The 72,089-nt window shown below is 43.3% G+C and overlaps 1 protein-coding gene across 1 annotated transcript; it reads left to right on the top strand.

Annotated features, from left to right (window-relative positions):
• The first annotated feature begins 2,612 nt into the window (after positions 1-2,612).
• On the top strand, positions 2,613-29,088 carry ETF1 (eukaryotic translation termination factor 1). Its single transcript, XM_075856329.1, has 11 exons — positions 2,613-2,775; positions 2,877-2,993; positions 9,244-9,419; positions 15,135-15,274; positions 15,752-15,890; positions 16,961-17,151; positions 18,874-19,003; positions 20,487-20,642; positions 20,745-20,809; positions 25,149-25,296; positions 27,409-29,088. Exons 2-11 carry the CDS (start codon positions 2,908-2,910, stop codon positions 27,489-27,491), a joined length of 1,314 nt encoding a protein of 437 aa, XP_075712444.1. The 5' UTR covers positions 2,613-2,775; positions 2,877-2,907; the 3' UTR covers positions 27,492-29,088.
• The last annotated feature ends 43,001 nt before the right edge of the window (positions 29,089-72,089 follow it).

Consider the following 72,089-nt stretch of genomic DNA (forward strand, 5'->3'; position numbering starts at 1 on the left):
TGACAGATACATAGTGATATATACTGCAGATTATTGTTGAGAGAGCTCTTAATAGCTGACTTTAACAAACATTTAACTTCCCTTCGTATGACCCATTACACCTCGCAAACAAAGCTAGTAAATTTATGGCGAAAAGTGTTAAACTGAAAACAGCAAAAATCAAAGATACCATTTGCCTCATATATCTCCTCAACTTGACCAACTAAACGCTCCTATCCTGCCTGCCTGTACTTTGCCTGGCAGTGCTAGTAGCGAATAGCGCTCTGCCTGGGACTCCGGCTCTGGTGAAGCCCCAGCCTGTAGCGTAGTAAATGGCAGAACGGGGAGATACCAGGACACAGATACCATTGAATGTGGCATTGCTATCGCTGTAGCAGCCATAGCGGCTGCTAGCGGGGCCACTGGGCATGGGTGGGGGCGTATGGTGGATGGCACAGGCCACATCATGCTGCGGGCCCTGTGGCCCTCCTAGCGTCGTACATAACTATGATGCTAGGAGCCCGGCTCCCTGCAGTGTGCTCGGTCCAGTACTTGCGGCCAAAAAACGTCCATCAATTACGGACGTAATGACCTCGTGTGAACATACCCTATATGGATAACTTTACCGTCATGATTCTTTTTTTTATGTCTATGCATTAATGTGTAGATGTCTAGAAGGATGTTGTATATACACAGTACATTCTGAAATTCTTTAGACCCTTTAACTTTTTTCACATTTTGTTATGTTGAGGCCTTGTGCCAAAATAAAAATCAAGTTTTTCCCCATCATTCTGCACTAAATACCAAATAATGACAAAGTGAAAACAACATTTTAGTAAAATGTGTTGTACAGAGTGCCTGGATAATCTAATGTACTGTACATAGGGCATGGAGTGTATAATGTACTGTACAGTATATTGTACTGTACAGAGGGCAAGGACTGTATAATGTACTGAACAGAGGGTACGGACTATCTTATGCACTGTACAGAGTGCATGGACAGTATAATGGACTGTACAGAGGGCATGGACGCTATAATGGACTTGTACAGAGGGCATGGACGCTATAATGGACTGTACAGAGGGCATGGACAGTATAATGGACCTTACAGAGGCAATGGACTGTATAATGTACTGTACAGAGGGTATGGACTATCTAATGCACTGTACAGAGTGCATGGACAGTATAATGGACCTTACAGAGGGAATGGACTGTATAATGGACTGTATAATAAACTGTACAGAGGGCATGGACGGTACAATGGACTGTACAGAGTGCATGGACTATATAATGGACTGTACAGAGGGCATGGACTATATAATGGACGGTATAATGGACTGTACAGAGGGCATGGACGGTATAATGGACTGTACAGAGGGTATGGATGGTATAATGGACTGTACAGAGGGCATGGACACTATAATGGACTGTACAGAGGGCATGGACGGTATAATGGACTGTACAGAGGGCATGGACGGTATAATGGACTGTACAGAGGGCATGGACGGTATAATGGACTGTACAGAGGGCATGGACGGTATAATGGACTGTACAGAGGGCATGGACGGTATAATGGACTGTACAGAGGGCATGGACGGTATAATGGACTGTACAGAGGGCATGGACGGTATAATGGACTGTACAGAGGGCATGGACGCTATAATGGACTGTACAGAGGGCATGGACGGTATAATGGACTGTACAGAGGGCATGGACGGTATAATGGACTGTCCACAAACTAATGACCTCTCCCCTCTATTGTCCCTTTCATCTTCAGTCCCTGGTCTATGACAGTTCCCCCATATATGATAACACAATTCTGCTCCGGGTATTTCTGCCAAATTTCAGCAACAGGAAAAGTTTATAGCCTCATTTTTACAGGACTTTTTTCTCTTTTTAAGAACTTTATATTGAGGCTTCACCTACTCTGGATTTCTTGAAACAAGAAGGTTTGGAAAAATTTAAAACTAAAAAGAAATTCTTCAGTACACTTCAAACTGCGCAGTTATTACTAGTCGATGGTATGTAACAGAGGCGGATTATTCGGCCCAGTCCTGTTTGGTCCCGTCAGGTGGCAAAAACCTTTTCAGCTCCAACTCCTCTCTCCAGCTGCAGTGTTATCTAACAAGGGTGTGAGAGCTGATCTCAGGATCATAATGAAGGGGCGTAGGGTACAAACACCAGGCCCTGGCACCACAATGGGAGGGGGGGGGGCAGTTTGACCTTTGCTATGGGGCCCACTCTCTTCGGTGTACATCATGGTCCGTAGACTATTCCCCTTTCATAGAGACCCACAGATTGAAGACCAGGGCATTATGAGGTTAGCGCCGCTTCATCAAACGTCTCACATATTCCGCAAAGTGACTATATTGACGCTTTACTTTAAAATTAAAACAGAAAATAAACACAGAAACGAAGTAAAAACTAGCTGTAAGGAGGAGCAAACGCCCCAGCAATGGACGGCTAGGCTGTGTCACACGGCGGCACCGCCACACGTGAAAAACTACATTACCCATTTCACCGAGGCGCGATTACCACAAGGTGTCACTGGCGCGTCCGCGTCCACAGCCAATCAGATTATGCCTTATTTCCACTACCTCGACCAATGGAAACACAAAGCGCTGGCGGCGGCAGGAAGTGACGTCGCGTGCCCCATGTGAGCAAGCTTGGATTGCAACACATGCATCAGCCGCGGCGAAGAAAGAAGCCGGTTTCTACGTCACTTCTGGGAGCTGGGGCTGACTCCATTGAGATCGGACGTCGTGGTCTAGACTGAAAGCCGGGATAAGGGGACAGGTAAGCCGCACATGTCGTTGTCACATGAGTTGGGAGGCAGGTCCTGGTACTATGTAATAGTTGGCCTGCTGTGACCAACCGTTGGTTTTTCTGTTGAGCAGCTCTCGGCATCAGACAGGAGGAGGACAGAAGATGGCGGACGATCCGAGTGCGGCAGATAGGAATGTAGAAATCTGGAAGATCAAGAAGCTGATCAAAAGCTTAGAGGCGGCCAGAGGGTGAGTGAGACGAGCGCAGCCATGAATGGATCTTTCTCTCACAGGGAGGCCGCGGTCCTGCGAGCACGATGTCCCTGCGGCTGGTGTGCGCCTCCTTCGTGTCAGCCGCACCACATGTTACCTGTGTTATCAGCGGACGTATAATGGAGTAGCGTCCGGAGTGCGCGGGACACTGAGCAGCGGTTGTCTCTTATCGCCGGCGTTTTTTTCCCGTTCCCCTTGTAGGTGTGGTTGTAGGGACTGTGGTTTCCCGTCTTCAATCTCTTAATCCCTGTTTAAAAATTATGAAACTTTTCCACAATATCAAAAATAATAATTATTATAAATATAATCCAGTTATTAATCGTATACCTGTTTTGAGGCGTTGTCACAACATTTCCCCAATGTGATTAAGTTTGGACCGTTTCTGCCGCCGGTGACCACTTTACTTCTTGTCGTGTCTGATCTCATTGGCTGGAGTCTCTACTGTCACTTTAAAATATAAATAAATATTTCTCTTAAAGGTCCCATTGATTTCAGTGGGATTTTTCTGATATCTCCTTCCATAATTTAGGCACTGATCCGTATGGTGAGCAGAATATCCGCGCCTGTACCATTTCATTATAACTATGGAAGTCAATGTTTATCATCTGTTAGAGACAGGAGGCAAACTTTATTGTGAATAAATGCCAGTCCTGCTGACATGTGTGATGGGCTCTTAATATATTTTGGGAGCACTTTTTTGTTTTAAGTGACGCTCTGCCATTGAGTATCTCTCCAAACAGACATTGAGCGTTGAGGGACGCTCCTACTCGCTGGCTGGGCGGTACAGTTGCTGTGGTGACTGTACAACGCCCGAAGAGTATCGCGTACAGGTCCAGTTCTAATTCATAGGATCGCTGCATCAAACTCTCCAGGGGTGCTACAGTTGCCACCCCAACTGCAGCCCAGCGTGCAGGAGTGTCTCCACCCAATGACAATTCTGGTGGGAGCGCATAACTGGATAGAAACTAAGTAAAAACGATGGTGTTAGAAGGTTGTCTCCGGACAACAACCCCTGTCCATATGCCCTTTTAGGTCCCACGCACACGACCGTAACACGGTCTGCGGTTTTACGGACCCATTCAGTTCTATTGGCCGCAGAAACCTTTCCGTATCTCTACAGATGGGTGTCCGTTCCGTAGAACTGTGCCGGGAACTATTGAGCATGTCCGTTTTTTTACGTGCCGTGTTCCCATACAGTCTCGGCCATGTGGTAAGATTTGAATAAATATCCATATGTTCATTTTCAAATCCGCAGCATTCTCATTTTGTTCTGGATTTCAACCTTTTTTTTTATTTTTTATTATTGTAGAAGGGGTAAAATATGCAAGTAACAAGTGTAAGTTTTGTTTCAGAAACTCTGTGGAAATGCTGCCGAAAATCTGCAGCATTTACATGCCATGTGAATCCAGCCTAAGATACCCCGTCTAGATGTCAGAAAGACGCTCATTCATTTGAATTTGCTGCAATGTAATGCGACATTTGTACTTCAAGGCAAATGTTTGCCTAGATGAGGCTTCCCCCGGCAATAACCGCTGACTGCCGGAGTGAGCGAGCTGGCTTTGTGTTTAAGATGAATTGTCTTTCTGAGACCAGCCTTAGGCTATGTTCACACTCTTAAAGAGACTCTGTCACCACATTATAAGTGCCCTGTCTCCTATATAAGGAGATGGGCGCTGTAATGTAGGTCACAGTAATGCTTTTTATTTAAAAAAACGATCTTTTTTCACAAAGTTAGGAGCGATTTAAGTTTATGCTAATGAGCTTTCTTAATGCCCAAGTGGGCGTACTTTTACTTTCGACCAAGTGGGCGTTGTACAGAGGAGTGCATGACGCTGACCAATCGGCATCATGCACTCCTCTCCATTCATTTACACAGCACTAGCGATATAGATATATCGCTATGTGCAGCCTCATACACAAGCCCTAACATTACTACAGTGTCCTGATAATGAATACACATGACCATCCAGCCTGGACGTCATGTGTACTCAGAATCCTGACACTTCTGAATCTTTTTTTTGTGAGATTCCGGCAAGTGACACCAAATCTCGTTTAGCTCCGTGATCTCGCGAGATTTCGTATCCATTGCTGTAAATCTCACAAAAAAGAGTCAGAAGTGTCAGGATTCTGAGTACACATGTCGTCCAGGCTGGATGGTCATGTGTATTCATTATCAGGACACTGTAGTAATGTTAGGGCTTGTGTATGAGGCTGCACATAGCGATATAACTATCGCTAGTGCAGTGTAAATGAATGGAGAGGAGTGCATGATGCTGATTGGTCAGCGTCATGCACTCCTCTGTACAACGCCCACTTGGTCTAAAGTAAAAGTACGCCCACTTGGGCATTAAGAAAGCTCATTAGCATAAACTTAAATCGCTCCTAACTTTGTGAAAAAAGATCGTTTTTTTAAATAAAAAGCATTACTGTCACCTACATTACAGCGCCCATCTCCTTATATAGGAGATAGGGCACTTATAATGTGGGGACAGAGTCTCTTTAACAGAAAACGGCTGTAAAATACGGAGCTGTTTGCAAGCGAAAACAGCCTCTGATTTACAGCCTTTTTTTTTATGCATCAGGTGTTTTTTGATGCGTTTTTTACAGCCGTTTTTGGAGCTGTTTCACTATTGACACAATGAAAAACATCTCAAGAAGTGACATGCACTACTTTTTTACAGTGCATTTTTTTTACAACGGCTGTGTGAAAAACATCCTGTGGGAACGGAACGCCGTTTTCCCCATTGAAATCAATGGGCAGATGTTTGGAGGCGTTCTGTATTTTCAGCCGTTTTTTTGGGGCATTTATGGCCTTAAAAACAGCTGAAAATAGGCTGTGTGAACATACCCTTATAAGTGGCTTACTGTCCCAAGTCGCTCAGTCATGTTGAAATAATTTTTATTTTTTTTCTCCCCCCTTATATGTATACAGCGCTGTTGACTCGAGCAAGTCAGTCTTCATGTGGACACTTACTGCTTTGGCTTGTCCTTGTGTGGTGTAATAGCGGATGTATAGTCCCTTTCTAGCAATGTAAAGGCCAATTCTTGGCCCAGGTTTTTACTTTTTGTTTTTTCTTTTCTAGCTTAGACACCTATACCATAAATGTCACTAATAGTATGTCCCATCTTTTGTGGCTTTACACCTATTAGTATCATGGTCTCCTGATGGTAGTCAATGTGGCAGGCTGCTGACTAAATGGAGAGCTGGTTATGAATGCTCAGCTTTCTCCATTGAAGTCCATGGAAGTGGCAGGATATGTGCTGTTTAATGGATCTAGTCAGAAAACCTCAGGATGTTATATAGTGAATTTAACTTCTCCACACTCTTGTTACTGAGGATACAGGCAGTTTTGTGCTAGGGTTTGTTGGTATAACTAAGGAACTCAATGACTAGGCATTTTCTTATCTCTTGGGAACCTGGAAAGCTCCTTGAAGGAGGCTTCTAAATGTATCTTGGTGTACATGCTTGGTCTAGGACTAATTAGCTTCTTACCGGGGTGCTATGGGCCTAGCCAAACACACTAGATAGAGAACATTAGCGACATTCTGTTAGGTCAAAGATATTGTGTTTTTGTTTTTTTCCTGTGTCCCCAATTTTTCTTTAAGGGCCTGTTCACATCAGCGTTGCCCTTCCGTAGAGGGTTTCCCTCGGAAATTTCAGTCAGGTTAACCCCTCAACAGAAAGGCAAACTGAAACCTTAGCTTCTGTTTCCCTCGCCATGGATCTCCATGGTGATGGAAATGTTGCTGATGGTTTCCGTTTGTCCCCATTGTGACAGGGTTCCGTTCTTGACGGAATCAATAGCGGTCAACTGCGCTCCTGATTCCGTCAAAACAACGGAACGCTGTTGCATCGGTGACAAATGGAAACCTTTAGCAACGTTTCCGTCACTATTGAGATCAATAGTGAGGGAAGCTAAGGTTTGTTTGCCTTTCCGTTAAATGGTTAACCCGACGGAACCCCTCAACGGAAGGGCAACGCTGATGTGTACACAGCCTTAGTTTGTAACCAGTGTCTTTAACGACTAACTACACTTTCTTCAAATGTTTAATATGTCAGAGACTTATCAAAAGTTTGGATCGGTGGGGGGGGTCCATGTGCTGAGATCCCCACTGTTTCTGAAACGAAGGTGAGAAGGGCACAGCTGAGTGCCTTGCACCTTCGGCTGTGATCGTTGTTCCATGTCAACCTGAAGACTGCTCACATAGGTGTTCTATAAGAACAAGAGAAAAAAGATGGCAGCAAAAAAGCCATGTGCGCTTACCCAAATTATATCCTGGGATCCTCAATGGAGTGCAGTTGGAAGCGGGGGGGCTTGTAGCCAGGCAAGAAATTCAATATTTCTGAAAAAGGAAATTCCTCAGCACATCCACAATGTGTAGTATAAAAAGAGCTTTATTTGGTCATCTTTAAAAATCCATAGAGAACACAGGTAAGGCGCGTTACAGGCTGACCAGGAGCGCTGATCACAGCCATAGGAGCAAAGCGCTCACGTGTCTGTTGTCTTGTCACCCCCACCTCCCTTTTGAGAACACGCGTAGGGAGGTCGGAGAGAATAGCAGTTGGCCGAACGAGCATTCGACCGACAGCTATGTATAGTCACCCCAATGGTACTCGGTCACCTCTGCAACCACCCTTAAACTTCAGAAATCCTTAAATGGGTTAAAAGATTCCCTCGCTATAAGCCCACGAACGGGCCACTCACTGCATGCTGATGAAGAGCGTAGGAGTCCTCTCTACATCAGCATGCGGTGCTCCACCCGTATGCGTGCGTATAGTGCGGAATGCAAGAGAGTAGCGAGAAATGACATATTTGGAATCGATGTCTTGATCTATAAAAGGATTATTGTGTTTTTTTTCAGCTGACATTGTCTTTAAATGCTATCACCCAATATTAAAGAAAAAAAAAAAATAGCCACCACAACTTAAGCTAAAGGGAGATAGTATGAACAGGCTAATGGGACTGACCAGTATTGAAAAGGTGTTTCATGACCTTGGATGTGTGTACGCTTGTAAATAATGAAGAGGGTGTGGTCGCCACTTGGTTTAGTAGTTTGACGTGTGTGTGTGTGTGTGTGTGTGTGTGTGTGTGTGTGTGTGTGTGTGTGTATATATATATATATATATATATATACATATACCAGCATTTATTTACTGTGGGGTATGCTTCACTGACAGGGTTGTAGAAAGATGAGCATGTGTTTTATCTCATACATGCAAAAAAAACCACCTTTCTCATAATGGAGCCTGCAGATATTCTCAGTTATTGTGCCCATTCACCACGTTTGGCAGTCGATTGGTGGACCATCTAATGTGCATGAGGTTGTCCGGACTCTCCCCTTATGCCGCTGCCAGAGGTGTCTGCACGCTTGTCCGAGTTGGGAGGAATAGGTTTCAGCTGAACGTGTGTCCCTTTGTTCTCGGCACTTATCAGCTTCCCTTGACTTTCTTTGGAAGAGATGAAGATGGTCCATAGACTTGCATTCGTCTATGGCCTATCTTCACCTTTCCCGAGGCTAAACCGGCACATTGCCCGTTAGAGCGAACCTCCCCTCATTCTAGCAATTGAGAGGGGTGTCGGCAGTGGACCCTAACTGGTAAGAATTTCTGTCATGTCAGGCATTTTCTCGAGGTTCACTTGAAGTATTTTTTTCACTTTTTGTTGGGTGTAATGTTGTAAAGTAGATCTGGCCCCATCTACTATCAGGGCGAGAGAGCGCAGTGGCTCTTATATGGCATCGTCTGTGATCTTGGTCTACAATGACCAAGGAAAGATTAACACTTGGCTTTGTGGGGTCATAAGGCCAGTTTATGATAGACTGCTATGGTTATTGCTTGGCAACATGCTGGTCACATTGTATATGGGCTCCGGCTACTGATGTACTGGAACTGGACAGCCACTTCAGCTATTATTACAGCCATAGCCATACATTAAATTGTTCAACTTGTTAAGAACAGGCACACACTGAGGATACAATTTTTTTCTTATTTTTTTCTAAAAAGTTGTAACTACTGCAGAAATGTAAACAAGGTTGTTACTTCGCTTGCCACTGTAAGCCTCTCCTTTCCCATAGAGATCAGTTGCCCTCGTAACTTTACTTTGATTTGCACGCGGCTAAAATTGAATGTAGCCCCAAAAATTAACTGGCATAATGTAACCTTGTAAACATGTATGTGCTTGAAACTCTTTATTACGTTAACACGGTTATATAATTCTCTTTACAGAAATGGCACCAGCATGATCTCTTTGATCATTCCCCCCAAAGACCAAATTTCAAGAGTGGCCAAAATGTTAGCAGATGAGTTTGGCACAGCGTCTAACATTAAGTCACGTGTGAACCGTCTGTCTGTCCTCGGAGCAATTACATCTGTACAACAGAGGCTTAAGCTCTATAATAAAGGTAAGCTTATTATTCAATGTTGTAATTTCCCAAACGGGAAAATTAAATCATTAGGATCTGTCCCGGAGGAAGACCTCTGTACATGAAGTGCTCTCATACAACTAAGCTAGTGGGAGCTATAGCTTGACAAACTGCACAAACTTTAGTTTAGGGGGCTGTAAGAGCGCATTGTATTGTATTTTGACATTTCCCTCTCGCCGATTGGTTTAAATGTATCAAGATACATCAAAGAAAGAGGGGGGGTTAAGTTCCCAAGTATGCATCCAAGCTGATCAGTAGAGAGGGAGACTTTAAAAACACCCCTGACCCCAAGTTAATATTGTGGGCTGCACAGCAGATTCAATTGTTCCAGTTAAATTTCTCTTCTTCAGGTATCTAATAGTTTATTCTTCTAATCCCATCATAAAAGTGCAGTATAGCAGGTACCTCTTTACTTGCCATTTAGGTTTTCCTAGTGACAGGATAAATAATGTTGATTGTGATTGGTTGAAAAGCTGCGCATGACTAGTATTTATTTATTTTATTTCTGTTATATAGCGCCAGCAAATTCCACAGCGCTGCACAGATGTTGTCATCACTCACTGTGCCCAGTGGGGCTCCCAATCTAAATTCCCTATCTGTATGTTTTTGAAGTGTGGGAGGAAACAAGAGAAAACCCCACGCAAACACGGGGAGAACATACAAACTCCATGCAGATGTTGTCCTTGGTTGGATTCGAACCCAGTGCTGCAAGGCAACAGTGCTAACCAGTGAGCCACCGACTAGTAGGGAATGACTTTTACTGGCATCATTTGCACAATCAATAGGAAAATATTTCAGGTCACCGATAGTCTTAGAGATCATTATATAAAATTAATTTCTATAGGGATATAAATATTCAGAGCAAAAAATACCCAAAATTTGCTTCACATAGGAGCATGATGCACATCTCACGCTTGGTTGAACAGCATCTGTCACTAATTGCAGTTTTTCTGCTTTAGGAGCAATTATAGAATCATAAATAAATTTTTGTTTTGACTGATTTTCATCCAGCAACATGCATTGCAGCAGTACAGACTTATCTTAACAAATCGGCTGTTTAGGAATATTCATTATGGGTTCTGCCCTTGTCCAGCCCTCTTAACCCCTTTACGACGATGGACGGATATATCCGTCCTATGCAGCGCGCTCCGGTTCCAGCAGCTAACCCATTAGATGCTGCTGTCAATAGTGACAGCGGCATCTAATGTATTTGACAGAGGGAGTTCCCTCTGTTACCCGATCGGCGCCCCCGCCAAAAAATCGCGGGGCGCCATTAGGTTTCCATGGCAGCTGGGGGCCTGACATTAGCAACTGCCTGTTTTGCCCTGACAGGCAATAATGCTTTGGTATACTAAGTATACCAAAGCATTATATAAGCGATCAGCAGATCGCATGGTGAAGTCCCCTGGGGAAACACAAAAAAATGGAAAGCCGTTAAATAAAGTTTATGGAAAAAAAAAAAAAAAAGATGACCGTAAAAAGTAAAACTTGTTTTTTTTTTTTTTTTCAAAATGTGGTTTTATTTAGTAAGTGTCAAAACAAATAACACATACACATACATGGTATCCCCGCGATAGTAACGACTCGAACAATAAAATGAACGCATTAATTAAACCGCCGGATGAGCAGCGTCCAAAAAAAAGCTAAATTCTTACTGTTCCTCAATACCCCCATAAAAAATTAAATAAGTTAATCAGTAAGTCCCATGTACCGCAAAATAGTACTAATGAAAACTACAATTTGGCCCGCAATCAAGCCCACATACGGCCACATTGACGGAAAAATAAAAAAAGTTACGGCTCTTGGAGTGCGACCATGCAAAAACGTAGGAAAACATATAAAACCTTTATATAATTGGTATCCCCGTAATCGTCCTGGCCCATAGAATAAAGGTAACATGTTATTTACGTTGCATAGTAAACGGCGTAATTTTATAACTTTAAAATCCATGCTGGAATAGCTGCTTATTTTCAGTTCTCTTAAAATAAATTTAATCAATATATTATATGCATCCAAAAATGGTGCACTTGTAAAATACTACCCGTCCCACACAAAAAAAAGCCCTTATACGGCTATTTTGACAGATTTGAAAAAAAAAGTTACGACTCTTGGAGTGAGAAAAAAAAAAATAATCCTTGGTCATTAACATGCAAAATGGCCTGGTCATTAAGGGGTTAATACAGGATTTAGCAGCTGATTGTATGATCTTGTGAGCTACATACACCACCTCAGATTTTACTAGTCTGATCGGTCAGAGCCCTCACTGCAGCGCCAGCTCTTAGGCTGGATTCACACACAGCGCTTTGGTGGCATAGCATTTAGTGCGTCCATATGTTACAGCAAAGTCTATAGTGCATTTTAGGATACACTATGTGAAAGATATAATTGACCTGAATTTCCGGAGCAGAAATATATCAAACGAATACTGATTACTCCTCAAGAATTGATGGCTGATGGACTCCCTTTAAATACTGTAAGGCTACTGTACGAGCGTGTCCAATTTGCGTGTGGGGAAAAAAACTCAGCGTATGTCCAGCAAACTCGGGCACGTCTGAATAGCCCCATTGAAAAATTAATGGGTCCGTGTGCTGTCAGTTATTTCACCGGACAGCACACGAATGAGGATTACGCTTGTCTGAATGAGCTCTAAGGAGGGGAATTATGAATATTTACATGAGAACTTTTTTTTATTTACCTTCTGAAACCAATGGATGCTGCTTCCAAGCCTTCTATTGAATTAAATAGGTGAACATGGAGAAGGTCTCTAGGTGTTAAACCTACGTGGCTAGAGAAATTGGGCATTGGTCTCGAAGAAAAATCTTTATTAAACTATATGGGACCATAGTGATATTGACCATTGGGGCTACTGGGACAATGCTAATAAGATGTATGCAGCACACCAGGGAGACTTATACAAACATCCTTTGTGAATTGTTATGTAAATGAAGACCCAGACACCTATGCTGCACACTCCTGTAATGGACTGTAAAACTCCATCAGCAGACAGTCTTGTACACAGTCTCCATCTGTATCCAGCCGGAAGTCCCTGCTGCAAAGCTTCTACTAGGAGCAGCACAGGGAGTATGCAGGATGGGTGTCTGTGCAGCTCAGAAAGCAGGAGGATGATAAAGCTGCTTGTAAGTACTGCAGCATATGATTCCCTTTAACACGTGCTCGTTTCAATTATCTTAAGGCCCTGTTCACACAGAAAATTCTTCCTGGAAAAATCAGCTCTGGTTTTTTTTTTGTAGTTTTGCGCCACATGTGTATTTTACGGCAATTTTAGATGCGTTTTTTTTTTAGCCATCTCCAACAGAAAGATGGAATAACCGCGAGCGTTTTTGCCAAAAATCGTGGCAAATAACGCGTCTCCCATTGTTTTGAGGTGGAAAACGCCTCAAGAATAGGACGTGTCGCTGCTTTTTCCCGCAAGTTTTTTTTTGCTCGCGGTAAAAAATGCCTCCACCTCCCATTGAAATCAATGGGAGTCAATTTTGGCAGTTTTTTGCCACGGTTTCCGCGGCAAAAACCGCTGCAGAAAACAGTGTGAACAGGGCCTAAAGGGTTGTTCCCATTACAGTAAATATCTTCAGGATCAAAAAATAAATGTTTGTAATGAAGTTCTATTTTGGTTATTTCCCTTTTTGAAAGTTATAAACTACCCCATGTGTCCTCTGTTTGGAAGTTCGCTTGCCACTGGCAAAGTTAACCAGCAGCAACCCAGTTTGGGGTCACGCATTTGCAGTAGTGGTTTAGTCTCTTTAACCGTGAACCCTGGAGACTTACCAGTGCCTCTGCGCGTCTGAAAGCGGTGCTATTGGGTTCCCCAGGCAGAAGGACTATTCACATGCTATAGAGTTTATGCTCTTAGGGGAGCAGCAGCACGTCGGTGCTGCGCTACAGCCTGCTCACGTTTCGGGAGGAAATGACTGGATTTCTTGAGCACGTTAAAGAGGCTCTGTCACCAGATTATAAGTGCCCTATCTCCTACATAATGTGATTGGTGCTGTAATGTAGATAACATTGGTTTTTATTTTGAAAAACAATCAATTTTGAGTAAGTTATGAGCAATTTTAGATTTATGCTAATTAGTTTTTTAATAGACAACTGGGTGTGTTTTTTTACCAACGGGGCGTTGTAAAGAGAAGTGTAGGACGTTGACCAATCAGCGTCATACACGTCTCTCTCCATTTTTAGCAGTACTCGCAACACCGCGTGAACTTGCGAGATCATGCTGTGCAGTCACGTACTCCCAAATTAACTTTACTAAAGTGTCTTGAGAGTGAATAGACATTGCTTCCAGCTGGGACGCGATGTCTATTCGCACTCCCGATACTTCGGTAAAGTTTCTTGGGGACTTACACAGCACAGCGAGATCACGCTGTGCTGTCATTCACAGAAATTTTACCGAAGTATCAGGAGTGTGAATAGACATTGCGTCCTGCCTGGAGGCAATGTCTATTCACTCTCAAGACACTTCGGTAAAGTTAATGTGGGTGTATGTGACTGCACAGTGTGATCTCGCGAGATCACGCTGTGCAGCGAATACAAATGGACATGAATGGAGATAAGTGTATGACGCTGATTGGTCCGCGTCATACACTTCTCATTACAACGCCCAGTTAGTAAAAAAGTAAAAACACGTCTATTAAGAAACTAATTAGCATAAATCTAAAATTGTGCATAACTTGCTCAAAATTTTGGGTTTTTCAAAATAAAAACCTCTTATCTACTTTACAGGGCCAATCATATTATGTAGGAGAGGGAATTTATAATCCAGTGTCAGAGCCTCTTTAAAAGCTCTTTAATGTGAGTTTATCTAAATCAGCCCATTAGGGTAATTTTAAAGTACAGTTTATAGTCTGTGCATTATTTAGCCTTGTAGATTAAAGGGAGATCTTCCTTAAATGGACACTAACTCGTGCTGATCTAATGGTATACCTGGCATAAAACAACAAATTTATGTACTGTTAGGATTTAATTGTTTTAGCCTTACAAATTCTGCATTAAGTTACTTCCACTAGGTGTCTCCCTTCCTGGAATCTGCTGTCCACCTCCTGTTAAGCAAATCTGTCCCTGGTTACAGATGGGCTGTAGAAGGTGGTTGTGGGGGGGAGGGGGTGTCTTTACTGCGTGCTATAACTTTCTATATGGAGGGGGGGGGGGGAAGAGACTGCCACACACCCTGCATGTTTATCGGTGGAGGGGGGGGGGGGTAGGAGCAGAGGGAAACGCACAGATGCTGCTGCTAAAATGTAAATATCCCCCCAGTGCTGGATTCTCGGCTACACGCTGGCCTCTAATCTGCGTGCACTGTATAGAAGACATAGCAGTTAGGCTCCGCCCATTAGCTTTGAGACAACTGAGAATTATAGATAGTCTGCAGAGGGGAAAACTGCTAAAACAAAAATACAGAATAAAAGTCATATAATGGACAAAATGTTATTCCTCATGTACACACACGTCAGATTATACTAAAGTCACCTTAAAAGTTAGGTACACTATATATAAATATATATAGATCGTATTTATCATGTTTATTATAAAAACTCAAGGAAAACAGCGCTGAAATACACTCTCAATGAATCCTTAGACGATCAATTTTTACTTTATGTAAATTAGGATTAGGTTGTCCAGTTTCCTCTTTCCAATTGCTGCAATCTGACAACCTATATATGTATTTATTTTTTCCAGTACCGCCAAATGGTTTAGTGGTTTACTGCGGAACAATTGTAACAGAAGAAGGAAAGGAGAAGAAAGTCAACATAGACTTTGAACCTTTCAAACCAATCAACACATCTTTGTATTTATGTGACAACAAGTTTCATACAGAGGTATGGTTTTATTTGTGTGTGTATATTATGTATGTTTAGTGTATGGGTTTTCTATGTAACAGAGGCGCATATTGAAAGGGGGAACTTCTTTTGCACTGGTCCAACCAGTAATTTAGACATTCTGTTCTTCTGTAATGTTCACAGCTTTCTGCCATTCTCTTTCCCACTCGCTCTTTTGAGTGGTCTTTCTTTTTCTGCATAGAGCTGCTTTGGATTCGAGAAATGCAGCTATTTATTAGCTGTATACGTTTTTGTACATCAGGAAAAACTGAAATCAAGCTTTTAGTTTGGGCAGTCTTCATGAGCAGAATGGCGTTCCATTGTGTAGTGCAGTCTTAATTGTGAATTCTCATTTCATGAAACTCCTAAGTCTAGCCACACCTAAGACAAACGCTGGTACCTCACAAAAGACTTGACACTTCTAAACCTTTCAGAAGGATATTTGTGGTTACTAGTAATGGAAATGTGTCTTTGCAGGCTCTTACAGCTCTCCTTTCTGATGACAGCAAGTTTGGATTCATAGTAATAGATGGCAGTGGAGCTCTTTTTGGAACTCTACAAGGAAATACAAGAGAAGTGCTGCACAAATTCACAGTGGATCTACCAAAGAAGCACGGTGAGAGTCATGTAACTGTCAAATGTTAATAGAATGGGGGCAGTATTCACTGAACTCAGGATTTGTGGGGAACGTTTGTTCACTTAAAAGATTTGTACCAACTCTGTATAAGGCCTCTAATGCACACGACCGTGGTAACTTAGCGATCATCAAAGCCATGGATCAGTTGTCTGTATTTGCGATCCATTTGTCCGCAAAAATCCTCCCGTAGTGCATCGGTGTCATCCGTATTCACAGTTCTGCAAAAAAAGGATAGCTGGAATTAATTTCACCAGTTGTCCCAACTCCCCGAGTAGGTCACATGATCTGCAAATACCCCCTTTTCCCATTTAAAGTAATGCTAAAAAAAGTTAATATAACTGGTATTGCCTTGTCCGTAAAAGTCTGAACTATCACAAAATAAAGTTGTTTAACCAGTTCGGTGAACGCTGTAAAAAATAAATAAATTAGAAAACATGCAAATTGCAGTTTTTTGGTCACCTTAGCTCTCCAAAGAAATGAAAAAAAAAGTGATCAAAAAGTCGCATATACCCCAAAATGGTATCGGTGAAAACTACAACTCGCCTCGCAAAAATTAAGCCCTCACATCGCTAAACTGACGGAGAAATCTAAAGTTATGACTCTCAGAACATGGCGACACCATTTTTTTTTTTTTTTTACCAACTGGTAAAACATAAAACAAAAGATATATTTAGCATCGCTGTAATTGTATCAACTTGTAGAACAAGGTGCACATGTAGTTTTTACTGCCTGATGGACGTAGTAAAAACAACCCCCCAAAAATGGTGTAGTCGCGGTTTTGTTTTTTTTGTTTTTTTTTCCCATTTCACCCACAAATCTTTTTTCAGCTTCCCAGCACATTATGCAGTACAATAAATGGTACCATGACAAACCACAACTTGTCCCACAAAAAATAAGCCCTCATACGGCTGTGTCGACAAAAAATAAAAGTTGTAGCATTTGGAAGGCGGAGAGGAAAAAACGAAAATGAAAAAACTGCAGTTGGCTGTGTCTCCAAGGTGTTAATGCTCTACATCTGTTCTTATGTTATGTTTTTTTTTTTCTATTAGGCAGAGGAGGCCAGTCTGCTTTGCGTTTTGCACGTCTAAGGATGGAGAAACGCCACAATTATGTCAGGAAAGTAGCAGAAACTGCTGTGCAGCTGTTTATTTCTGGTGACAAAGTAAATGTAGCTGGTCTCGTGTTGGCTGGGTCAGCGGACTTCAAAACGGAGCTTAGTCAGTCTGATATGTTTGATCAGGTGAGAGGTGTATTAAATTTCAAGTCTGCCTTTGCTGAGATTTTCCACGTGACGTTCAAAATACTGACATCTGGTGCTCAATATTTGACAACAAACTACTGTTTTCCGTTTTGAATGTTAAGGTATGTTCACACGTCCAAATTACGGACGTAATTCGGGCGTTTTATGCCTGGAATTACGTCAGAAATTACGGATTGAAAGCGTTGACAAACATCTGCCCATTGAAAGCAATGGGCTGACGTTTGTCTGTTCACACGATGCGTATATTTACGCGTCGCTGTCAAAAGACGGCGCGTAAATAGACGCCCGCGCCAAAGAAGTGTCATGTCACTTCTTCAGACGTAAATGGAGCCGGTTTCCATGGACTCCATGGAAAACCAGCTCCAGTTACGTCCGTAATGGACGCGGCGTTCAAGCGCCTGCACATGCCGTTACGGCTGAAATGACGGGGCTGTTTTCTCCTGAAAACAGCCCCGTAATTTCGGCCGTTACGGACGCTGCCGGGTGAACATAGGGTAGCAATTTTCTTCGAAGATGGATTTATACTTTTCAATGCTTAAAGGGCAACTAAACGTTTGACGAACTTCTGATGTCGTCATAGTGACATGTCAGATGTGATTGGTGGGGGTTCTGAGCACTGAGACCCCCACCAATCGCTAAAAGGAAGCGGCAGAAGCGCTCGGCTGCATAGTGTCTGTTCAGCTTTTTCCTGGAAAGCCGATGTGTCAGAGTACGGGCTCAATCGGCTTTCCGCAAAACGCCGAACAGAAACGAAGCAGCTGAGGGCTCACCCGAGCGCTTCTGCCGCTTCGTTTTAGTGATTGGTGGGGGTCTTAGTGCTCTGACAAACTTCTGACACGTCACAGTGACATGTCAGAAGTTTTGATTGGTGGGGGGTCAAACGTTTAGTTACCCTTTAAAAAGTATGGAGTGCATCATAATGAGGGTTCCTGTCCCAATTTTTCCCAAGCTCCGCTAGGCCATGTGCCATAATTGTCTACTGCAACCTTTTCATAACAAAGTACTCATTCTCCAGAAATGCTACATGAGGGGTGTTTAATGACACTCTGCTTTAGTGGCCGTGGCAATTGTGAAAAATAAACTGAATCTACAAACATTTATTCTATTCCCGCACTAGGTAAACTTGGGAGCGCAGAATATGTATCTGCAAATACTTTGTTTTCTGTCTCTTATGATCTTTTTTTTTTTTTTTTCTCTCCAATACAATAACTTGTTAAATAGGACCTGGCGCGTTGACATGATTTTTTATTTTTTTTAAAAAAAACACAAACTACAAAACTTGCATTCCACGTGAAATAACAATGTGTTATGTTGCTTTTCTATTATTGTTACTGGAAGTGTATGAACAAACTGACTGGATGTTGTCATTTTGCTTTTTTTTGTAGTCTGTCCCTAAATAGTGTGAGACTGTCCCATCAGTGCTGATGTTGTCAGACACCCCATTGACTAGGGGAAATGTTAACATCCAGTTAATTTGTTCGTACGTACGTGTTTGTTTTTTTTATATATTTTTTTTTATCTATCTATCAAGCGTGAATACAAGTATTTACTGAAACAGAAATGTCAAGAGAGATAAGTGTTAAACAACCCACAGCATAAGAAGGCTGTGGACACCTTTGTGCAGCTCCTGTTCATAGCTGGCTGTGGTGCTTCTTTTTTTTTTTTTATCATTTTGACCGTGAACTCTTTGCTTCTTTTTAGCGATTGCAATCCAAAGTTCTGAAGCTAGTAGATATCTCTTATGGGGGAGAAAATGGTTTTAACCAAGCGATTGAACTATCGACGGAAGTCCTTTCAAGTGTGAAATTTATCCAAGAAAAAAAGCTAATAGGTATGGATTGTTTAGTCTATCTAGAAAATAAACTCTTCAGATTTGAAAATGTAAATCAATACTTGGTGTAAACAGCAAATTTCTGACTTGTTCTCCATTTTGTGTCTGGCAAGCAGTCTAGACTTGGACGTTTGGTTGTCACCTATGTTTTCCTACCCATATATGTATGTGCTAAAATCAAGTTCGTGTTCCATCAGGACAACCACCATTCATATGCCATATATTAGGGCATATAGACGTCATAGAAGGAAATCCTTCTGTGATGTGTCAATGTATTACGTTAATTCCTTTAACCCCTTAATGACCGCCGATACGTCTTTTTACGGCGGTCATTAGTGGGCTTTATTCTAGAGCGCCGCCAAACTACGTCGCTGCATTAGAATAAAGTAAACAGAGCAGGGAGCCGTGAAATCTCCCTGCTGTCAGCTGCCAGAAGCAGCTGAGGGCTGGGGGCGTCCCTGCTCTGCCGGGTGAGATCGATATTAGTATCGATCTCACCTGTTTAACCCTTCAGATGCGGTGCACAATAGCGAGCACCGCATCTGAATGGTTTTGGAGAGAGGGAGGGAGCTCCCTCTCATCTTACTGACACCCGGCGATAAAATCGCAGAGTGTCTGTGTCTTCTATGGCAGCCGGGGGTCTAATAAAGACCCCCAGGTCTGCCTGGAGCGAATGCCTGCTAGATCATGCCGCAGGCATGACCTAGCAGATGCCTGTCCGTTTTAAACGGACAGGCAGTAATACACTGCAATACAAAAGTATTGCAGTGTATTATAATAGCGATCGGAGGATAGGGAAGTCCCCTAGTGGGACTAGTAAAAAAGTAAAAAAAGTTTAATAAAGTTAATTTAAAAAAAAATAATGAAAAACCCAGCTTTTCCCCTTACAAAATGCTTTACTATTAAAAAAAACTACAATAAAGCAAAAAAGTTACACATATTTGGTATTGCCGCGTCCGTAACGACCCCGACTATAAAGCTGTTACATTATTTAACCCGCACTGTGAACGCCGTAAAAAATAAAATAAAAAACAATGGAAAAATTGCTTTTTTCTGTTAATCCTGACTTAAAAAAAATGTGATAGAAAGTGATCAAAAAGTCGCATCTACTCCAAAATGGTACCAATAAAAACTGCAAGTCGTCCCGCAAAAAACAAGACCTTATACAGCTATGCCGACGCAAAAATAAAAAAGTTACAGCTCTTCGAATGTGACAATGGAAAAATCTAAAAAATGGCTTGGACATTAGGGCCCAGAATGCCAGCAGGGGGAAGGGGTTAAGATAACACTTTGTAAAACTACATGTGGGTAATGAGTGACCACGTGTGGCATCCTCTGAGGAGGATTCACTAACCGTTGCGTTGATGTGGAGCTTTTTTTTTGAAGAGTGTTTTATTTCTCAACTGATTTAGTGAGTTAATAATATACTATGCACTTTGTATTGTATTTGAATTTTGTGCTTTTAATGTAATTTCATTTACAGGGAGATACTTTGATGAAATCAGTCAGGACACGGGGAAATATTGTTTTGGTGTTGAAGACACACTAAAGGCATTGGAAATGGGAGCAGTGGAAATTCTAATAGTGTATGAGAACCTGGATATCATGAGATATGTCTTAAGATGTAATGGCTCGGAAGGTAAATTCATATGATTATTTTTTTCCCTGTTAAAGTTTATTTTTTTTAAATAGTCCATGAAGCACTAATCGATAGACTGACTTTGCCTCTCCCCAATTCCAGAGGAGAAAGTTCTTTATTTAACACCGGAACAAGAAAAAGACAAATCACACTTCATTGACAAAGAGGTAAGCATTATGTAAGATGGTGATCTGGTTTCCCTATTGTTTTAAACGATAATCCCGACACTCTTGAACATCAGAGAATGTGTAATCTGTTTTAATTAAAGCTCTACACTTCACTTCTATGTCCGACTAAAAGGTTTGTGTATTAATAGGCTGTGTGCCTTGATGCACGATAAGTAAAGCCATATAATTGCAAAGTTCTAAAGCAATTTCTATAAATCGAAAGTTTTTTTTCCGAGGTCTGTTTCTTGAAAGACTAAGACCTACTGCTTCACATGCTGCTGCCCCTTCAAGTAATCCGGTTATCGAACTAGCAACCAATGCTGACACGGCACTGTGACATTGTGTCCACGTGACCATCTCATAATAAGCTGCCATAGTTGTGATATCTCAGTTGGACTTGACTTCTCTACCTGGAGGGCCAGCAGTGGCTTAACCCCTTCCCGCTCAGCTCAGTACTATTACGTCGTGCTGAGCGCATCGTTCGCGCTCAGCTTAGTAATATTACTGACCTGCGTTAACACGGCGCCATCTTTCCACGGCGCGTGTTTGAGCTGTGATACCTGCTGTTTCCGACAGCAGGCTATCACAGCTCAGTGTGCAGGGACCGATCGCGGCGGTCCCCGCCGATTAGAAGCCGCGTTCAACACCGATCGCAGCTTCTTTGGGGTAAAGCTACAATCGATATCGGCCGGCTGTGGCTACTATGGCAACCAGAGTACTAACAATGGGCCCCTCAAAGCAACTTCAGAACTGAACTGGAACCTAAAAATAAATAAATAATGAGGCAATACTTCACTTCTTACATTATACTGATAATGAGCCGTGCCCACACCGAGATGAGCCCAGTTTTGACCGTTTGTATAAACGGAGACCCATATTAGACCGTTTCGGTGTCTGGTTTACCCAAACATACACCCTCGAGAAGTGTATTTCTATTGATGAGTCCTTGGTACATTTTAAAGGGAGGCTTCAATTCCGCGAGTACTTGCCGGGTAAGAGGGCAAGGTATGACATGAAGATGTATAAGCTGTGCGAGAGTGCATCAGGGAATACCTACAAATTTAGGATATATGAAGGGAAGGACACCAGTATTCGGCCCCCACAATGCCCCCCCCCCCCCCCTTTACTGGGAATTAATGTAAAAATTGTGTGGGATTTGGTGCAGCCACTGCTGGACCAGGGTTACCACCTCTACCTGGATAATTTTTATACCACCGTCCCAGGTGCCTCGCTTCCAGAAGGCATGCGGCACTTCTAGAAGAAATCTGAGAGGTCTCCCTAAGACTCTGCTTGGGCAAACAAAAGGGGTGAGAGCAGGGCACATTCTAGCAGCAACATATTGTGTGTCACGTAGAAGACGAGAGATGTCGCACCAGTACCTGTACGAGGTACCAGTACAGAGACCCCCAAACCAGACTGCATCCTGGACTACAATAGGTACATGGGAGGGGTGGACTTGTCCGATGAAGTCCTACAGCGAAATGCGGTGTGGGATAAGAAGCTGGCCGAGCACATCATACAGATGGCATTGTACAATGTGTACGTGCTACGTCGATGTGCAGGCCAGACGGGAACTATCCTGGAATTTCAAGAGGTAGTTATCAAGAACCTAATCTTTAGGGACCAAGGGGGGGGGGGGGTGCACACCCAGTACTTCTGGAAGCGAGGCCACAGGCATTGTACCAGGGCAACACTTTCCAGGAGAAGTTCCCCAAACTGGCAAGAAGGGAAAAAGTCAAAAGAGGTGCAAAGTCTGCTATAAGAGGGTGATAAGGGAGGACACAATATATCAATGTGACACGTGTCCCGAATAACCAGAGCTCTGTATGACTGTTTTAATATTTATCATCCATCCCTTTTAATTTTACCCCAGTTTTACTTACCCTGATGCACTCTGCACAGCTTATCCCCTCTCCTCTTTCCCCTCTGGGGAAAAGATTCTGTAGTGTCCTAATAATGACTATACATCACTACCACCCTGGACATGTTTATTCAGAATCCTGACACTTGTGAATCTTTTCTGTGAGATTCCAGCAAGGCAAGCGTAATCTCGTTTGAAATGACAGGTTACATCGTAATCTCGCGAGATTACGCTTGCCTTGCTGGAATCTCACTGAAAAGATTCAGAAGTGTCAAGATTCTGAATAAACATCACGTCCAGGCTGTTCGTGATGTATATTCATTATCAGGACACCACAGTAATGTTAGTGTTTGTGTATGTAGCTGCACATAAATATATAACTGTATCGCTAGTGCAGTGTAAATGAATGGAGAGAAGTTCTAAATAAAAAGCATTACTGTCACCTACATTATAGCGCCGATCTTCTTATATAGGAGATAGGGCACTTATAAAGTGGTGCCAGAACCTCTTTAAGGCCCAAACTAGACTGCGTCCTTAAGGGGTTAAATAGAAACTTTCACCTGCCCATACATGTGCAGCATGTAATGGGCAGGGCTGCACAAACCCTGGGGCACTTTACATTTTTTTTTCTACCCTCCTCCATTATTTAGATATCGGTGCCGTTCTATTTGGCGCCCGATATTTAAATAACCCCCTGAACTGTCAATGGGATGTGTAATGGCAAGGGGGGAGTATTACTGTCGCTGTGACACTGTCCAATCAGCTACGGACAGTGTTATAGCAAGAGCTGCAGAGAGGAGAGCGTGTGTGTGCGAGAGATCAGTCTTGTCCTTGTCTGCCGAACTGGAGGGGGCGTGTCTCTGCAATATACAGTGTGCGCTCTCTTCTCTCAAGCTCTTACACTGTCCATAGCAGTGACACGCCCCCCTTGCCAGTACGGTAGACACGTACAAGACTGATCTCTCGCAGGAGATCAGTCTTGTCCTTGTCTGCCGACAGCTGAAGAGTGCGCGATCTCGAGAGACCCTCCACTTGTCACGGGTCGAAACGTTGCCATTTGTTTACTGGAAGTTTGACCAATAAAAACATATTGATTGAAACTGGGGAGACGTGTGCTGCTGTTCACCACGCTTTTTCTGAAGATTACATTACGTCAGACTGGGTTTGTCTGATTTTACAGCGTGACACCGCTCCAGATAACGGGATTTGTGCTACTTCAAATATTGTATTTTTTGGATATCCACAGGATATGTCAGATAGATGCAGGTCCCAACTCTGGGACCCGCACCCATCTCTAGAACGGGGCCCCCTAAACCCCGTTCTAGCTTTCTGTGCTCTCCCGGCCACTTGATTACATGTGGAGTTACTGAAACAGCGTTACTCGCTGAGGTAAGCGGTTTCCGTAACTCCCATAGAACTGAACAGTAGTTACGGAAACAGCGCAGCTCGCATGCTACGCTGCTTCAGTAACTGCCATTCACTACTATCGATGGGACTTAGGGAAACAGCGTAGTTACTGTTTCAGTAACTCCCTATTTAACCTAGTGGCCGCTTGTTCAAGTCCCCTAGGGGAACTAATAAAATGTGTAAAAAAATTAATACATGTTAGATTTTAGGAGTGTAAAAAAAAACAAAAAACGTTTTCCCATTTTTCCCCAAGCACAACGTAAAAAATTAAATTATTTCCTTAGTTTTGGCTCTCAGAATGTGGTGAAACCTGGGTGCGTCTTATGGTCCGAAAAATACGGTACATATTTCGCTGTAGACAGACACATTGCATAGCTCTATACACAGGAATATAAAAAATGGCGATGCAAAGAAACCAAAAAACATATACAGGTACAAAACATAAATTTGGTATCACCATGATCGTACTGACAGAATAAAGGTAACGTGTCATTTTTACGTACAGTGAACGGCGTAAAATCGAAATCCGTAAGAATGTCAGAACGCCTTTTTGGGGTTTTCCCCACTCCATTCTGCATTTCGTTCCAGCTTCCCAGTACATCACACATAATATTAATTAGTGCCAATTAGAAAGTACAGTTTGTCCTGTAAAAATGAAGCCCTCATGGCTATGTCAACGAAAAAATAAGTTATGATTTTTGAGAGGGTGGGGAGGAAAAAAAGTGTAAGAACACCAAATTAGTCTGGTCCTGAAAGGGTTAAAGCACACACACCCCCTGCTGTGCTGTCTAAGCAGACCATGCAGGAAGGAACGGTGTGCTTTCAATATGGCCCCCCCCCCCCCCCCCCCAAAAAAAAAAGATTTTTAAAAGCAAGACATAAATAACAAACCTCTAAAGCACATAATTTCTTATCTAATTACATTTAATAAATTAAACTAAAATGAAATACTTTTCTTTAAATACAGCCCAAACTAAGCACTGTTTCTTGCTTCAAAACCACTGGGTAGTGTTTTGTGTAAAAATCACTGGGGGTATTTATTTTTTCCTTTTTCATTTCTGTTCCTCGTAGACTGGACAGGAACATGAACTGATAGATAGTATGCCTCTACTAGAATGGTTTGCTAATAACTACAAAAGATTTGGAGCAACACTGGAGATTGTTACAGACAAGTCACAAGAAGGATCTCAGTTTGTGAAAGGATTTGGTGGAATTGGAGGTAAATCTTCATTAATATTATACTTATTGTCTTAGCCTTTTGATAATTTAGTAAGGCTTGATTCACATTCCGTTTTAGCCGTGTATTTAGCGTGTACATCAGGAAAGCTCCCGGCGTATACACTGAACGTGTACGTACAGCTCCATTAGCCCAATAGAAGTATAAAGTCTTTTTGGCCTCTTGTCGGGCTGGTGTACATCATTGTAGCTTTTTAACATAGACTACACTATTCCATCCGAAAAAATCCCAGGGGGGGGGGGGGGGGGGTGTATACTGTGCAGTATTATGTTTTTTTTAATATGGGATTTTATGTGTAACTGATGCCACTGTATATCATACATCAAATGTATGGACAATGACGTTAGGGGCTCCTCCAGGCCAGGAGTCCATGGCCGGAGCGCTTCCGATGCTCTGGCCGGAGGCTTCATAGTTGGAAGCCTCTGACATCACTATCCATATATGCACAGTGACGTCAGGCACTTCCCCGGTAACATCGCTTTAAGTAGCACGGAGCCGGGGAAGTTTGGGTAACCTATCCCACTGTAGGTCTATACAGTGGGTTATGTTTCTACCTTCAGTTGGCGATTGGCAAGTATGGACTTAGTTGCACAGCACACCTGCTAATAACATAGATATTGGAGTAAAGGTGCATTTACACTCTTTGATAATGAGTATAATGCAGCGATTTCTTGTCCATCTTCTGCTACTGGCCTTGAAGGTTTTTTTTATTTGTTCCTTGTTATTGCAATGAAATTTTAGTTGTAGTTCCAGTATATGGAGTTTGGGAACAAAAGTCTAGATGGGTGGTTACATTTCCAGAGCATCGAACGATTGCATTCACACAGCGATTTGCAGATCTTATGATCAAAGTTTTTAGCTTAATTTAAATTTCCAATCACAATTTCGACTTTCAAAAGTGGTCCGCTATAAGTATTTTTACGCTGAGTCAATCTAAATGATTAGAATAGGACATGAAGTGTATAGGACACGAAGTGTTGGGAGGCCGCTATAAATACAACAATTGTTACCCCATTGCCACAAATATAGCCAGTTCCTGTCATGCACTATTGGGCTAATGTATGCATTTACAATATGAACTTCAACAGCAACTCGCCTAACTACTGAATTCAAATAGTCTCCGCGCCCCATATGCAGTCATAACCAGAAAGCTCCAAAGTATGGTGCCACGCCTCATGTGCCCCGAGTTCAGTTTTATGCTCATACAGTGTAGCTTATTGCCCCGTTTCTACAATATCCGCTCCTCCTGGTAGAATGCTTGCCTCTCCTTGGCTGCGGTCTGCTCTCCCCCACTCTCCTCTTTCTCAATATGAGCACGAAGTGATGCTGCCAAATTCAGAGTAGATAGAATAGTCCACCACTGGATTATATATGGAATGCAATATAGTGTATGGTGATGCAGTCTTTTATTTGTTTTCACTTCTGCTTACTGGGGTTATAAATGTAGGCCTCATGCGCATGGCCGTGATTTTCGGGTCAGCCAGGCACAGAATGTCACCCGCAAGCTGCCCGCAAATCGCGGGCCGTGCACATGGCCGCTGCCATTATTTGCTTTGATCCTGGACTGCAGAACACTGCCGTAATAAGACTTGCCCGTTCTTTATGCGGCCCTGGGCCATGCACGGACCATGGAAACCACGGTCGTGTGCGTGGTCCCATAGGAATGAATGGGGCTGCAATTCTTCCGTGGATTTTCGGGGCAATTGCGCCCGCAAAAGCACGTTCGTGTGCATGAGGCCTAAAACTGTCTGTCTTTCCTTTATCTGATCCATAGAAATTGGGTAAGTAATCCAACAGCTACTTGCTTGATCTGTATATAAGGGTTTATTAATACAAAGCAGATTTGTTGCGGAAATTCATGCACATGCTAAAGAAACAACCTTTTTCACGTTTATGGAGCAGAGATTTCTGCAACAAACTGTCACATGTGAATACGTTCTAAATGCTGTCATATAGTAGTAGACTGTTCTCTCAGCATCTCTCCTTCCCTTCTATGATGTAGTGACAGCTGTACTAAGCAGTGTTTTGTAAATCTAGTGAAAGGAAATGAGCTCTTATTATCTGGTTTATTAAAACTTTATTTATACTTCACAGGTATCTTGAGGTACAGAGTTGATTTTCAAGGAATGGAATACCAAGGAGGAGATGATGATTTCTTTGACCTGGATGACTACTAGGTAGTCGAGATGGGTCTGGCAGAATGTGTCTAACCCTCCAGCATCCAACCCAAGAAGATGATTTATGGTGGAAAATAAAATAGTCCTTGCCTTAGAATTTGAACATTTCCAATACTTCGCCTATAAGCATTGGATGAGAAAAATGAACTTTTTTTTTTTTTTTTCTTCTTTTTGTCATGATGGTAAATGCAGCTGCAAGTTTCCCTCATGCCACTTGGACATGTTTAACAGAATCCATTTTTACTTACCAAGAAATCAATTCATCTTGTATTTTAAGAAAACATTTTTCTTTCATTTTTATCTTTGTAGACCGGCAATTAATTTGCTTCAAATATCCGTGCAAGTTCATACACCATAATGCGTACTTTTTATTTTGTCAGGGGCAAATAATACATTGTAAAGCTATCCGTTTATAATATGTTTGATTTTTCAAAATAAAGAATGGATGAGTACACACTAAAGCTATACAATGTATACAACAGATCGCAGACACTTAACAGTCCTATTGTAATTTATGTGCTATGTAAATTCTGTTTTAAAGCAAATGAGGTCCATTGATGTGGCTGCCAGCTAGAGACATCAGTGGACAAGAGGCTCCAAAATGTAAGTACAAAGTTAGCATTAAGATGAAAGGATATAACATAGCCTTATTACAGGGTCAGTTATGAAGATGATATATCCTAGCATGATCCTGTTAAAACCGCACACAGCATGCGTATAGTACTGCATACACTAATCGCTTCCAGCAGATCTGACCAAGTATGAAATGTGTGGGTGGTCGCCTTCCTTCACAGCCACGCAGAATCCAAGTAAAAGTGATCAATTGATATATGCAAACACCTGACCAACATTTTGAACTGGTTTTTCAGTTTAATTTTATTTTTTTTATTCTTAATTTTTTCTAAGTCATTTTTGTGACTTATTTTTCCCCTTGTACAAATATTTCCTCTGACAGGTCAGTAAGAGTTCATCATAATTAATTTTAATTTGACATTTATATGTATTATTTTTTTCTTGGTCTCATGATTTTCTCTGCACAGGAGTTAGTCATTAGTAGCTCTTTCCATATGGTTGGCCCATTTCTCGAAGGACTCGATTTTCTCCAAGTCTCTTGCTAAATTGACTTTTTTTTTTTTTTTTTGCCCCCTGCCGCATATACTAATCTAGGTTCAATTTTGCTGTCCCTTTAAAGACAGCCCTACTTTACTTATTTTGTAGTCCCAATTGCTTCCAAAATAAGTATTTTGCCTTGTCTTGATATTTCTGAATTGACAGTTTTGCATAATGCTGTTGTACATGGGCCTGTTATAAAGTTTCTAAGAAATGGATGTAAATTTGCATTGATTTAGAAAGCTGTTCTACTTCAAAAACTTAACATGGTAGCTTTCTTCCTTTTTGCTATATTTGGAAATGATGCCAAATTTTTGTATTTCTTTAATGTGTTCTTTTCAGTGGCACATCATATACATATATGTACAAATAAAATGGGGTACAATTCTTAACCTTATATATCCTCAAATGAGTGTTCCCAAGCAGTAATAACTTGGTGTTGTGATGTACAGAAATGGAGAAAAGTATTAAACCGTATTTAAGAATAGTGGCGTTTCTGGGTTTTTAATTGTTTCCTCAAATTAGAATGTTCTGGAAATACTGTGCATCTAATTTTACTGTTATTTTTTTGTTTACCTTTCCCAGCACATAGGATTGTTGGAAATTGTATAATTTGTTAGTTTTCCTATGTGAAAGTATTAATCAATTATTATTTATTTTTTTAGTGTTCCATTAGAGCACTCTGTAATAGGTTTACCATTTTCCTTGTGAAATCAAAATGTCTAGGGTCAGTGACTTGGAGTAGTTGTGTTGATTGGGGCTATACACTATACGGCCTAATGATTGTGGACATCCCTTTACATTAGTGCGTATTCAGACGTATCCACTTCTAATAAAAGTACATAGTAGGATGCAATATCCTAAAAAAAAAGCAGAGTTGGGATGGATTGTACTGTGCATCTTGGCTCTACATGCCAGCACTATGATCATGGAAGCTTAGCAAGCATGCATGGATGTCATTTGACTATTTTTGGTTACTGCTTGTACTTTCGAGGCATGAAAGTCTTTAGGTTCATGAATCAACATTAATCTCACCCCTCAAATATGCAAAAGCAAGCAATGTTTTAATATTCTTGATAAAAATGCTCTGAATTGGGCATCTACCCGGATAATCTGTCCAGGCAAGTGTGTGTGCTTCCAAAACTTCTGTCTGTATTTGGACACCTTGGTGTGTTTTTAGTTTATGCTAGCAAATTTAGTATTTTTGTTTAATGCGCAATTGGGTGTGGTCTGTAGGATAAAGCTAGTCTGGCAAAATGGTCTTGGCCCTAAACAGTTACGTAAACAAGTTATGTAAAACCCAAGAAATGTGGCGGGCAGCTCACTAGAACGGATGGGCAAACTTTTTTTCTGGCAAGGGCCGTTTTGGATATTTATAACTTCATTCGTGGGCCATACCAAATGATCAACTTTGAAAACTAGCCTGCTATATTTGGTCAAACATTTAATTCACTCCTAATATGATGGCTGGAACTGCTTCTCTTTGAGGTGTGTGATAGCTGGTATTGATGGTGCTGCTACTTGCAATTCCAGGTTTGCGTCGTCAGTCTTGAGCGCAGTCGACTCTTTGCGATGGTAAGTTTTGAAAAGAACTGCTCGCAGCAGTAAGTTCTGAACACACATGCATATTTCAATGCCTGTCTTCTCAAAGTGGGAAATTCATTGTTGCTTTTTGTATTGTTTATAGAACTCGAGAAGTGGGAGGTTGTTGTATGTACCCATCTTTTAGCTCCTAATCAGTTTACAGTTGAATGAATTCGTTTGAATTCCCTGACCGGTGTTCCCTTCATCTCCATGAACTGCTTGACTTCATCCTGCAGTTCGTAAAACCTCATGAGCATGTTCGCGTGACCCACCCACTGCACTTCAGTGATCACTCTCTTAGTAACTCCTTTTAACTTGCTGGCTGTTCAACCCTCTGCTTTTGACCATTTATGCATGACACTACTGTTAACCTCACATTGTTGAGCTGCAACAACTGTGCACGGACTTTCTTAGTGTATGATGCAGTGGCATGTAATTAAATCACTTGGATTCAAGACTGAGACAATTCAAATCTTTCTTCACAAATGTAATTAACCCTTTTTCTGAGCCAACCATGGCTGGAGCTAAATCTGTAGTAAGGACACTTAGGCCTCATTCACACGGCAGGGTTTCCCGGCCGGGTGCCGGCCGTTCAGAAATCGGCCGGCACCCGGCTGCATTAGGCCTCATTCACACGGCAGGGTTTCCCGGCCGGGTGCCGGCCGTTCATAAATCGGCCGGCACCCGGCTGCATTAGTAATAATAGACTCCTAATGGGGCTATTCACACGGCCGATTTTTTGACGGCCGGGAAAACCGTCCGTCAAAAAATAGGACATGCTCTATTTTCGCCCGGGTACCCGGCCGCCCGGCTCCCATAGAAGTCTATGGGGCCGGGTAATACCCGGCCATCACCGGGATGTGTCCCGAGTGACGGCCGGATTTTCCGGCTCTTGCGCTCTATCTCCTCCTCCTCACAGCGCAGAGTGCATGTGAGGAGGAGGAGTTGATGCCATTCTGACGAATGGCATCGCTGTACACGGTGTGGCAGGGCCGGGGTGTACAGCAGGTGGAAGGGAGCGCTGCGCTGGCTCCCTTCTCCTGCTTGTTAAAAGCGCCCTGGCCCGGCGACACCTTTGATGGCGCCGCTAGCAGCTGCTGCGGCTGCTACTACTGTAGCGACGCCACTATAGCAGAGCGGGGAGGTATCTCCCCGCTCTGCTATGTGCTAGCCGCACTTAGCTCCTTGAAGGAGCGGAATCCCCGTGTGTTCGGGGATTCCGCTCCTGGACAGAGCGCTTGATGTCTCTGTCCATATCTGGGCAGTGACATCAGGGGAAACTCCAGAAGCGGAATCCCCGAACACATGGGGATTCCCCTTCAGGAGTTGCCGATGATGTCACTGTCCGGATCTGCCCGGCCCGGCACGGATGCATAACTTTATGCAAACCGGCCGGGCAGAATGGCCGATTTTACCGGCCGGCACTCGGGCTCGGACGCGACCCGGTCGTGTGAATCCCGCCTTAAAGGACGAGTGTCGCGAAAAAAATTTTTTTTTATATATATGTTATTGGTTTTAGTTTGATATTTAAATACATTTTTATTTATTTCTGATGTTGTGTTGTACTTTTTGTGTTTTTTTTTTTTTCTTTGACTTCTCTATGGGGGATGCCATTTTTTTTTCCATCTGTGTGTGTGTGTGTCGATTAACGACACAGTGATGGAATACGGCACACACATCCCCATAGAGAATGCGAACGGGAGCCGTTCCATCCACTATAGCGTACGCAGTCTGTGTGGGAACGGCGCATGCGCCGCTCCCACACAGTCCAAATGGAAGGTCTTCGGCCGAGCGACGTCCGGCGCCATTTTCTTGTGGACCGGAAGCCGCGGCCGGACAGTAAGATTGCTACTTCTGTCCCGGCTTCCGGACTTGTGTTCTAATGCAAGCACTTGGAGCGGACGGACCGGAGGGAGCGGCGGCGGCAGGAGCAGGTAAGTTATGTCTGTGTGTGTTCGTGTTTTACTATGTGATTACTACTGTATGTAAACCTACTACACTGTGTGTTAGCTCAAAAAATGGCGGCACACAGTGTAGGAGGTTTGACCGTTCAATCCCCTCCTTTCTCCTGGCACTAGCCAGGATAAGGGAGGGGGGATTCTGTGAGCTCACTAGAGCGAGTGTGTCTTCTCAAATTTTGCAGCATAAAGCAATGTGGTTGCTTTACCACATGCCAATGCTGCAATTTTGGGAATTGCTCCATCTAGTGACCAGCACTGGGAAATGTTATAAATTATAATCTAATTTATAATATTTCCTGACTTCAGAAAAAATTAAAACAATGTGCAATCACGTATATACTAACTGTTCAACAAAAAAAAATAATAATAATTCTAGCGACACATTCCCTTTAACCTTTTTTAAATGTTAGATCAAGTTTTTTTTCATTGATAAAAAAAAGTCCTCACCTCTTGTAGTGCCATGCGAGAGGCGTGTCAAACTCTGCAGTTATCCCACGAACTAAAACAGCCCGTTTGGCTTGTGACCAGATAACAAATACCCGAGAGAAAAATTGGAAATCTACAGAATCCTTCAGTATTCTTTCAATATCTTGTGCTAACTCAATTATCCAATCTGAGACGGTTCTCAGAGACAAATTAACACCGTTTTTGTGTGGTGTGAACAGCTCTACAGCAGCTACCTTGTTCTCTTTCACAAGCTCTCCCTCTACATGAGGCCTCTGTTTCTTTGCGATTAGCTCGCTCACTTCAGAACAAGGCCTAGAGAAAGCGGATTGTTGTGACTCCAAACTCCGCTGAAGAGCATTGATTTTTATCCAGACGCATTTGGCTTCCCAAATTGAGTTTAGCATGTTTTGAGATGTAATGAAGCTATAGATTGGCTTTTTTCATTATTGCGAACGCATCACCACAAACTAGGCACACAGGTTTGCCTTTGACATCAACAAAAAAATAAAATAATTTGTAAAATTCTATTGGAAAGCTCGATACTATTCATCAACTTTTCTTTTGTTTGTAGGATGTCACACCACGTAAACGATCCAGTGTGTCGCCAGCGAAGTGATTATTCGGCTTTGTGGCGCTATGAGTAGGGTGCGGGTCACAGAAAATGAGTTTAGGAACTGTGTGATTCGCGCAACAGCTGTCAAACTCTGAATGTAAACCGAAAAGCACCACGTGCTTTTCTGTTTACAAACATCCAAACGGAGTGTCATAATGATAGCGGCTGCGCGAAAATCACGCAGCCACGCATCATACTGATGACACACGGAGCTGTTAAGTGCCTTTTGCGCACGCAAAATGCCACGTTTTTGCGTGCGCAAAATGCACACGCTCGTGTAAACCCGGCCTAAATGTGAGTGAAGAGGGCGGTCGGAGCCAAGTAGTGAATGATGATGAAGATGCTGTGGTGGTGTGAGTGATATTGGGCTAGACCAAATGATTTTGCTTGCCGGATGTTTCCACCACCCCTGTAAAAGTAGATTGGGGGGGGGGGGGGGGAAATATGTAAATTTAATCTAATGGTTGCAGATAACAAACATGGTATTAAATCATATTAACCCCTTTAGGACACAGCCTGTTTTGGCCTTGTGGACACAGATGATTTTTTCAAATCTGACGTGTCACTTTGTGGTAATAACTCCGGAATGCTTTTACCTATCCAAGTGATTCTGAGATTTTCTCGTGACATATTGTACTTTATGTTAGTGAAAAAATTTGGTCGATAAATTCAATATTTATTTGTGAAAAACTTCAAATTTTTGCAAAAATTAGCTAGTTAAAGAGGCTCTGTCACCAGATTTTGCAACCCCTATCTGCTATTGCAGCAGATAGGCGCTGCAATGTAGATTACAGTAACGTTTTTATTTTTAAAAAACAAGCATTTTTGGCCAAGTTATGACCATTTTCGTATTTATGCAAATGAGGCTTGCAAAAGTACAACTGGGTGTGTATTATGTGCGTACATCGGGGCGTGTTTACTACTTTTACTAGCTGGGCGTTGTGTATAGAAGTATCATCCACTTCTCTTCACAACGCCCAGCTTCTGGCAGTGCAGACACAGCCGTGTTCTCCAGAGATCACGCTGTGTCGTCACTCACAGGTCCTGCATCGTGTCGGCACCAGAGGCTACAGATGATTCTGCAGCAGCATCGGCGTTTGCAGGTAAGTCGATGTAGCTACTTACCTGCAAATGCTGATGCTGCTGCAGAATCAACTGTAGCCTCTGGTGCCGACACGATGCAGGACCTGTGAGTGACGTCACAGATCTGCACTGCCAGAAGCTGGGCGTTCTGAAGAGAAGTGGATGATACTTCTCATCAGAACGCCCAGCTAGTAAAAGTAGTAAACACGCCCCGATGTACGCACATAATACACGCCCAGTTGTACTTTTACTTTTCAACACGCCCAGTTGTACTTTTGCAAGCCTCATTTGCATAAATACGAAAATACGAAAAACATAAAACTCTGAATGTAAACAGAGAAGCACCACGTGCTTTTCTGTTTACAACTATCCAAACGGAGTGTCATAATGATGGCGGCTGCGCGAAAATCATGCAGCCGCGCATCATACACTGATGACACACGCAGCTAAGTGCCTTTTGCGTGCGCAAAACGCACACGCTCGTGTAAATCAGGCCTTAGCCCTGTGCCTTTTCTCCTTTCTTTTTAGTGTCTATATTACGACCACAAGTCCTGATCCAACCGTAACTTTCTTTCCGAACTAACCGCATTCTAAATCCCTATTATGTGGCTAGTTTGAGTTATTCGACTAGGTCACACAGGACTTGCGGCTGCGTTACAACCATTTGAACGAGGCTGGGTTGCAAATTTAATGTATATATCTTAGGCCTCATTCACAATTATATTCGCGTTATAGATAATTTTTAGTATTCCTGTTGCCAGGGAAAAATTTACGAAAAGGAGGGAATGTCACAAAGAACAAGGAGTGGAGAATAATTTTTTTTTGAAGACCATACTTTTAATGCTGCTGTTGGTTAGTTGTAATAGTTTGACTATTTGGGACCCAGTGTGCAGCACGTATTTCCACTTAAAACTGTCCATACGCTTCTAAATGCTCTACCAACCAACATTCCCCCTAAACCCTCCATATACATGCGGATCCTTCTATCCCCGTCGACTGCTGTTTGGGGGGGGGGGTGGGGGGGTTAGACTAGTTTCTACCAGTTAGTTTACCTACTAGTTAGCCTACTTCAGTTAATGTGTACTGGCACCTTAAATGGTCACTAACTATTCAGCAAACTGCATAAATCTATATTACAAGCGAATATAAAAAAACTTTGTAATATATATTAGGGGAAAAAATGCATTTCTTCACTTATCAGGCTTCTCCCCTTCCCAACTGTTCGCTCGCTCTGAAAAGATTGGGGACCAGGGTGTAGAAGACATGATTGCAGTTTTCTCTGAGCTAGTGGGTGGAGCATGAGAACTTGAGGGCCTGCAGTGGGGTAAACTGTTAAAAAATAAAATAGGGTAATTCTTGTTGTGTACACATATGATAGCGTATTCTAAGAGTCACCTGAAAGGTTAGGTACGCTATAAGCTTCTGAGATTTTCCTGTCTTAGGCTGGGTTCACACGATCTATTTTCAGACGTAAACGAGGCGGATAATGCCTCGTTTTACGTCTGAAAATAGGGCTACAATACGTCGGCAAACATTGCCCATTCATTTGAATGGGTTTGACGACGTACTGTGCAGACGACCTGTCATTTACACGTCGTCGTTTGACAGCTGTCAAACGACGACGTGTAAAATGACTGCCTCGGCAAAGAAGTGCAGGGCACTTCTTTGCAACGTAATTTGAGCCGTTCTTCATTGAAGTCAATGAAGAGCAGCTCAAGATTTACGAGCGTCAGACGCCTCGCATAATACGAGGAGGAGCTTTTACGTTTGAAACGACGCAGCTGTTTTCTCCTGAAAACAGTCTGTCTTTTCAGACGTAAAAGCCACTTCTCGTGTTCACATACCCTTATGGGTAAATCTACACTATGCTAATGTAGCCCCTGAGCTGAAATCTTTGGGACTGAGGGTGTACAATTATTCTGTGGTTAATCTATCGGTATTCATATAAAAAAATCTGATCATATGATAACATTGGCATACATAAAGCATGTTATGTCATAACTTGGAATTACGTTGTCAGCAGTTCTCTATTGGAGAGACAAACCGCAAGGCAATCATTACCATTTCCTTTGTTTGTCAATCAGTAAGATCCCATCAACAAGCTATAGCTTACCATTATAGCAGTCTATACTCTGCAAAGGGGAATCCGGCTGTGGTAGGTCAGTCTGCTGATAGGTTGACATTGAAGCCACATGTAATTAAAATTGCAAGTATCCTCCCTATGTCTGTGTTGACTTAAGTGCACCTCGAGTGAAAAATAAAAACTTCACAATTGGAAAACCTATGTGAAGCGGTTTCCTTCAAAACGAACAGGAACTTATTGTCTGCCATGTTAAATTATATAGTGGAGCAGCAGCCCAGTCACTGTGTTCATAACTTAGATGTGTCAGAGACATGCCAGGACCCACCGATACTGAACCCGTCAGATCAGTGGGACTGACTAATTCAGCTCAGAAAGATACTGCTGCTCTGTATAGAGAATACAGATCAGCTGTATCTCAAAGTAAAATGAATTTTTAATAACTTTAGAAATTTCCTTTTAATGGATTACATGGCTTTTAAGAATGTTATCAGATGTTTGTTTTGTGGGGATAAAACTTACCTGGTCATGATGTATCAAAGCAGGAAGGAGCTTATTAATATAATAGTCCAAAATATAAGTAAATAATTTTATTCCCTTGGCACCTGCTCACTTTTTTTTTTTTTTTTTTAAATGTCACATACATTGTACAGCATATCAAACAAAAACACAGCTCGTTAATACCCTCACCCACCCGCTCCCAAATTTCCCAAGAAAAAAAACACTCCTCCACATTCCTCTTATCTAATAGTAAGAGTATGTTCACACGCTGAGTCACAAACGTCTGAAAATACGGAGCACTTTTCAAGGGAAAACTGCTCCTGATTTTCAGATGTTTTTTTTTAAAGAGGCTCTGTCACCACGTTATAAGTGGCCTATAATTGTACATTATGTGATCGGCGCTGTAATGTAGATTACAGCAGGTTTTTTTTTTTAATTTAGAAAAACTATCATTTTTGATCTATATTAGCTTTATATTAATGAGTTGCTTAATGACCAACTGGCCGTGTTTTACTTTTTGGCCAAGTGGTTGTTGTACAGAGGAGTGTATGACTCTGACCAATCAGCGTCATATACTGCTCTCTATTCATTTGCTATGCATATAGCTATATCGCTATGTGCAGCCACATACACAAACACTAACATTACTGCAGTGTCTTGACAATGAATAGACATTACCTTCAGCCCGGGCGGGATGTGTATTCAGAATCCTGACCAGTGTACAGGATTTAAGAATTGTGCATGGCCCCATAGAACAGTGGACATAGCACAGTGTGCCATCTGTCAAAACCAAAAAAAGCACCCATTGATAGCACACTGATGTGTGCTTGAGACCTAGCTTATTTTTTGCAGGTTCCGCTGAACCTATTGGACTGTCGTAGATTTGGTGGACTACTGCACTGCAATGATCAAGGTTTTAAATAAAATGGTTAGTAAGGCCTCATGCTCATGACCGTAGCCATGTGCACAGCTGTGATTTTTTTGGGTCGGACCGCAAAACACAGCCGTAATAAGACATGTCCATTCTTTTTGCGGTCCAGGCTCCTGGGCCATGCACGGACCGTGGAAAACCTGGTCGTGTGCATGAGCCCATTGAAATGAATGGGGCCTGCAGATTTGCGGGTGCAAAAATAGGTTTATGTGCATGGGGCTAAGGATTGTGTGGGGGAGTTTTTATTTCAATAAAAATATTTTCTTATGTCTGTTTTTTTAAATACTTTATTAGCACCTCGATAATGGCAGTTGTCTGTTTGCTGATGGCCATTACTAAGGTGGGGAAAGACTGCAACTAACCCCCCCATTACCACCAACACACACACCCCACCCCCCCAAGTACGTACGTACGTTATAGCAGATGTGCAAGGGGGCCGTGACACGCACCCACACACCCCTCTACCGTATCTGCAGTGCGGCCGGTTTTCAAAACCGTTCAATTGGGCGATCCAACCATTGCTTCTGCATTGGCAACAATTACCTGGATACTTGTCCAATAACTGGTCAGAATATTCTGCCCTCGAGCTATAAAAATGTTGATAGAAGTACTTAGGCCTTGTGTACACTTCCATCACCGTTTTTCACGGATCCGTGTGTCCGTGATTGGAACAGTGTGCTTCCCGTGTGTACTACGTGTAGACTTCTGTGTTTCAGTTTCCGAGAGGAAACTGAAACCTATTCACACTATATACACAATATTGTGAGTGCCGCACATGCTATTCCCTGTTCAGCGGTAGTCACGCTCCAGGGTGCTGAAAGAGTTGAGACTACCGATTGACAGGGAATACCATGCGCGGTGCTCACAATATGGATTATTGTTTCATTTAATAAAAAAAAAACAACTTTGAAAAAAAGTTTGCCTGCTTCTTCCTCAAGTCCGGCCTCCTGAGATGACGTTTCAGACCATGTGACCGCTGCAGCGGTCACATGGACTGCCACGTCATTCAGGGAGGTTGGACTGGATGTCGGAAGAGGGAAGTGTCACCAAGACCACGGCAAGGGGTACGTATGAACTTATTTTTCTTTCTATCGCTGCGTTCCAGCACTGATCAGCAGCCTCTTCTCTCTATCAGCACTGAGGGGCTGCCGATTAGTGCAGTGCAATATCTGTCTGTGTGTACTGCTGCCCGCCCGGCCGTTGCGAGGCAACGGCTCCGTCACACACGGATGCCTTCCGTGTGCCTTCAGTTTTTTTGATGAACCCATTCACTTGTATGGGCCACACGGTCACGGAATCTCGGACATAAGTAGGACATGCTCTACTTTTGTTGGAACGGGACCGTCAAAAAAACTGAATCGTGCATGGCCCCATGGAAATGAATGGGTCAGGGTGCTAGCTGTCAAAAAAATGGCTATCACCCTGAAGGAAAAGACTGAAGTGGGCATGAAAGTATTTCCTCACTCTCCTTCACATAGTCCCAATTACTATTTCCAATCCTCATAATTGGTTTATGCTCTTTGTTATTGCTGACAATATTGGCTAAAACCTTCTGGTCTGCCCCCTTGATCACATCGATTTAACCCCCCCCCCTCAAAGAAATTTTGATTCTGTATATCATAATACGAACAACACTTCAGGTTTTCCACTGATTTAACCCACACGGCTTTATATTCATCTGATTTATTTTTAAGAGAATGCTTCTGCCTCCTAATTTTCCTTCAATCTTTCCTCTGTTACTTTAAACTTCTTCTTAAGCCTACAAATTTCTCGGAACAATAATCCACAAATGTAGGCCTTTGCTGCGTCCCAAACTATCCTTACGTCTGCTGACCCCAAGTTGTACAGGAAGAAAAACACCACATCCTCCCTGATTTTTCCAACAGCTTCAACTAATAGGGATTACATTTAAATTCTGGCTTTCTCATACCTACTCCAAGTCTAACCCCAATGGTACATGACCAGATGCACTTTTCCCGCCATGTGTGATCGAGCGTATCATTGAAATACGGTTTTCATTTACCATTAACATCAATTCTAGAAAAACCATTATGCGTCAAGCTGAAACAAGTATATTCTCGTTCCTCCGGGTGTAAATGGCGCCACGCATCTTCCCATCAAAAAGTCCTGCGTTAATTTAATTAGTGGAGTTCTTTGTTTCCCTTAGGACTGCTCCACCATTCTCTACCTATCCCTTTCCTCCTTCATTACACAATTAAAGTCCCCAAATACATAGATTGGAATACCTTTATGACCCAAACAGAATCTTCCCAATGGATAAATACGTTCCTCGATTCTCTTAAATTTAACATTTTGGGGTGCGTGGCCTGGCACTGATGTGAGCGGTCGCACGGCACTTCGGCTCTGAGTGGCGATCCCTGTCTATAAGCCTGTGGAGGACTTACTGTAGCCAAAATTCCCTACCTGCTGAGGAGAAAGGGCAAGGGACCCTCGAGGTACAGAATGGGACCATCTAAGGCGGCTGGGGCAGCTGAAAAGCTGAAAGAATTTGCCCGGAACTCGTCCCAAGATGGTGCCCGCGGCACATCTTCACAGTCTGGGATAGAGTAGGCGGCGAGACCGTATGGTGTGCAGCCTGCTACACTTCCTCATGCTGAGAGGGCAGCTCTGCCTGAACCAACTTTGCAGCAAGTCTCAGAAGCTGCTGGTAGCGATTCTTGAGACCAAGACCTCAGTAACAACTAAAGTTGAGGAGGTAAAGGTGGATGTTGGTCTCTTTAGACAGGGCCTGCATAATTTAAGGGACCGGGTCGCCAATGCTGAAACCACGATCTCTGATTTGGAGGATCGTACTGCAACTATACCTCATATACCGTGACCTTTCTGGTAAGGTGGAGTTATGGCGGCAAAAAGCTGACGATCTGGAAAACCGGCTGAGAAGAAATAACTTGCGGATCATAGGTCTCCCTGAAAGGGCAGAGGGCCTTCGCCCAGATGAATTTGTGGAGAGATGGCTGAAAGAATTGTTTCCAGACACAATGTTCTCGCAGGCTTTTGCGGTGGAAAAGGCGCACAGAGTTCCTGCTAAACCATCACCTCCTGGCGCGAACCCGAGACTATTTCTGGCAAGATTATTGAATTGTAAATATCGGGATTTGGTCCTGCAAGCTGTCAGACGCAAGGGAGCGATTAAAGTGGATAACGCCACGGTGTCTATTTTTCCTGATTTCTCCCCAGAGTTACAACGCCAACGAGCCTCCTTTGCGCTGATTACAAGGAGATTGAGAGACCGACAGATTTCTTATTCAATGGCATATCCGGCTCGCCTGAGGGTGGTGGATGGGGATCGCGTGGTTTTCTTCACCAATCCTGAAGAGGTGGATGAGTGGCTGGTGAGAAATAAGAGGTGGCCTCGACGCTGAACTTTGGGGACTTACGCAAGGATCTGGTGACTATGACTCCAGAACAGACATTTGCTGATATATTCTTGTGGCCTCTACACATGGGGTGCACACGGCTTCCTGTTTAATGCAAACTGCCTCATTTTACTACTGTTTACCTCATATTTCTGCTTGTTGGGGTTTTCTTTAAGGGTATGTGCACACGTAGTGACCAAAAACGTCTGAAAATCCAGAGCTGTTTTCAAGGGAAAACAGACCCTGCTTTTCAGAAGTTTTTTGACCAACTCGCATTTTTTGCGGCGTTTTTCGCGCCGTTTTCGCAGCGTTTTTTACGTCCGTTTTTGGAGCTGTTTTCATTGGAGTCTATGAGAAAACAGCTCCAAAAACGTCCAAAGAAGTGTCCTGCACTTCTTTTGACGAGGCTGTATTTTTACGCGTCGTCGTTTGACAGCTGTCAAACGACGACGCGTAAATAACAGGTCGTCTGCACAGTACGTCGGCAAACCCATTCAAATGAATGGGCAGATGTTTGCCGACGTATTGTAGCCCTATTTTCAGACGTAAAACGAGGCATAATACGCCTCGTTTACGTCTGAAAATAGGTCGTGTGAACCCAGCCTAACATTTTGGTGGTAGTACTTACAGGTATAGGTCCTGTAAGATTAAGGGCATTCATGTGCAAGTATATGTTCATTTTACTCTATGCAGGGGATCCTGGCAGTGGGGTCGTCTATTTTATGAGATCTGGCACAGTAATGTTGATTATAGGGGAGAACTACTGGAGCACGTAAGCTGATTTTGTGATTCCACTGTGTACACTCCTTAACAGTGGAAACTACCCCCTTTCTTGTATGGTATATGAGTCACGAGCTACCGTTGAGCTCCTGATGACTTCCTGTGTTTATTTCTGTTTAAAGTTATTGATCTCTGTACTAGCTCTTGTCAGTCACAAGAAGCGATTCAGATTGCGGCTTGGATATGTGATGCATGCTCTACGAAGAGTGAGGTACTGGGATGGGTGGGACGGGCTGACACTCGAATATACTAATGGGGTCACATATAATATGCCTTCAAGAGACTCATTTGACGGCTGACACAGTTCGCCTTGTACGTAAACCTTGGATTCAGTGGGGTAGACATTCTACTAGATCTTCCTCTTCAAGGGGGGTATCCTTGCTGATACATAGAACTCTCAGGTGGGAAGTGTTGCATACTAAGATTGACGAAGAAGGGAGATACGTTTTTGTTCAAGCCAATATTAACTCTATCCCTTATGTTGCACTAGGTGTATATAACCCACCGCATGGTTCTTTGGCACTACTTAGAGAAGCAGTGTCTTGTCTCTGCTTACCATTTGACTACGGTGATCCTTATGGGAGATCTCAACCTTACAATGGATCCGCATATGGATAGGTTCATGCTACGGGGTGAGGCTGAAGCGCTGTTGGGCTCCTCTCCACTGGCCTCTCTTATGTAAGAGGTAGGGTGGATAGATTTATGGAGAGTTAGTCATCCGGGAATACGAGAATTCACATGCCACACACCAGAGTTTAATGCACTGTCTCGTATTGACTATATTTTAGGTACACCCTCTATCTTCAATTCTATGTTAAGTATTGAACATCTCCCTAGGGGTATATGATCACAGCCCGATAGTTCTTCAATTAACGCAACCTGTCGTAGGCCTGAGGGAAACAATTAAGATACATCCATTTTGGCTTCAGCTAGTTAAAATTAATGATTCCAGATCAACTTGATGTATTTATAGAAGCTTATAGACAAGAGCAGAATGGTCTGCTATTGTGGGATACCTTAAAGGCATATTTGAGGGGCTGTCTGAAATCATCGATATCTTATGTGAAGCGTTCTTCAGCTCAGCGGGAAACTGAACTAGCCGGACGGTGTATGGAGTTGGAAGCCGCGTTTGTAGGAGACCCATCTTGTCAAAATAGAGAAGCTTGGCTTGCAGTAGGGAGGGAATATATGCTTCTCCTACGGGAGAAAGCAGATCGGAGGATTTTCTTTACTAACCAATCTTTCTTTGAATTGGGGAACCAATCCAGCAAATTATTAGCTCAGGTTGTGAGACAAAACAATATATCTCCCCCAGTTTTGCATGTTCGGAATGCCGAAAATGAACTTGTTAATTCCTCTCAGGATATACTGGACCAATTTGCGGAATTTTATAGAGACCTGTATGCTTCAAGGGCTGGATACTCTTTGTCAGACTTAGGCCTTATGCACACGACCGTATTTTTTCCCACCCGTAAATACTGGCGTAAATACGGGTCCGGTGTCACACGTATTCCACCCGTTTTGCACCAGTATTTACGAACCCGTGCCCGTAAATATGGGTCCGGTGTCACCCGTATTCCACCCGTATTTACGGGCACGTTTTTGGCTGCAAAATAGCACTGCACTAATCGGCAGCCCCTTCTCTCTATCAGTGCAGGATAGAGAGAAGGGACAGCCTTTTCTGTAATAAAAGTTAAAGAAATTCATACTTTCCCAGCCGTTGTCTTGGTGACGCGTCCCTCTCTTCACATCCAGCCCGACATCCCTGGATGACGCGGCAGTCCATGTGACCGCTGCAGCCTGTGATTGACCTGTGATTGGCTTCAGCGGTCACATGGCCTGAAACGTCATCCAGGACATCGGGCCGGATGTCGAGAGGGACGCGTCACCAAGGCAACGGGCGGGAGACCGGACTGGAGGAAGCAGGAAGTTGTCGGTAAGTAAGAAAGTCTTTTATTTTTATTTTTTACAGGTTTATACTGATCGGTAGTCACTGTCCAGGGTGCTGAAAGAGTTACTGCCGATCAGTTAACTCTTTCAGCTCCCTGGACAGTGACTATTTACTGACGTCGCTTAGCAACGCTGCCGTAATGACGGGTGCACACATGTAGCCACCCGTCATTACGAGAGCTCCATAGACTTCTATGGACTGTCCGTGCCGTTATTACGGCCTGAAATAGGACATGTTCTATCTTTTTCAACGGCACGGGCACCTTCCCGTGAGAAAACGGGAAGGCACCCGTCACCAATAGAAGTCTATGAGCCCGTTATTACGGGTCGTAATTACGACCCGTAATAACGGGAGTTTTTACGGTCGTGTGCATGAGGCCTTAGAGAGTTATTTAGATGGGCTTCAGTTTAAGCAGTTATCCTAGAAAGGGAAGTGCACTGCTTGATGCTCCCTTCACAGTGGAGGAGATCTCTGAATGTATTTTGGACATTACTAAAGGTAAAGCCTCGGGTCCTGATGGGCTTCTGTTGGAAGCGTATATACAATACTCAGATATATTGTCAAACCAACTCCTCTCCTTGTTCGAGGCGAGATTTAAAGGGGTTGTCCCAAGTTGATAAATGGAGCTATAAAGCTCCCCCATGTAAAAATAAGAAGAATTCTAATTACCTGTCCGTCGTCCAGCGATGTCGTTTTCTTGATATCGTTGATTGAAGTTGCGGTCGGTCCCTCTTTGTATCCTGCTCGTTGCCTAGGTTCCCGGCCACCGCTATTTACCTTTTGCGGTGGCCGCGCATGCGTAATGACATCCTCTGCGTCCGGAGCAGAGGATGTCATTTACTCATGAACGCGCATCTCGGCGCAGGAGATGCAAGGAGATGAAGTGGAAGGCACCCGTCGCGAGAAGTCTGCGCTCCGCTAAAGGTAAGTGTGTGTGTGTGTCTGTGTTTGTGTATATATGGGTGTGTTTTTGTATATGTGTTTGTGTATATGTGTTTGTGTATATGTTTGTGTGTGTTTATGTGTGAGTGTATATATGGGTGTATTTGTGTGTATATGTTTGTGTATATGTTTGTGTATATGTGTGTGTGTGTGTATATATGGGTGTGTTTGTGTGTATATGTTTGTGTGTGTGTGTGTGTGTGTGTGTGTATTTGTATATGTGTGGGTTTGTGTATGTGTTTGTGTATATATGGGTGTGTATGTGTATATGTTTGTGTGTATATGTGTGTGTGTTTTTTTGGTGTGTTTATGTGTGTGTGTTTGTGTATGTATGGGTGTGTTTGTGTGTTTGTGTATATATGGGTTTGTTTGTGTACATGTGTTCGTGTGTGTGTTTGTGTATATGTGGGTGTGTGTGTGTGTGTGTGTGTGTGTGTGTGTATATGTGTGTGTTTGTGTATATATGGGTGTGTTTGTGCATATGTGTATAGGTTTGTGTGTATATGTTTGTGTATATGTGTGTGTGTATATGTGTGTGTGTGTGTGTTTGTGTGTATATATGGGTGTGTTTGTGTACATATGTTTGTGTGTATATGTGTGTTTATGTGTGTGTTTGTGTAATATATGGGTGTGTGTTTATATGTGTTTGTGTGTGGTTGTTTGTGTGTGTGTGTGTGTAGGTGAGTATAAGTATCGGTATTGTTCACATTGCTAACTTTTTTTTTATGTTGTTGCAGATTTTAATGTACCAATTGGACTACATCTTCGATTCGTTGGACTACTGCGTAGATCTACGTTTTTTGAAAATGTTAATAAAATGGTTAACGAGGGTTTTGCTGGGGATTTCTTATTTCAATAAAAAAAAATTGTCTTTGTGGTTTTTTTTCAAACTTTATTAGTGCCTTGATAATGGTAGTTGGCTTATTGACAGCGTCAATTATTAAGGCGGTACTTAGTGTTAACCGGTGCAGAGGCTAGCACTAACCACCCATTATTACCCCGGTACCCACCACCACCAGGGGTGCCGGAAAAACCTTGGTACGATCCAGTACCCGACCATCTGTTGTGATGGTCGGGTACTGGGGCGGCCGTAGGCTGGTATTATGAGGCTGGGAAGGGCCAAAAACAGTGGACCTTCCCACCCTTGTAATGCTAGGCTGCTGCTGCTGCTGTGTTGTATCGGGCTGGTTCTAAAAATGTGGGGGACCCCCATGTTGTTTTTTTTTTAAATTTAACAATAGACGTTGGGTCACCCACATTTTTAATAACCAGCCATATACAAGGCCACAGCAGCCTGGCATTACATGGGTGGGAGGGGCCACTGGTTTAGTACATTCCCAGGCTAATAACACTGTGTTGTTTGTGGCTGGTTATGATAAATTGGGTGGAACCCCATGTTTTTTTAATAAAAATAATAAATAAATAAAAAAAAATGACGTGGGGTCCCCCCCATTTTTATAACCAGCCAGATACAACACAGCAGCAGCCTAGCATTACAAGGGTGGGAAGGTCCACTGGTTTTGGCCCTTCCCAGCCTCATAATACCAGCCTGCGGCCGCTCCAGAGCCCGGCCATCACAACAGATGGTCGGGTACTGGATCGTACCCAGCTCTTCCCGGCACCCCTGGTGGTGGTGGGTACCGGGGTAATAATGGTCAGGGCCGCCATCAGGAATTTCAGGGCCCCATACAGCTACATTTTCTGGGCCCCCCTACCGTGGCACCGCCTGTTAACGGTACTACGTCCAGCACTATATCATGCTACCCCTTCATTTCTACTTGCTCTCTGAGAATCGTCAACACAGATGTAGTGCAATTCAGAGTATTGCAACCTCCTCACATTCACTTCATTGTGAGAAGGCTGCAATACTGTGAATCGGCGCTACATCCGTGACGACGATTCACAGTGAGCAAGTAGAAATGAAGAGGAAGCAGCCCTCGGACCGACCCATCAGCTATTGATGGCCTATCCTGAGGATGTAACTACATTGTGCTGCGCCACACGAACGTATTTCGGCCGCAAGTCCCGGACCGAACACAGTGCAGGGAGCTGGGCTCCTAGCATCATAGTTATGTACGACGCTAGGAGTCCCTGCCTCACTGCAGGACAACTGTCCCGTACTGTAATCATGTTTTCAGTACGGGACAGTAGTTCCACGGAGAGGCAGGGACTCCTAGCATCGTACATAACTATGATGCTAGGAGCCCGGCTCCCTGCACTGTGTTCGGTCCGGGACTGGCGGCCGAAATACGTTCCGTCCTTTACGGACCGTACATGCTCGTGTGAATCCAGCAGCCTCAAGTTTTGTATTTTTTTAAGCTGGTTCACAGAAAAAAATAATTGCAAATTCTACTGAACCAACTGCCTATTTAGAGACAGGCAACAGCTCCAGGAGCGACATCATAAGGGTAGGAACACACTAGGCGGATATGCTGAGTAAAACTACACAGCTTATCCGCCCCGGTAGCCGCAGGGAATTCCGCCAGCAAAACCGCACCAAATAGTGGCGCAGGTTTCGTGAGGCATGTCCACTGAGGGAATCCTGCAGGGAAAAAAAAGTTTATACTTGCCCCGGCCGTAGTTTAGGCGACGCGTCTCTCTCTTCTGAACGAAGCCCCGCCTCCTGGGATGACCCTGTAGACCATGTGACCGCTGCAGCAGTCACATGGGATGAAACGTCATGACAGGAGGCCGGGCTGCGCTAAGAATAGAGGATCGCGTCACCAGGACTACGGCTGGGGTAAGTCTAAACTTTTTTATAAATTAAAAAAAAAAACCTTTTTTTTTTCTCATTTGTGATTTTTGCGGCAGAACCGCAGCATTTCCGCAACAGAGGAGCGGCGATTCCACAGAATAAATTGACACGCTGCGGCTTAAAAAAACCACACTGCAGGTCAACTTTTTTTTGCAGCTTGTGGATGAGATTTGTTCAAATCTCATCCACTCTGCTGCAACTGTAATACGCTGCGGATTTTCCGCAATAAAACGTGTTGCATAAAATCCGCAGTGTTCACGCCTAGTATGTTCCTACCCTAACAATAACACAAAACGAAAAGATTCCACAGCACTGGACTGCAAGTGGGGTGCACGCCTCAATGAGACCTGGTCCGCGGTCCTGGATATCAAGCAGACAACGAATGGACAGAGGCAGCACTTCCAAAAAGAGCAAGAGCTATTTATTCACCCATGCGACGTTTCAGTCCAACTGGACTTTTTTCAAGCATAAAAACACACATCAAGTCATAAGTATATAAAGGCTTGCAAAGCCCAATTGAAATTAAACAGTGATTAAGACAAAATCCAATATAAAATTGATGATACAAAAACAAAATACAGTATTAAAGATAAATATGAATGCCAGTGTACATGTGAATATACAAAGTGATAAATAAGGGACTAGTACAGAAGTGTTTTTATGCTTGAAAAAAGTCCAGTTGGACTGAAACGTCGCATGGGTGAATAAATAGCTCTTGCTCTTTTTGGAAGTGCTGCCTCTGTCCATTCTTTGTCTGCTTGATATCCAGGACCGCGGACCAGGTCTCATTGAGGCGTGCACCCACTTGCAGTCCAGTGCTGTGGAATCTTTTCGTTTTGTGGTATTGTAGTGCCATCCACGTGGCACGGACAGCCCTAGCCTTTGAGCACAAGTAAGCTCCATTATGGCTACATCACCTGCAGTTTTCATGTATACAGACGACGACATTGAACGGATCATGCATGGCATTTCTGGAGATGCATCTTTTCTCAGCGTTCCATCTGTTGACCACGTCAAAAGGAAATGGGAGATGGAATCCAAGCGAGCCATCACCGTATATTTACACCTAGTCACCTTGGGGGAATACTTCAAGGTGGACCGTATCCCACGTGGTATGAGATCAAGTCTAACGCCTAACTTGTTTCCAAACAACTCCGAATTCTGTCAACGCTTCTGTCAAATTTCAAACAGGTACGCTCGTGACATCATTCTGTTGAATGTGGAATTCCTACAGGTTGAATTGCAGAGTGTGAACGCTCGCATACAGGATCTTGAGGGATCACTTATGGCTTTGTTACCTGTTGATGAGTTACAGAAATACAAGGAAAGTGCCAAGGAGTCCTTTGATAAATGTAGGATATTGCTGGAGAATACCAAACGTCAAAAATGGGTACGTGATGTCGAGGATTACATGGATGGCCGCATTTACAATTGGCAAAAAGAACCCCATATTGCAAAAGGAGTTGCACATGGCAAGGGTGCAGTGAACAACAGGAGACGTCTGCAATCTACAGTGAATGTGCCCACAGATCTCTCTGATCCCGCTTTTTTAGGGGGGACTTTCGACGCCCTAGGCGTGGAGGCCGCAAGCACAGAAGGCGGTTTAAACCCAAGACCGGAGAGAACCAGACGACATTGGCAAGCAACACGAAGCAAAGAGAGGAAAAACAACTAGAGCAATTGGCGGTAAATATATCCTCAAGTCCTTTATCTGACACTCAATTGAAATTACTGAATAAGGGACTTTCATTCTGTCCGGCTTCTAAAGTCGACTGGTTCCAACTAGAATTAGACCTACATTCCTTTTTTCGCAGGATTAAAATTAAAAAAGTTTTTTGCGATCACACTGTGGGTCAAGATAATAGAGGGTTCTGTGAATTTGCTCTTAGCAAAGTAGGTCTATTCAAAAAATCAGGGTGGCAGCCGCATATTAGTGATCCGATTATAGAGGCTTTTATTAGCATTGTCAAAGAAAAAGTATGTCGGTTAAGAGAAGAAATTGGGGATACATCTCTATTACATCCCAATTTGACTAGTGGGGAGTTGGTTGCCCTAAAAGAATTAGCTGGTGATGTATCCCTGACGATCAAACCAGCCGACAAAGGGGGAGCCTTGGTCGTCATGGATACATCGCTATATCTTGAGAAAATTAGTAGTCAAGTCAACGATACTAATGTTTATGCCAAAGTGTCTGGGGATCCCAAGTTTAGAATCCAGCGCAAGATTACTTGTATTCTTCAGAATGCGTTAGCTGGGGGTATCATTGATAAAGATTTGTTTGATTTTCTTGTTGTCACACATCCAGTTACCCCTGTGATATACTGCCTCCCCAAGATACATAAATGTTTACATAGACCGCCGGGACGCCCTATTGTGTCTGGGAGGGATTCTATTTTTAATCCTATAGCAGTATTTCTTGATAAAACACTGAGAGATTTTGCCATTTCTGCAACATCTTACATTCAAGACACCACAGATTTTCTGGTCAAATTAACACAAGTAACTTTGACTGGTGACATTATTTTAGCGTCTTTTGACGTTTGCAGTCTTTATACGTCCATCAATCACGATAGAGGACTTAATGTAGTGAGGGAAGCCTTGGACACGTCTGAATACTCTGAAGCTGGTACATTATTCCTCATGGATCTGTTGGAATTAATACTTACAGAGAATTATTTTCTGTTCGTTGATTCCTTCTACATTCAAAAAAGAGGAACAGCCATGGGCTCGAATGTGGCACCCACTTACGCCAACATGTTCATGGCGGTCCTTGAAGAGCGTCACGTCTATGTGTCCCACCACTTCAGGCATGTACTGAGGTGGTGGCGATACATAGATGATGTGTTTGTTATTTGGACCGGCACTGGGTCACAGCTACAGGAATTTTTTGAGTTCCTCAACTCTACTGATGAGGACATTAAATTCACAATGGAGTTCTCTACCACACATTTGAATTTTTGGGATACTATGGTATATAGGGTTGATGATAAACTAGTCACTGATCTATATCATAAAACCACAGATCGCAACAGTTTGTTGCGATTTGATAGTCAGCATCCCCGACGGATGATAGAATCTTTACCTTTCAGTCAGATGTTGAGGGTCAAACGTATTGTGACAGAACCCCAACATCTTACATCACGTTTGGATGACATGGGTGAGAAATTCGCCCAACGTAAATATCCCCGAACACTCCTACGCAAACAGAGAGATAGGGTTGAATCTGTCGCTAGGGATCAGTTATTGACATCACAAAGTAAAAATACACCAAACAGAGTAGCATTTGTCTCAACTTTTTGTGACATTAGCTATAGGATCTCTAATATTATACGCAAGGAATGGCATATCCTCGGTAATTTATCGGGTGAGGTTCCCGAATTTAGCAATCCCCCTATGATGGCTTTTAGGCGTCAAAAAAATCTTAGGGATCAATTGGTACACGCGGATGTGGGGTCTTCGCAATTGAGTCGCCAATTAACTTTGGCCCCCAAAAAATTGGGATGCTTCCCATGTTTGAATTGTGTGAATTGCAACATCATGGTGAAGGGCAATATATTTAGACACCCGACGAATGGGAAAATATTCCATATTAAACAATTTCTAACTTGTGCATCAACATTTGTTGTATATGTACTGCAGTGTCCATGTAAGTTGCTATACGTAGGTGAAACCACACAGGAATGCCGCTTGCGTATTAATAAGCATAGATCCACTATTAAAACCAACAAACTGGATCTTCCAGTCCCAGCACACTTTTTTTCAGCGGGACACAGGGTCAGCGATCTGAGATTTTGGATCGTTGACCATGTGCCCCTACATAGGAGGGGCGGCGATAGAATTGCCAAATTAAAACGTAAAGAACTGGAGTGGATTCATAGATTAGATTCTTTACATCCAAGGGGGTTGAATGTTGATTTTAAAGTTGGGGTGGTTCTCAACTAAATGGGTACAGTGATTGTGTTTTCTCTCTGGTGTGCCATGCATGGTCTTTCACTGTCGTCTACTACTATATATGTATCTGTGAACACATTCAATATGACGACATTGTCATTGCAATATAAAATAATAAATTTTGTTTTTATTAATATATCCATAAATTTTCTAAATTTTTGTCATTTTTTCAGATTCCGACATTGGGCTGGATTCTTTCCTCTGGGTTCTGGAGTCCTTATAGAACTGTTTTCATCATCTATATATGGTTATTTACATCTGGTCAACTTGGTCCGTTTTTTTGTTTCAATAAAGGGGCAGTATAATATGACATTTTTTGACATCTTTCCAGGGATAGCTACTACGGTAGTGGGCTTATAGTATATTTAGGGGAGTATCTACATGTGTACACACATTGTGACATTATTACATTGTTTATTTCATATTTTGAGGCGTTATGCCTCTAATACTTATACATTTAGATGGATACATATTTATTGCATATATATAATAACATTATACAGTATAAGCACTTATTTTATACAATGTGTGTTGCTGCGAATTAACTCCCCTATTCTAACATTTTCGGACTATTTATCCGGATGCATACCTATTAAATATATATAACTAACAATATATGGCCATATTATTAATCCCATACTAAATGTTTATTACTGATAAAATCCTCTGTTTGAAACAATTTTTGACCTGTTGTTCCAGTCTAGTTACGTTCCTGGACGTGATATGTTCTTCCAGGTTGTAAAATGGCCGCCGCGTACTGGAATTCATACTGCGCATGCGCGAAATTAAGATAGCAAATTCTGGCCAAGATGGCCGCCGTGCTATCGAATGCGCATGCGCGGGAATAGCCACCCGCGATCTCGTGGGATCTCGCTATGCATTGCAAGCAGTAATGATAGTCTCATTACACAGGTGTGCAATACATTTGTACACACACTGGACAGCTGAGACCTAGAGGAACGAACCCTTGTTTCGGTTTTCTGCTATTGACAACTTTGAATGTTTTTATTATATACATCTGGGTGAGTCATTATGTCATTAACACTTTAATGTACCTAGGACTGTCTTTTTTCTGTACTAGTCCCTTATTTATCACTTTGTATATTCACATGTACACTGGCATTCATATTTATCTTTAACCCCTTAATGACCGGGCCATTTTGCACGTTAATGACCAAGGATTATTTTTTGTTTTTTCACGGTTGCATTCCAAGAGTCGTAACTTTTTTTTTTATTCCGTCGACATAGCCGTATATGGGCTTGTTTTTTGCGGGACGAGTTGTATTTTGTAATTGCACCATTTTTAGATGCTTACAATATATTGATTAACTTTTATTAACTTTATTTTAGGAGAGAATTGAAAATAAGCAGCTATTCCAGCATTAATTTTCACGTTATAAATTTACGCCGTGTACTATGCAGCGTAAATAACATGTTCACTTTATTCTATGGGTCGGCACTATTATGGGGATACCAAATATGTATAGGTTTTATATGTTTTTCCTACGTTTGCACAATAAAAACCCTTTTAGAAAAAAATTACTTGTTTTTGCATCGCCGCGTTCCAAGAGCCGTCATTTTTTTATTTTTCCGTCGATGTGGCCGTATGTGGGCTTGATTTTTGCTTAACTTTTATTTTATTTTTTATGGGGGGAATGGGAGAAAAGAGAGAATTTTGCCGTTGTTTTTTGCTGTTTTTTTGGACGCCGTTCATCCGGCGGTTTAATTAATGTGTTAATTTTATTGTTCAAGTTGTTACGATCGCGGGGATACCATATATGTGTATGTGTGATTTGTTTTGACACTTTTACTGAATAAAACCACTTTATTTGATTTTGACTGTAATTATTATTTTTTTTTTCTACAAACTTTATTTAACTGATTGACATTTTTTTTTTTAAGTCCCATCAGGGGACTTCACTATGCGATCTGCTGATCACATATATAATGATTTGGTATACTTAGGCTATGTTCACACGGGGTATTTTGCCGAGTTTTTTGACGCGGAAACCGCGTCGCAAAACTCGGCAGAAACGGCCCGAGAACGCCTCCCATTGATTTCAATGGGAGGCGTCGGCGTCTTTTTCCCGCGAGCAGTAAAACTGCCTCGCGGGAAAAAGAAGCGACATGCCCTATCTTCGGGCGCTTCCGCCTCCGACCTCCCATTGACTTCAATGGGAGGCAGGAGAAAGCGTATTTCTCACTGTTTTATGCCCGCGGCGCTCAATGGCCGCAAGCGAAAAACGGCGCGATAATTGCCGCGAAAATCGGCGTGCAGGGAGAGGAATATCTGTCTCAAAGTTCCAAACGGAATTTTGAGGCAGATATTCCTCCCCCAAAATACTCCGTGTGAACATAGCCTTAGTATACCAAAGCATTATTGCCTGTCAGTGTAAAACTGACAGGCAACCTATTAGGTCATGCCTCCGGCATCGCCTAACAGGCAGATGCTGAAGGCAGACCTTGGGGTCTTTGTTAGACCCCCGGCTGTCATGGAAACCCGACGGCGACCCGCGATTTGTTTGCGGGGGCGCCGATCGGGTGACAGAGGGAGCTCCCTCCCTCTGTCAAACACATTAGATGCCGCTGTCACTATTGACAGCGGCATTTAATGGGTTAAACTGCCGGAATCGAAGCGCGCTTTGATTCCGGCAGTTGCAGCAGGAGCCAGGCTGAGTATAACAGCCGTGCTCCTGCTGCTGATTGCGTGGGTACAGTGACAGTACCCGCGCCATCACAGGACGGATATATCCGTCCTCCTGCGCGAACTAGCAGCTGCTGAGGACGGATATATCCGTCCTTCGGCGTTAAGGAGTTAATACTGTATTTTGTTTTTGTATCATCAATTTTATATTGGATTTTGTCTTAATCACTGTTTAATTTCAATTGGGCTTTGCAAGCCTTTATATACTTATGACTTGATGTGTGTTTTTATGCTTGAAAAAAGTCCAGTTGGACTGAAACGTCGCATGGGTGAATAAATAGCTCTTGCTCTTTTTGGAAGTGCTGCCTCTGTCCATTCTTTGTCTGCTTTATACCCTAACAATAAGGCCCAGTTCACAGAGTTTTTGGGCCTTGATATTGACTCGGACACTGCATCGGAATCAGGGCCAAAAAACATCCAAAACCGCCTCCATTTGATTTAATCTGAAATCAATGGGAGCCAGTCGCGGAAAAAATAAAAAGCAGCACGTCCTTTCTTGCCGCGGTTCCGCCTCTGACCTCCCATCTAAATCAATGGGAGGCAGAAAATGCATTTTTTGCTGCGTTTTTTGTCTGCTGTCCTCAATCGCCGCAGGCAAAAAATGCAGCAAGATAGTGTGGGCAGGTCAAAATCTGCCGCAAAATTCTTTAAAGGAACAGTGTCATGGCAAATAATTTTTTAATATGTTAAAGATGTTAGTGCTGTAATAAAAACGTTTATATTCATTTGTGTGTTTGTGTTTTACTGTTTCTTATTTTTACACTTTTTCTTCCCTATGGGGGCTGCCATTTTTTGTTCCATTTCTGTGTGTGTCGATTAACGACACACACAGACATGGAGTACGGCAGCCACAGTCCCATAGGGACTGTGAACGGCTCCCGTCCCATTCACGTCCGTGTACGGCGTCTGTGTGGGAACTGCGCATGCGCCGCTCCCACACAGTCCTATTCGAAATTGGCGCCGTCCGGCGCCATTTTCCTGTGGACCGGAAGTCGCGGCCGGACTGTAATATTACTACTTCCGGTCGCGGCTTCCGGACTTGTGCACATGGAACAGCGGCAGCAAAGGGAGCGGACGGGCCGGAGGGAGCCGCGGCGGCAGGAGCAGGTAAGCGATTTCAATGTATGTTAGTGTTTGTGTGTGTTTACTACTGTATGTAAACCTACTACACTGTGGGTTACCTCAAAAAATGGCGACACACAGTGTAGGAGGTTAAACCTTTCAAACCCCTCGTTTATCCCGGCACTAGCCAGGATAAAGGAGGGGGGGATGCTGAGAGCTCACTAGAGCGAGAGCTTTTAACCCAATGTTGCAATGCTGCAATTTTGGGAACTAGCTCCAACTAGCTCCATCTAGTGACCAAAAATGGGTAGTATTATAAATTTGAAAAAATTTATAATATTTCCTGACTCGCGAAAAAAATAAAAAAAATTTGAACAATGTTTAATCACCCACACACTAAATGTTTAAATTTTAAAAAAAAAACATGTTTTTGGGGCGACACCATGCCTTTAAGGAATATTGAGACAGATTTTTTTCTGCCTGCAAAATACACTGTGTGAACAGGGCCATACATAATCAGCACTTTGAGACACTTTACTCACTGTGTCAGAAGAGCTGCTGGCTCCCACTCCAGTCCTCGTTGTCAGGCGATGTCTTCCAGGCGATGTCTTCGGTCCAGACGTCCAGTCCTTCACTGCCAGCGAGGCTCCAGAAAATGGCGAGGATTGTAGAACGCCTGCCGCCGTGCTACATTTGGACTCCTCCCCCTCTCCTTACGCAGCTACGCGGAGGAGGAGGCGGAGGAGGAGGACGAGGACGAGGTGGAGGAAGACGAGGCGGAGGAAGACGAGGCGGAGGAGGAGGCGGCTTAGGAAGCGGAGGAGGACAAGGCGGAGAAGGACGAGGTGGAGGAAGACGAGGAGGACGAGGCGGACGAGGAGGACAAGGCGGCGGAGGAGGCTTAGGAGGACGAGGCGGAGGAGGACGAGGCTTGGGAGGCAGAGGAGGACGAGGCTTAGGAGGCGGAGGAGGACGAGGCGGAGGAGGACGAGGCGGAGGAAGACAGCCCAGGTAAGCTGTCTCTGCGTCACTGTCCCTGTGTGCCCGTCGGTGTCTCGTTTGCGGGTGTGCGCTCCGGCGCTCCCGGTTACGCGCGCGGGCACGCACGAGCGGGCGGGCGCACGCGGGCGGTGTTTGACGACCCCACGACGAGAGGGGGGCCCGCAGCTCACGACATTACTTTGGTGAAAAGAACAGACCCCATTGCAGGGGCCTGTTTTTTCTACCAAATGCAAGTCGTGGCAGTGGCCGGGCCCCCCTTTCAACTAGAGTTGGCCGGGCCCCTTACAGAAGTACCCCTAATACCCCCCTGATGGCGGCCCTGATAATGGTGTTTAGTGTTAGCCCCTGTACCGGCTAACACTAAGCCTCTCCTTAGTAATGGACCTTGTCACTCAGACAGCGGCCATTACTAAAGTGATAGTAATAAAACTTGAAAAGAAAAGACAAAGATATAGATAAAATATTTAATTGAAATAAAGCACCCCCAACACAACCCTCATTAACCATTTTATTGATGAAAAAAAAAGCATCATCTAAGTAGTCCTCGAAACTGACGTAGTCCAAACACCAAACCTGTAAAAAATCCAAAATATAAAAAAAAAAAATGAAATAAAACATGTCGTAGGCTTAGTTTCACTTTCATGTGTGATACTGACTGTTATACCATGTATAGAAGCCTGCGGCAAAGTTGGCTTAGATACAGGGCGCCAGCAGACATCATACATGGCCATACAGACATTTATACAAACAAACATACATACATACATAAAAACATACATGCACATATACACATACAAACATGACAACATACATACAAGCAAACATACATACAAGCAAACATACATACATACATACAAGCAAACATACATACATACAAGCAAACATACATACAAGCAAACATACATACATGCAAACATACATGCAAACATACATGCACATAGACACATACATGCACATATACACATACAAACATGACAACATACATACAAGCAAACATACATACATACAAGCAAACATACAAACATACATACATACATGCAAACATACATACATACATGCAAACATACATACATGCAAACATACATACATACATGCAAACATACATGCACATATACACATACAAACATGACAACATACATACATGAAAACATACATACAAACATACATACATGCAAACATACCTACATGAAAACACATACATGAAAACATACACACATACAAACATGACAACATACATACATGAAAACATACATACATACATGCAAACATACATACATGCAAACATACATACATAAAAACATACATACATACATACATACATTCAGATACTCGTGTCAGTTCCTGAGTACCTGAACGTTACTTCCACTCTGCGCTACAAGGAAGAGCCGTACAGCATAAAGTCTCAGTAGCTGTTTGAAGACTTCAGCTTTGTATGTCCTGCGTGGTCTGAAAACTATCATCCCACCAACATCGCGTAGATCACTGACTGGGTGGTCAAACTGTTTTCCAAATGGTCATCCAGAAAATAAAAACAGGACGGGACTGCTGGACTCACGACTTCTAACTGGTCTACATGACTAGAAGGATCTGTACATTACCACCTTATATTTATAGCTCTAATAAATATTATAACATCACTGCCGTAATGTCATTACTTTAGGTCACTTTTTTAGAAGTTTAGTTATTGTATTGTTGTTATTGTTATATACTCTATTACAATAAAGGAGTTCTGCAACCACAGACGTTTATGGCATATCCTGTGGATGTCTAATAGGCGTGTGACCCACACATATCGTGAGAATGGAAGTCCCCTATTCCCATCCCACTGTTTAAGCGGGTGCTGGCCCAAACACTCAGACATAGCTTGAGTGGAGAGGTGGGGGCACATGTGCGTATCTCTCTCCACTCCAGTATATTAGAAGCTCAGCTCAGCTCAGCTGTTGTATAGCTCCTATAGACTTGAATGAAGAGAACAGAACATATGCGTGTCCACCTCCAGATTCAAATTTTACCTGGATGTGGCGAGGGGGGCCCAGAGGTGGGAGACCTACCTGTCAGCCATTTCTATGGGAAAGGATATGTCATAAATATCTACGATGGGAAAACCCCTACAGGATACGAACACACAGGACAGAAACGCTGCGTAAATGTACACAGCGTATCTGTCCTGGAAGTCGCAGGGAATTCTGCCCTGAAAAACCGCACCAAATTGTAGTGCAGTTTTTCAGGCGGCATGTCCACTGCGGAAATCCATCAGATCTATGGCATACAGGTCATGCTGCGGATATTTTTTTCTGCCACAAGTGAATGAGGTTTTGGAAAATTTGTTGCAAAATCTCGGTGTGGAATCCACAAGTCCTCCCTTTCTGTGCGTGTCCTTAATACTTTATAATTATGATGTGTAAAATAGCTGAAGCAAAGCTTGTTTTTTTAAGCAAAGATCTATTTTAGCCCTTATTCACACGACAATGAAAAACGGCCGTGTGATGGCCGTCCTTTTAACGGCCTTCATATGGCCGTTTTCAGAGCAATGATATTCTATGGGTGCATTCACACGGCCGTTTTTTTAACGGCCCGTGAATAATGGCCGTCAAAAAATAGGACATGTCCTATTTTTGGGTCATTTTAACGGCCTGACGGCCCCCATAGAAATCAATGGATCCGTTTTTAACGGCTGTCAATACATGTAACAACCGTTAAGAATGGATCTGTTACATGGGGATTGGCAAGGGAACTACTAGTTGGCATACTCACTGTTGCAGCGCTTCTTCAGGTGTGGTCACTCGTCTTCACAGGTTTGAAGGCGCCTCGATGACGTCATCGCCCCGTCGCGCTGCCTTGCCAGATCCCGTGCAGACGAGTGACCACTCCTGAAGAAGACAAGAGACGGCGCAGCACCCGTGAGTATGTGGCATCATCTACAGGGAGACTGGTATGACATCTACAGGGAGGCCGGTGTGGCATGATCTACAGGGAGGCTGGTGTGGCATCTACAGGGAGGCTGGAGTGGCATCTACAGGGAGGCTGGTGTGGCACGATCTACAGGGAGGCTGGTGTGGCATCTACAGGGAGGGTGGTGTAGCATCATCTAGAGGGAGGCTGGTGTGGCATCATCTACAGGGAGGCTGGTGTGGCATCATCTACAGGGAGGCTGGTGTGGCACGATCTACAGGGAGGCAGGTGTGGCATGATCTACTTGGAGGCAGGTGTGGCATGATCTGCAGGGAGGCTGGTGTGGCATGATCTACAGGGTGGCTGGTGTGGCATGATCTACAGGGAGGCTGGTGTGGCATGATCTACAGGGTCACTGGTGTGGCATGATCTACAGGGAGGCTCGTGTGGCATTAAAAATGGACAGATGGACTGGAAATGGATGAAAATTTGGAGATAAACGGATGCAAAATAGCCATGAAATACTGACAGTTGATCAGTTTTTAATGGACATTTTTTTTCACTGTCGTGTGAATAAGGCCTTAGGCCTTATTCACACGACAGTGAAAAAAAATGTCCATTAAAAACTGATCAATGGTCAGTTTTTCATGGCCGTTTTGCATCAGTGTGTCTCTAAATTTTCATCCATTTCCAGTCCGTCTGTCCGTTTTTAATGGCCATTTGACATCCATTTTACATCAGTTTTTCATGACCGTTAAAAAAACTGATGAATTTCATTGGTCAGGTTTTTTTTGTCCCAGCCCCCTGAAAACAACCAAAAGAAGATCACATGTTCACCTAGACACTATTTTCTCTGGCTTCTACTGCATAAAGACTTTTGTTGAGTCCCTAGTTTTTCTGCATTGTTTTCTGGAGTATTTATAGCTATTTGTGGCTTGCAATATGTCCTCAGTACCTACCTGTAGACAGTGTACTACGGAATTGGCTGATTTCTGGGCAATTTGGGGAGCCCGTGCCGGAGTCAGTCATTGTGCAGTACTGCTGCTCTGCTCCTATTCAAGTGAATAGGAGTTGAGTTGCAGTACTGCAGCACATCCACTATTCAGTGTACACAGCCATTTGCTTCCAAAACCTGCCACTGCATAACATCCGATGCTCGGAGGCAGCCAGAACAGCTGATCGGTGCGGGGTCCGGCTGTCGTACCCTCATCGATCATGTGCTGATGACCTATCAGTATGAAAAACCTATCCATGCATGGACAACCCCTTTATCTAAACTGTTGCTAAACTTTTAACATGTTATAGTGACATGTCAGAAGTTTTGATTGTTGGGGGCACGAGCACTGAGACCCCCACCAATCGCTAAAACTAAGTGGCAGAATCACTTATAGGTGAGCACTGGGCCGCTTTGTTTATGATTAGCCTTCCCAGGAGCGGTGTACGGACTGATATATTTTATATTGAGCCCATACACCACTCTGAGGAAAGCCAATCCTAAATAAAGTGTCACAGCACTCTCCCAAGTGTTTATGCAGCTTCTTTTTAGCTATCCGTGGGGGTCGAAGTGCTCGGATCCCCAATGATAAAAAAACTTCTGACATCTCACTGTGAGATATCACTTTTTTAAATAATTTCACCCTTTTAACTGGTTTTGTGTCCACATGGGTTTTCATACCCCTGACCTATCCACAAGATAGGTTATCAGTAAATGATCTGTGGGGTGCAACAATCAGACACCCACACAGATCATCTGAACCAGCTGCCTCTGTGCCTCTGAAGCTGTAAGCAGGGACAGGTGGCAGATGCAGCTCTGCTGTTTTAGGACCAGATCTTCAGTACCGTGGTGCCACTGCTATACAGTGGACATTGCTGGAAGAAGACACACGACACCGTTGTAAAAGTGAAAAAAAAACCTTTTAATACAATAAAGTTAACAATTCAAATACGCCAACATGGCGACAACAAAAGCACCAACATGGTGCAAAAGTACCGTTAAAAGAAATACTTCGAGAAACAAAACAATTTAATTGTCTAATAACTGCTGGAAGGAGGTGTCAGGGGTAGTTCTAACAAAACTACCCTCTAAAACATCCTGGTTACCCTGGATAGGGTAGTGCCCCGAGTAGCCTGGGACAGGTGGTGGGCCAGATGGTCCAGTTGACGAGTAGGACGACGGTCCAGGTTGGCTCGGTCCATACTGTCCTGTAGAAGGACCAGGTCGGCTGTATGGTACGGCTGATTGTGCAGCCGGAGTCTGTACTGGAAATTGCCCATGGGCACCATAATCGCTACGTTGGGTGCGGTCCTGACTAAAAAGGAGTGGGGACGATTCCATTCCCCAATAATGGTTGCGTGTCCCAGTTGTTGCAGGTGGAAATTGTGCCTCATCCAGCTGTTGTTGATATGCACTGAGGCACCTCACTATGGGGGATGGATTGTTTGGAGGGACAAAAGCCTCCAAAACAGATATTACTGCCATGTGAGCACGGTACCTGTTTGCTTCTGGGATCCGGCGCAAGAGGGGTCCCAAAGATCGTAGGAATGACTCTTCAACACCCTCCTGCGAGGATCTTTCAAGGTACTCCAGTACCCTCTGGTTTATTCTGGCCCTGGTTACGTTCTCCTCAGAGGCAGAAGCTGTTGAACGTTTCCGTCTTTGCACTGGACGGATGGCAGAGGTTGTAACTGAGGGAGTCGCTAGCTCCTCGGTGTTGATTGTGGTGAGGTCCTGGGCATCAGGAAGATTGATCTGGGTGTCATCCTGGTCGACCTCTTCCACATCCTCTTGCTGCTGTGGTGGATGGACCAACAAATTATCAGTTGATCTACATTGTGAAAGACATGGAAAATGTATGATTAATCAGTGTGAAAGTACATGCCATATTGGCCTTTGCGGCACTATAGTATGGACCAAAGGGGTCTTTGGTCCCACTATCATGCAATTTACCACTCAAACATTTAACTGCCTGTTGCATGATGTTAGCGACCAAAGTAGAATTTTTTAAAATTTTATTTGATTTAATTTTAATATGGTATAAACTAAAAATAAAAAGACGCTCAAAATAAATTACTTACGGCCGCATGTCCATAACTCTGTTAAGAAACTGTAATTGCTTGTGATAGGAGTAGGGCCTTTTCTTCAAAGGAGCATCCCCACTCCTGGCGTGCTCCCTGAGATATTTCTTATATTGGTCACGGCAACATGCCAATCGTGACTTCACATCTTTAACTGTAAAATAAATATATAAATGATTAAGCTAGTTTAAACATAAAGGGCCCTGTAACAAGAGGAAATCCTCAAAAGTGCTACCTGTGACCTACAAAGTCACTTTGAAGTACGGTAATGGCAGCCAGTTCTAGCAACATATGACGAAAACAGGATTAAAGTTATGGCAATTGTGTGAAAAGGGCAAAGGTTGGGGGGCTTCTGTTGGAGCTTTCAGTGGGGGGAACCACTCAACAGAAAGGCAAACACAAACATTAGCTTCCCTTTGCTTCACCATTGTTCTCAATGGTGACGTAAACGTTGCTAAAGGTTGTCGTTTGCCAACGTTGTGACAGGGTTCCCTTGTTTTGATAGAATCAATAGCACAGTCAACGGAAGGGACAGCGTTACTTACCAACCAGATCGCGCATCTTGCCTCCTTTTGCCCACTCGATAGGGAACATCTCCTGCCCAATTTCTTCCCAGACGGCATCCTTTCGGTGGCGGTTATGGTATTCTTCGCTAGCCGTGTCCCAGACAGCTGGCCGCCCCTGGACAAGCAAAATTAGGCGCTCTACATCCATGTTTCTTGGCATTCTGTGATGTTTGCTGTAATGTCAGGTGTTGAAAAAGAAAATTTCGTAATACATTTATTTTGACCATGCACCCGCTATCAGTATTGATCTGAACGTATCAAGCTGTGTAGCTTTTTATATTACAATGTATAATTTAAAGGGCAAGGCTAATGGATATGTGCTGATGCTCCCACTCAGTGTCCCTGAAGATGATGCCACACAGTGCCCCTGTAGATAGTGCCACACAGTAACTACGCACAAAGTGCCACACTGTCCACATGTAGATATTGCCATGTACTGCACCCTGTAGATAACGCCACAGACCTCCTGTATATGATGCCACACCAGCCTCCCTGTATATGATGCCCCACAGCCTCCCTGTATATGATGCCCCACAGCCTCCCTGTATATGATGCCACACAGCCTCCCTGTATATGATGCCACACAGCCTCCCTGTATATGATGCCACACCAGCCTCCCTGTATATGATGCCACACCAGCCTCCCTGTATATGATGCCACACCAGCGTCCCTGTATATGATGCCACACCAGCCTCCCTGTAGATGCCACACCAGCCTCCCTGTATATGATGCCCCACAGCCTCCCTGTATATGATGCCACACCAGCCTCCCTGTAGATGCCACACCAGCCTCCCTGTAGATGCCACACCAGCCTCCCTGTATATGATGCCACACCAGCCTCCCTGTATATGATGCCACACCAGCCTCCCTGTATATGATGCCACACCAGCCTCCCTGTAGATGCCACACCAGCCTCCCTGTATATGATGCCCCACAGCCTCCCTGTATATGATGCCACACAGCCTCCCTGTATATGATGCCACACCAGCCTCCCTGTATATGATGCCACACCAGCCTCCCTGTAGATGCCACACCAGCCTCCCTGTATATGATGCCACACCAGCCTACCTGTATATGATGCCACACCAGCCTCCCTGTATATGATGCCACACCAGCCTCCCTGTATATGATGCCACACCAGCCTCCCTGTAGATGCCACACCAGCCTCCCTGTATATGATGCCCCACAGCCTCCCTGTATATGATGCCCCACAGCCTCCCTGTATATGATGCTACACAGCCTCCCTGTATATGATGCCACACCAGCCTCCCTGTATATGATGCCACACCAGCCTCCCTGTAGATGCCACACCAGCCTCCCTGTATATGATGCAACACAAGCCTCCCTGTATATGATGCCACACCAGCCTCCCTGTATATGATGCCACACCAGCCTCCCTGTATATGATGCCGCACCAGCCTCCCTGTATATGATGCCACACCAGCCTCCCTGTAGATGCCACACCAGCCACCCTGTAGATGCCACACCAGCCTCCCTGTACATGCCACACTAGCCTCCCTGTATATGATGCCACACCAGCCTCCCTGTATATGATGCCCCACAGCCTCCCTGTATATGATGCCACACAGCCTCCCTGTATATGATGCCACACCAGCCTCCCTGTATATGATGCCACACCAGCCTACCTGTATATGATGCCACACCAGCCTCCCTGTATATGATGCCACACCAGCCTCCCTGTATATGATGCCACACCAGCCTCCCTGTAGATGCCACACCAGCCTCCCTGTATATGATGCCCCACAGCCTCCCTGTATATGATGCCACACCAGCCTCCCTGTATATGATGCCACACCAGCCTCCCTGTACATGCCACACCAGCCTCCCTGTATATGATGCCACACCAGCCTCCCTGTATATGATGCCACACCAGCCTCCCTGTACATGCCACACCAGCCTCCCTGTATATGATGCCACACCAGCCTCCCTGTATATGATGCCACACCAGCCTCCCTGAATATGATGCCACACCAGCCTCCCTGTATATGATGCCACACCAGCCTCCCTGTATATGATGCCACACCAGCCTCCCTGTATATGATGCCACACCAGCCTCCCTGTAGATGCCACACCAGCCTCCCTGTAGATGCCACACCAGCCACCCTGTAGATGCCACACCAGCCTCCTTGTACATGCCACACTAGCCTCCCTGTACATGCCACACCAGCCTCCCTATATTTGATGCCACACCAGCCTCACTGTATATGATGCCACACCAGCCACCCTGTAGATGCCACACCAGCCTCCCTGTAGATGCCACACCAGCCACCCTGTAGATGCCACACCAGCCTCCCTGTACATGCCACACCAGCCTCCCTGTACATGCCACACCAGTCTCCCTGTACATGCCACACCAGTCTGCCTAGAGATCGTGCCAAATACTCACGAGAGCAGCGCCGTCTCTTGTCTTCAGGTGTTGTCACTGTTCTGCACGGGATCTGGCAAGGCAGTGCGACGGGGCGGTGACGTCATCGAGGCGCCTTCAAACCCGTGAAGACGAGTGACCACACCTAAAGAAGCGCCGCAAACGTGAGTATGCCAACCATAGCCAGCAAGGGAACTAGTAGTTCCCTTGCCAATCCCCATGTAACAGATCCGTTTTTAACGGTTGTTACATGTATTGACAGCCGTTAAAAACGGATCCATTGACTTCTATGGGGGCCGTCAGGCCGTTAAAACGGCCAAAAATAGGACATGTCCTATTTTTTGACGGCCATTATTCACGGGCCGTTTAAAAAACGGCCGTGTGAATAAACCCATAGAACATCATTGTTCTGAAAACGGCCATGTGAAAGCCGTTAAAAGGACGGCCATCACATTGCCGTTTTTCACTGTCGTGTGAATAAGGCCTTAGTGTCTAAGCCTGTTTTGGCCTTGTGGACACAGCCGATTTTGGCAAATCTGACATGTGTCACTTTATGTGGTAATAACTCCAGAATGCTTTTGCCTATCCAAGCGATTCTGAGATTGTTTTCTCGTGACATGTTGTACTTTATGATACTGAAAAAATTTTGTTGTTAAATTCAATATTTATTTGTAAAAAACACCAACATTTTGAGAACATTTTCAAAAATATGCATTTTTCTAAATTGTAATGTATCTGCTTGTAAAACAGATCATAACACCACACAAAATATTTACTAGTTAACATTTCCTATATGTGTACTTTATGTTTGCATCATTTTTTGAACGTGCTTTTTTTTCTAGGATGTTACAAGGCTTAGAACTTTAGCTGCAATTTCTCACATTTTCAAGATGAAATGTTAAATACTTTTGTGTCAAAAAAGACAAAAGTATAATAGGTATGATACCTTTATTGGCTAACCATAAAAGTTCTATATGCAAGCTTTCAGAGCACAGAGGCCCCTTCTTCAGGCAGTTTACAAATGAATGACTTAGAAAAAAGTACAACATTTAGATGTTACACAAAGACAATTAGTACATGAGGTGATACATCATTAAGATAAGCCGGGGCAATAAAACTGAGGTTATAGGGGTGATGACTTAGGAGTTAAGGCATCTGGAGTCAGTCTGATGGGGGACGTGACGTGTGTCCATGTAGTGGCTCATAAATCCTGGTGTTAGATTGAGGCCTTGTGTCAATGACTGGAATTTTATCATCATCTTGAATTCCCAAATTTTTCTTTCTCTGTTGTTTTTAAAATGACCCTTCAGAATGAGTACCTTTAAATCTGCCAAACTGTGGTCTGGTCCAGAGAAGTGTTTTCCCACGGGTGTATCCACCTCCTGTTTTATTGTATGTCTGTGAAGATTCATCCTGGTTTGTAGTTTTTGTATTGTTTCTCCAATGTAGATTCCTTTATTGATGCACCTTGTACACAGGATCATGTACACTACATTGGAGGATGTACAGGAGAACGTGCCAGTGATTTTATAGTCCTGCTGCGTGTTTGGTATCTGGATGGTGTTTGATGACCAGATGTTGGTACAGGTCTTGCATTTTCTACTGTTGCAAGGAAAAGTGCCAGTCTCTGATGGTGGTGAGAGGGCACTTCTGACCAGGAGATTCCTTAGGTTTGGTGGCTGTTTGTATGCAAGGAGTGGTAAATCTGGGAATATTTCCTTCAGTTTATTGTCTTTGTTAAATATAGGTTGGAGATCAGCAACAATTTTCCTCAAGATGTTCATTTGGGGGTTGTATATGACCACTAGGGGAACCCTGCTGTTGTCTTCCTTCTTTTTGTACTCCAGAAGATTGCTCCTTGGAATTCTTGTTGCTCTGTAGATCTGATCATCTATAATCCTTGGATGGTATCCCTGTTGTAAGAATGTATTCCTCAGTGATAGCAGGTGTTGTTTTGTGTCTTCACTGTCTGAACAGATCCGTATGTATCGCAGAGCCTGGCTGTAGATGATGGATTTCTTTATGTGTCTCGGATGGAAGCTGTTCCATCTCAGATATGCTGGACGGCCTGTAGGTTTATGGTAGATTGTTGTTTGTATGGTATTGTCTCTCATGTATATGGTCATGTCCAGAAAATGTATTTGAGATGTAGAGTAGTTGAGAGTGAGTTTGATGGTAGGATGGAACTTGTTGAAGTTTTTATGGAAAGAAAGCAGTTCATGTTCAGAGCCTGTCCAGATTATCAGCAGGTCATCAATGTACCGGAAATATGCTAGAGGTTTAGTTACGCACCTCATGTACTAATTGTCTTTGTGTAACATCTAAATGTTGTACTTTTTTCTAAGTCATTCATTTGTAAACTGCCTGAAGAAGGGGCCTCTGTGCTCTGAAAGCTTGCATATAGAACTTTTATGGTTAGCCAATAAAGGTATCATACCTATTATACTTTTGTCTTTTTTGACACAAAAGTATTTAACATTTCATATTGTCTCTGGCTAACACGGTACTACACAATTTTTTACTGTACTTCACATTTTCAAGAAAATTTCAAAAGGCTATTTTTTCTGGGACCAGTTCAGTTCTGAAGTGGCTTTGAGGGCCTTATATATTAGAAACCCCCTATAAAACACCCCATTTTAAAAACTGCGCACCTCAAAGTATTCAAAACAGCATTCAGAAATTATTTTAACCCTTTAGGCATTTCACAGGAAATAAAGCAAAGTAGAGGTGAAATGTACAAATTTCAATATTTTTTTTACGAAATTCATTTGTAATACAGTTTTTTCTGTAACACAGAAGGTTTTACCAGAGAAACACAACTTAATATTTATTGCCCAGATTCTGTAATTTTTAGAAATATCCCACAAGTGGCCCTAGTGTGGTAATGGACTGAAACACAGGTCTCAGAAGCAAAGGAGCACCTGGAGGATTTTGGGGCCTCTATTTTATTAGAATATATTTTAGGCACCATGTCAGGTTGAAGAGGTCTTGTGGTGCCAAAACAGTGGAAACCCCCCAAAAGTGACCCCATTTTGGAAACTACACCCCTCAAGGAATTTTTGAAGAGGTATAGTTAGCATTTTTAGCCCACAGGTTTTTTGCTAAATTTATTGGAACTGGTCTGTGAAAATGAAAATCTACTTTTTTTCTGAAAAAACATACGATGTTTTCATTTTTACAAGGAATAAAGGAGAAAAAGCACCCCAACATTTGTAAAGCAATGTCTCCCGATTATGGCAATACCCCATATGTGGTAATAAACTGCTGTTTGAACCCACGGCAGGGCTCAGAAGGGAACGAGGGCCATTTGGATTTTGGAGTGAAGATTTTGCTGGAATGGTTTTCGGTGCCATGTCGTGCTTGCAAAGCCCTGGAGGGACCATAACAGTGGAAACTCCCCAAAAGTGACCCCATTTTGGAAACGACACCCCTCAAGGAATTTTTCTAGGGGTATAGTTAGCATTTTGACCCTACAAGGTTTTTGCTGAATTTATAAGAATTATGCCGTGAAATTGAAAATCTAAATTTTTTCTAATAAAATGTAGTTTTAGCTACGATTTTTTCATTTTTACCACAGATAAAGGAGAAAAAACACCCCGATATTTGTAAAGCAAACTCTTATGAGCACAGCAATATCCCATATGTGGTAATAAACTGCTGTTTGTACACATGGCGGAAGTTAGAAAGGACGGAGCGCCATTTGACTTTTGGAGCTCAAGTTTTGCTGGAATGGTTTGCGGCCCCATGTCACATTTGCAAAGCCACTGAGAGGCCAAAATAGTGCAAACCTGGCAAAAGTGACCCCATTTGGGAAACTATACCCCTCGTGGAATTTATCTAACGGTATAGTGAGCATTTTGACCCCACAGTTTTTTTGCTGAATTATTGGGATTATGCATTGAAAATGAAACTCTACATTCTTTCCACTAAAATGTTGAATTGTTTTCATTTTCACAAGGAATAAAGGAGAAAAAGCACCCCAACAATTGTAAAGCAATTTCTCCCGAGTACGCCAATACCCCATATGTGGTCATAAACTGCTGCTTGGATACACCGCAGGGCTCAGAATGGCAGGAGTGCTACTTGGCATGTAGATTTTGGTTGATAGTTTTATACAATGAAATCCGCAGATGTTATGTGTGTTGTGTTGCGGATTGCTTTCAGTTACAGGATATTTCATCATTCTGGCTGGACCTATGTGTTTCGAGGTCTATAGCCAGACTGAGATGGAATGTTTGAAAGAGAGCAGGATGTGATCTGCACCGGAATCCGCAACGATAAATCCGCAGCATTTTACTTAACATTTTAGCCAAATCCGCTACGGAATCTGCAACGCGGATTATGTGCGGCATTGATGCGGACAGTGTCTGCAGAATTCTGCCACGTCTGAACATGCCCTCAGGAAAGGAGCGCTGTGTGGCTCTATCTATAGGGGCTGTGTGATGCTATCTATAGGGGGTTGTGTGTGTGTGGCGCTATCTTCAGGTTTGTGTGTGTGTGGGTGTGGGGCGAAATCGACAGGGGTGTATGTTTGTGGTGCTACATACAGGTGTGTGTGTGTGTGTGTGTGTGTGTGGCTGGCGCTATCTACAGGTTTGTGTGTGTGTGGGGCGCTATGTACAGGAGGGGTGTGTGGCGCTATGTACAGGGGGGTGTATGTGAGGCGCTATCTACATGTGTGTTTTGGGTGTGTGTGTGGTGCTATCTACAGGGGGGTGTGTGTGACGCTATCTACATGCGTGGTTGGCGCTATCTACAGGGGGTACTGTGTATGTGGTGCTTTACTTTACAGTGTGTGACACAATTATAGTCAGGGGCGCAGTGCATGGTGATATTATATTTAGGGGCTGCAGAAATGGGTCATGGCCGGGAGAAGTCATCATGAGCGCTGGATCGGATGGAGAAGAAAAAGGGAAAAAAAACGTTTTCACTTATCAAGTCATTTATTATAGAAAAAAATAATAAAGCCATACATATTTGGTATCGCAGCGACCGTAACGACCTGAACTATAAAAATATTATGTTATTTATCCAGCGCAGTGAACGCCGTAAAAAAAAACTTAAAAACACTGCCATAATTACAGTTTTTTTGGTCACTGTCTTCCAAAAATTTAAATAAAAAGTGATCAAAAAGTCGCATGTATCCAAAAATGGTGCCTATAAAATCCTGACCCGCAGAATAAATGTAACATGTAGTTTATAACGCATGGTGAACGCTGTATAAAAAAAAACAACTAAAAAACTATGGCAGAATTGCTGTTTTTTGTCACCTTGCCTCCCAAAAAAAGGATAACAAGTGATCAAAAAGTCGCATGTACCCCAATATGGTACCAATAAAAGCTACAACTCGTCGCGTAAAAAAAGAGTCCTCATGCCACGTCTATGAAAAAATAAAATAAGTTAAGGCTCCAATAATTCAGTTGTGAAGAAAAATATCCAGTTGTGCCGGCCCGAGGGGAACATTTCTTCTGTTTCAAAAGGCGATGTATCAAGGCACTAAAATTAGGGAACCAGGAAGGGGAGGGCCCAAACATATCTGCTGGAAGCGACGGTGCCCGTATTATACCAGGACAACACTTTCCCGGCAAAATTTCCCAAACTGCAAATGTGTGGAGTGTGGACCAAAAGGGGGATAAGGAAGGACATTTATCAGTGCGACACCGGCCTGTGCAGAAAGGATCGATCACAGCGTAACACACATCTATGGATCATTTTATTTATTTTTTTACCTTATTATTATACCACCTGACTATGCCCCTGATGTACTCTGCCCAGCTCAGATATGCCCCACATTATAAACGGAAACAACAGTGATACTCCAAACAAAACTATTACCAAGCAAATTCCACGCTCCAAAACCCAAATGGCGCTCCCACCCATCTGAGCCCTACAGTGTGCCCAAACAGCAGTTCACTTCCACATATATGGCATCACCATACCCGGGAGAACCCTTTTAAGCCTTTTAACAATAATTGGGTGTGTGTCCCCAGTGGCACAAGCTGGGCACGACATATTTGACACTGAATTGGCATATCTAGGGAAAAATTTTAATTTGTACCTTCCGCAGCGCAATCATTTATGGAAAAGACACGTGGGGTGAAAATGCTCACTACACCCCTTAATAAATGCCTTGAGGGGTGCAGTTTCCAAAATTGGGTCACTTCTCAGGGGTTTCTTTTATTATTTCACATCAAAGCCTCTGCAATTGTGAACCAATACTTTATATGTCGCCAAATTAGGCCTCAATTTGACATGGTACTCTTTCACTCCTGAGCCTTGTCAAATGTCCAGGCAAAAGATTAGGGCCACATGTAGGGTGATTCTAAAACAGGGAAACACCGCATAATAATTGAGAGCTGTCTTGTTATGGTGGTGTTTCCCAAATGGGGTCACTTTTGGTGGATTTCCACTGTTTTGGCACCGAAAGAGCCCTTGAAACCTGACATTGTGCCTAAAATATTTTCTAGTAAAAAGGAGGCCCAAAATCCACTATGTGCTCCTTTGCTTCTGAGGCTGGTGCTTCAGTCTATTACCGCACTAGGGCCACATGTGGGATATTTCTAAAAACTGCAGAATCTGGGCAATAAATATTGAGTTGCGTTTCTCTGGTAAAAACTTCTGTATTACAAAAAAATAGATTAAAAATGAATTTCTGCAAAAAAAATAAATGAAATTTGAAAATTTCACCTCTATGTTGCTTTAATTCCTGTGAAACGTTTAAAGGGTTAAGAAACTTTCTAAATGCTGTTTTGAATACTTTGAGGGGTGAAGATTTTAAAATGGGGTGACTTTTTGGCGGTTTCTAATATATAAGGCCCTAAAAGCCGCTTCACACCTGAACTGGC

The sequence above is a fragment of the Rhinoderma darwinii genome, chromosome 3, assembly GCF_050947455.1.
Source record: "Rhinoderma darwinii isolate aRhiDar2 chromosome 3, aRhiDar2.hap1, whole genome shotgun sequence".
Taxonomy (NCBI): domain Eukaryota; kingdom Metazoa; phylum Chordata; class Amphibia; order Anura; family Rhinodermatidae; genus Rhinoderma; species Rhinoderma darwinii.

Coding starts and splice junctions, on each gene's coding strand:
- ETF1 (XM_075856329.1), top strand. CDS start 2,908: ATGGCGGACGATCCGAGTGCGGCAGATAGGAATGTAGAAATCTGGAAG. Junction 2,994..9,243: donor AGCTTAGAGGCGGCCAGAGG/GTGAGTGAGACG, acceptor TTCTCTTTACAG/AAATGGCACCAGCATGATCT. Junction 19,004..20,486: donor CCAAGAAAAAAAGCTAATAG/GTATGGATTGTT, acceptor TTTCATTTACAG/GGAGATACTTTGATGAAATC.